This window comes from Eurosta solidaginis, chromosome 3 (genome assembly GCF_040869045.1).
Source record: "Eurosta solidaginis isolate ZX-2024a chromosome 3, ASM4086904v1, whole genome shotgun sequence".
Lineage (NCBI taxonomy): Eukaryota > Metazoa > Arthropoda > Insecta > Diptera > Tephritidae > Eurosta > Eurosta solidaginis.
The window spans coordinates 95519995-95592083 of record NC_090321.1 but is presented as its reverse complement, the minus strand read 5'-3'; the positions used below and the strand labels follow the sequence as shown (position 1 = coordinate 95592083).

The 72089-nt window shown below is 38.5% G+C and overlaps 3 protein-coding genes, 1 long non-coding RNA gene and 1 pseudogene across 7 annotated transcripts; 2 read left to right on the top strand and 3 right to left on the bottom strand.

Moving 5' to 3' along the window:
- Positions 1–3126: 3126 nt before the first annotated feature.
- On the top strand, positions 3127–4572 carry LOC137246543 (putative nuclease HARBI1). The gene is made up of 4 exons (XM_067777637.1): positions 3127–3334; positions 3390–3826; positions 3884–4028; positions 4095–4572. Exons 2-4 carry the CDS (start codon positions 3689–3691, stop codon positions 4205–4207), a joined length of 396 nt encoding a protein of 131 aa, XP_067633738.1. The 5' UTR covers positions 3127–3334; positions 3390–3688; the 3' UTR covers positions 4208–4572.
- An 8-nt stretch (positions 4573–4580) lies between these two features.
- Positions 4581–15792, bottom strand: LOC137245936 (uncharacterized; annotated as a pseudogene).
- A 3325-nt stretch (positions 15793–19117) lies between these two features.
- Positions 19118–61821, bottom strand: MESR4 (misexpression suppressor of ras 4). Of its 2 annotated transcripts, none has more exons than XM_067772823.1 (5): positions 61532–61821; positions 29622–29693; positions 26233–29555; positions 24786–25772; positions 19118–24726 (listed from the first exon to the last, which is right to left on the bottom strand). In XM_067772823.1, the coding sequence occupies exons 3-5, from the start codon at positions 29541–29543 to the stop codon at positions 20670–20672; spliced, it is 8355 nt and encodes a 2784-aa protein (XP_067628924.1). In that variant the 5' UTR covers positions 29544–29555; positions 29622–29693; positions 61532–61821; the 3' UTR covers positions 19118–20669. The 2 variants fall into 2 exon arrangements, with proteins under 2 accessions (XP_067628924.1, XP_067628925.1); XM_067772824.1 differs by lacking the exon at positions 61532–61821 and adding an exon at positions 61203–61481.
- Positions 61822–66182: 4361 nt separating this feature from the next.
- LOC137244183 (putative nuclease HARBI1) lies at positions 66183–70237 on the top strand. The gene is made up of 3 exons (XM_067772821.1): positions 66183–66645; positions 67417–68262; positions 68514–70237. Exons 1-3 carry the CDS (start codon positions 66431–66433, stop codon positions 68530–68532), a joined length of 1080 nt encoding a protein of 359 aa, XP_067628922.1. The 5' UTR covers positions 66183–66430; the 3' UTR covers positions 68533–70237.
- LOC137244184 (uncharacterized) lies at positions 68489–71677 on the bottom strand. Of its 3 annotated transcripts, XR_010950832.1 has the most exons (5): positions 71230–71677; positions 71094–71158; positions 70819–71023; positions 70315–70636; positions 68489–70235 (listed from the first exon to the last, which is right to left on the bottom strand). It is a non-coding gene; the product is annotated as an uncharacterized lncRNA (long non-coding RNA). The 3 variants fall into 3 exon arrangements; XR_010950833.1 differs by having other exon boundaries at positions 68489–70261; positions 70315–71023; XR_010950831.1 differs by having other exon boundaries at positions 70315–71023.
- Between the last annotated feature and the right edge of the window lie 412 nt (positions 71678–72089).

The window sequence follows — 72089 nt, the reverse complement described above, 5'->3', positions numbered from 1 at the left end:
ACTATCACCACAAAAAAAATTCACCGCGCACTCACGACGTGCATATGCCCACAGTTAAAATCTTTCTTTTCTTCTGCCACAGTTATGCCCTATATATATACCAGCAGAAACAAACCGCAACGCCGGTTCTACATACCGTTTCCTATTGTCCTCATTTCCAATCTTAATAGCACTTTCTTTACTCTATATCCATCCTTTTCCTGGATTGATCCTATTTTCCTTCATCATCCCTTTCGCTGCGGTCCGGCAACCCTCACTGAAAAGCTTTTACAAATTTCTCCATATTGGGAATTTTGCTATTATCTTTAATTTGACGTTTCTCGTTTGTTTACCTTTTTGTATCGTGAGTGCATGTTAAATTCCGCGACCAAAAAAAATAAATTTCGCGTTTAAATTAAATACTTTTAGTGCGCGAGTGTTATTTTTATAAAAAAAAGGCAAGGAGTCCCTTCAGTACCCTTTATCGGCACTACGTTGTGCGGCTGGGGCGGCTCGAAAGAAGCCACTTCACCCGCACGGTCCCATAGCGCGAAGACCCGAATATCCCAAAGGAAATGGCGGTATGGAGTAGTGATTGACTACTGACATCGTCCATCAACGACCAAAAGCCTCAGGATTGGTGATAAGAGGTAATAAATATGAAAATTTTAATTAAGAATATTTATAGTGGAGGTGGGCAATTTGCATGTGGTTGTTGTACTTTTGAGGGTTTGTTTACCCAACAGAAAAAACTTGTGCACTTATATAAGTGATTTCGCTTTTTATGCCCATACTAATTTAAATTATTTTCTTGTTCTTTTTACTTTTTCAGTGCGGAAACTAGGAGGCGAGGTGTTGGAACCCTGGACTGTTGAGTTTACGGGAAGTATACATACATAAATTACACCCTGCCTATAAGACTTTTTACTTTAGGGTACTTTTCTTCTGTCTTTTTCAGGTGAACTTCGTTGACACCCTTGAGAGCGGCCTCCGGCTTTAGGCCCTTTTAAACTATCTAACATCCCTCGAGCGGGACAAGGTACGCCCAACGCGGGGAACACCCACCCCTGACAAGATGTAACTCGTAATTGGTTTTATATTGTAGCCAGTTTGAGTGATATATGATTATATGTACATGACTGTACATTTATGTATTAAGTCAAATTTTTGTATGTTCCGTTTGTCCTCGGGGACATTATGTATTTTATTTCCCACAACGGTATGCATGTATATACATAAATCGATAGCTTTATGTATGTTTAATTTTACACATTTTTGTAATTTTTTTTTTTTTTAACATTATAGTAATGTTTAAAATTAATTATTTAATATGGGCAATCCCCGATTATTAAAATCATACAAACAGACAAAATTGGTTACTTCGTTGTAGTTCTATAAATAGAACGAAAACAGCAACAAAAAAAACCAAAGTTTCTTTGAAAACCGCCGTACCAAGCATAGCTTTAACACATAATTGCATACGAAGTATGCAATGTGTAAAAGATTAAAATATGCAAAAAAGAAGGCAATTGGGAAGAACTTTACAACAGGCATGACGTAGCTGAATGCGTTTACAACCATTTCAACTATCGTAGGAGTGCGAGTTCGACTCCCACTCCCGTGAGAAAAGGCTTTGCAGAGATTTACAAGGTATAATCGAAACAGCTGTCGCCTTGTCCGTCCTGATGTCACGTTGTTTAAATTTTTCCCAAATTATTAAATAAATTATAAAAAATTTAAAAATTGCTTCAAATAAATGTTTTCATACATTTGAAAAAGCAATATGGGCAATCCCCGATTATTAAAATCATACAAACAGACAAAATTGGTTAATTCGTTGTAGTTCTATAAGTAGAACGAAAACAGCAACAAAAAAAACCAAAGTTTCTTTGAAAACCGCCGTACCAAGCATAGCTTTAACACATAATTGCATACGAAGTATGCAATGTGTAAAAGATTAAAATATGCAAAAAAGAAGGCAATTGGGAAGAACTTTACAACAGGCATGACGTAGCTGAATGCGTTTACAACAATTTCAACTATCGTAGGAGTGCGAGTTCGACTCCCACTCCCGGGAGAAAAGGCTTTGAAGAGATTTACAAGGTATAATCGAAACAGCTGTCGCCTTGTCCGTCCTGATGTCACATTGTTTAAATTTTTCCCAAATTATTAAATAAATTATAAAAAATTAAAAAATTGCTTCAAATAAATGTTTTCATACATTTGAAAAAGCAATATGGGCAATCCCCGATTATTAAAATCATACAAACAGACAAAATTGGTTAATTCGTTGTAGTTCTATAAATAGAACGAAAACAGCAACAAAAAAAAAACCAAAGTTTCTTTGAAAACCGCCGTACTAAGCATAGCTTTAACACATAATTGCATACGAAGTATGCAATGTGTAAAAGATTAAAATATGCAAAAAAGAAGGCAATTGGGAAGAACTTTACAACAGGCATGACGTAGCTGAATGCGTTTACAACCATTTCAACTATCGTGGGAGTGCGAGTTCGACTCCCACTCCCGGGAGAAAAGGCTTTGAAGAGATTTACAAGGTATAATCGAAACAGCTGTCGCCTTGTCCGTCCTGATGTCACGTTGTTTAAATTTTTCCCAAATTATTAAATAAATTAATTATTTCGGTTTTAGCCCGATAGCACTTGTATGTTTTTACAACTAAAATTGCGTATAAAACGAAGGTTTTATACATATATTTTAACACTCCCCGTGAGTGGTTTATTTATTATTTGTTGAAAATGTTGATTTTTTTAATTATTTGACGCGAAACACGTTGTACTCAACCACATGCTATAAGTCCAATTTTTCATATGGTTGAGCAGCAAGGAATTTCAGCGAACCGTTCACGACGAGATTGAAAACGCGAATGATGCAAATGATTTACGAAATAAAAACCTCAAATTAAATTGGTATGCATCGAAACAATGCTAAACGATCACTTCAACGATCTGTAAACAATAAACAATCTGCCCTATCACACAATCCATCGTAGCAAATTTTCGAATGTAAAAGTCCGCTCCGAATCGGAGCGATTTTTTATCATGCAACCCATGTGAATTCGAAAGAGTTGTTGCCGTATGCAAATTTTAAATTTTGACGTTTCGAAATCAGATGTTTTGCAATAAATTGAAATTTCAATAAATACAAGGGTAAATAAATTTAACTAAACTGAAATATATATTGGAAAAACAAAGCTTTTAAATGTTATGGATTCTTCGTTGATATTTTCTATAATGCTGGTGGAGGCGGAAGGTGAAAGAAGTAGATCGAATATGAAAATTCAACGAAAAATATTAAGGGACTTAAGCAATCCGCTCGATGTCGAGGCCACAATGTAAGTATAGGAATAACTTCATAACTTCATAGGTTAACTTTATTTTATGAAACAGGTTTACTAAAAATTATCGCTTGAATAAGGCGGCCTTTTTGTACGTCTTAAGTGTCCTAGATGGGAATACACGCTCACAAAGGCCGTGCTCCATCTTTCGCTCCATCTTTTGTCTTCCGTATTACGTTTTTTTGCGGAAGGTGGGTACCAGCATGGAGTGGGAAAGGACTTTGACATTCCCATGGCTCAATCCACATTTTGTGGCGTATTAAAAGACGTGTTATCCACTCTTCAATGTGATCTATATGTCCTCAGTGGCTGAATCTTGATTTGAGCAACGAAGAAAAAAGGCAAGCAAAGATGGAATTTTATCAAAAATATGGATTTCCTGGTGCGATTTTATGTGTAGACGGAACGCACATTAAAATTGTTGCGCCGACTAAAGACAAATTCCTGCATTTTAATCGTAAAGGGTACTATAGCATCAATGCTATGATTGTATGTCTTGCAAAAACTGGTATTTCAAATATCTTTAAAATTTTTTATTTATTGCAGATATGCGATAATAAAATGAGAATTCGTTACGTAAATGCGCAGTATCCTGGCAGCAACCACGATGCTCATATTTGCAACGTAAGCAACGCGCGAAATTTTTTTGAAAATAAATACCTAAACGGCGAACGAAACACTTGGCTTTTGGGTATGTGCATACACATATAGACCGTTTGAATAATTTTTTGCTAAAATGATTTTATTTATTCCACAGGAGACGCTGGATACGCTCTAGAGCCATGGTTAATGACACCTTTTCGTTCACCTACAACAGGAAGCGCCGAAGGAAACTACAATAAAATACATGCAAAGCGAGAAATACCATAGAAAGGACCATAGGTGTATTTAAAAACCGCTTCAGATGCCTTTTGGGTACTCGTGAGCTTTATTATGAACCCATGAAGGTTTGCCAAATAGTGAACGTTACCGCAGCATTGCACAATATTTGTATCCATTATCGCGTGGCTGATGATTTTTCAGAAAATTATGAAGAAAACAATTTTAATCAAACGTATGAAGCTTCTCCTTCAACATATACTGTATTCGGATAAGGGAATCTATATCCTCAACATTAACACGACTATAATATTCAATTAAAAAATAGCAAGACTTATATGTATTAATTCATTTACACTTTTTTATTGAAACTTTTGGTATATAAATAAAGCTATGTACATATACATATACGTACTAATTCATTTACACTTTTTTATTGAAACTTTTGATAGGCACCTGTATTTAAATAAAGGAATGTACATATACATACTTACATATGTATAAATTTCAGTGTTTTTTGGAAATCGCATTTAAGCTTTTTTCTTCAACTAATAACATTTGTTTTTTTATTGAATTTTTAGCATTGATCAAATCTTCCATGGATTGGTTGTGTCTACAAGTTTCTTCCACTTCTGCATTCTTCAGGTCGCAGTGATTTTCCATTGGCCGGTATAAGAGTCGTATACCGGAACAAATATCTTCCAGCTTTTGTTCCTGTATTGAATAGTGTGCTATGGTCTTTTCCTGAAATTCCTTTTGAAGCAAAAAATGGTCTTGAAGTACTTCTGCTGTATTTGTATCAGTTGGCTTGCGCGCAGAGGAAACACGTCTCGGAAGTGCTGGACTGCGGCTTGATGACGTCATTGACACGTCAGCCTCGATCTCATTTTCAGAGTCGGCTGCAACAGGTAGCCCAACGCTCACAGTGTTTTCAATTCCATTCGTGCTAGTCTCTAGTGCTGTCAATCGGATGACAGCTTCCTCCATTTCATTAAAATGGTGCTGCCTGTTTCGACCGCCACCAGTAGCTGTCTCTTCTTTTTTGTTTTCCACTAGCTTCCTTTTAATATACGCCTTCCAGTCTAGCCATACCTAGTAAACACGATATATATACATATGTTCACACAAGCAAAGCACAGTAAATTACACATTTTACCTTTTTCCAGCTAGTGATGTCTTTCTGAGGTGGGCCCATGCTGTTAAGCTCCTCCGCCACCTTTTTCCAAAACTCCGACGCTTCTTCCTTAGAGCACTTTTAAAAGCCGTGTGCCATAGAAGGCTTTTCTTGCAGAAACTCCAGCAAAGCCGCATACTGTTGCCTTGTTGTTATTTTGGACCTGTATTTTGACAAATTAAATACTGACTACGCGTTTATTCAATAAATACTTACATTTTTATAATTTTTTCAATTTGTTTTAATTTATTTCAATTTTTCGTGGATTGTCCGCTTACAAAAACTTGTAGAAAAATTGTGGGAAATTTGACAATTTGACATTTAGAGTGTGTTCAGTGAATGCTATTCTCCGAATTTCGAATTTACGTTCGGAGTTGTTCGAAATGCATGAATGGTTTTGTAGTAACTTCTCCGAAAAACAGTATACGATGGAGTGCGTGATAAGACCGAATATATATATATATATATGTGACCCGGTCTATGAAAAGGTGGCTTATGACTCAAAAAAGTAATTGTAAACAGCTGTTTTTTGTTTAGCCATAAGCCACCTTTTCATAGACCGTGTCACATATATGATCGTTACTGGTATTATGCTGAAGGTAACTTGAAGAATTGAAGAATTTTTTGATCGTTTTAACGATCGTCGCTGTTAATGTTCCTCCCATTTCGCCCGCTAATAGTCTAAGAGCTGATAAGCATTTTTGAGCAGGTATTTGAGGCACAATAAAAATTATGTATAATGCTTTTTTAAAGGTATCTAAATAAAGAAACGCAGAACTGGCTAAGGGGTGGCGGGGCTGAAACAACCAGTGAATTTAACAAAAAAATTAATTTTTGCATGCTAAAAATGTTTGTGAGGCACATTGAAAATTAGATATGTTAAAATTTAATATTTGAAAAATATAAAAAGAAATAAGCCACATTATTAGGTTGGGCCTAAAACTTTGCCAGGTCATTGCAAAATAATTTTTTTTAACAATTTTTGTTGTTATATCGGCCTACTGATTTTAAGATCGCGGGTTCGAATCGAGCTCAAGGCCTAACAATAATTTTTTATCATTATTATTGTTATGATAAATTTTTTCTTAATTGAAAAAATTTTTAAATTAGAATAGAAGAAAGAAAAAATTTTAGACAACTGCCAAAGCTCGTTGTATAGATCCATTTCGGGAACTGCTAAATTCCTTCATCGGCAACGTTTAGGCGCCGCTGCTATAACCATTCAGCCACCACAGCGGTTTTTTGTTTGTCTTCATTAATCCTACTTCTATTCTGGTTCGTGCCAATTGATATTCACACCACTGCGACATCTGTTGCAGAATAGCTGTGAAAATTGGGCTTGTTTGTTGGCAATGCTGCCAAAGTGTCATATTTTATTGACACTTGTTTTTCCCCGTGCTCTGGGATGTATTAACAATTTTTGTTGTTATATCGGCCTACTGATTTTAAGATCGCGGGTTCGAATCGAGCTCAAGGCCTAACAATAATTTTTTATCATTATTATTGTTATGATAAATTTTTTCTTAATTGAAAAAATTTTTAAATTAGAATAGAAGAAAGAAAAAATTTTAGACAACTGCCAAAGCTCGTTGTATAGATCCATTTCGGGAACTGCTAAATTCCTTCATCGGCAACGTTTAGGCGCCGCTGCTATAACCATTCAGCCACCACAGCGGTTTTTTGTTTGTCTTCATTAATCCTACTTCTATTCTGGTTCGTGCCAATTGATATTCACACCACTGCGACATCTGTTGCAGAATAGCTGTGAAAATTGGGCTTGTTTGTTGGCAATGCTGCCAAAGTGTCATATTTTATTGACACTTGTTTTTCCCCGTGCTCTGGGATGTATTAACAATTTTTGTTGTTATATCGGCCTACTGATTTTAAGATCGCGGGTTCGAATCGAGCTCAAGGCCTAACAATAATTTTTTATCATTATTATTGTTATGATAAATTTTTTCTTAATTGAAAAAATTTTTAAATTAGAATAGAAGAAAGAAAAAATTTTAGACAACTGCCAAAGCTCGTTGTATAGATCCATTTCGGGAACTGCTAAATTCCTTCATCGGCAACGTTTAGGCGCCGCTGCTATAACCATTCAGCCACCACAGCGGTTTTTTGTTTGTCTTCATTAATCCTACTTCTATTCTGGTTCGTGCCAATTGATATTCACACTACTGCGACATCTGTTGCAGAATAGCTGTGAAAATTGGGCTTGTTTGTTGGCAATGCTGCTATATCAACATTCATGTTGATATTTAAAAAAACTTATTTTTGTTTATAATATAAAATTTATTTTTGTTTATTTTTGAGTTTAGATATTTTCCAACTAATTAGAATTTTCTTTTTTTGAAGTTATTCAAAATTTTAAGTTAACACGAAAACTCAATTAAAATTATTTTAAAAATTAAAGTAAAGAGTACAAAGTAGTTAACACTATATTTACTCCCCCTCCAAGAAAATTTGAAACAAACGAATTATTAATTAATATTAAATGTAACCTTTTTTTGTTTTTTGTTGTTTAATGTATTTGTGTTTAAATTAGTGTTAATAAGTATGTTTGCTGGTTTAAGTAAATCAATTGAAATATTTTTAATAGTATTATTGTATTGAATTGTAAATGTTTTATGTTTCTTAGATATAACTTTAAAAGGTCCTTCATAAGGTGATTCTAAATTAGATTTACGAAGAACTTTAACAAAAACATACTCACAATTTTCTAATTGTTTAGGAACGAAAACATTTTCTTTGTTATGATGAAAAACTTTAGAACGAACAAGTGAAAAATATTCTCTTATTTTATGAAGAGCGTCATTAGAAAAATCATGTTCTTTATTACTATTTGAAATAATTAATTCACCAGGTATTCTAAGTGTTTGGCCATAAACAAGTTCAGCAGATGAACATTTTAAATCTTCTTTAATAGAAGTTCGTAAACCAAGTAGAATGAATGGTAAAATGTCAGACCAATGAACCGAGTCGTTTGATGCTATAATTGCTGCTTTTAAAGTTCGATGAAATCTCTCTATCATGCCATTTGCTTGGGGATGGTAAGGAGATGTATGAATTTTATGAGAACCTAAAAGTTTAGTTAATTCCGTAAAAAATTTTGAGGTGAATTGTGAACCTTGATCTACTGTAATATTCAATGGTATACCAAATCGTGGTATATAATTTTGAATAAAAGTTTTTACTATAGTATTTGTTGAAATATCTTTAAGTGGATAAGCTTCAGGCCAACGTGAAAATCTATCAATAATTGTTAAAATATAACAATTTTCATTTGAAACTGGAAGAGGTCCAACAATATCCATATGAATATGATCAAAACGACCTGATGGTATTTGAATTTTTTGAATAGGAGATTTAGTATGTCTTGAAATTTTGGATTTTTGACAATTGATGCAAGATGAAGTCCAATCGTTAATTTCTTTACGCATGTTAGGCCAATAATATTTATTTTGAATTAATTTTCTAGTTGTTCTTATACTTGGATGAGATAATGAGTGAATTTTGTCAAATATAATTCTTCTCATAGAATGTGGAACATAAGGTCGAAAAGGTTGTAGAGAAACATCACACCATATATTTAAATTAATAACTGGAATATGAATTTCCTTTAAATTATTTTTAGAATTTTGATCAGAAATGGTTTTTTGTAAAAATGTATCAGTTTGTTGTTCTTTATATAAAGTTTCTAAATTTATATCTTGAGTTGAAATTGCATTTATTTCTGGAATACGGGAAAGTGTGTCGGCAACTATGTTGTCTTTTCCACGTATATATTGAATATCATTTGTAAATTGAGCAATGTATTCAAGATGACGTAGTTGACGAGGAGATCTATCTACTTTAGAATTTAGAACATGAATTAAAGGTTTATGATCAGTATAAATTGTAAAAGTTCTACCTTCAAGAAAATGTTTAAAATGTTTAATTGAATTATAAATTGCCAAAAGTTCACGATCAAATGTTGAATATTTAGTTTCTGTTGTAGTTAGTTTTCTTGAAAAATAAGCTAAGGGTTCTAGTATGTTATTGCTAGTTTGTTGAAGAACTGCTCCAATAGCAACATTTGATGCATCTATAGCTAATGATAAAGTACCATTTTTGTCGAAATGTGTAAGTAAAGTATTTTTTGCAAAATGTTTTTTAACATTTGCGAAAGCTGTTGTGGTTTCATTTGTCCAATTTAATTGTTTGAGTTTGTTTTTAATTGCATGTGTTAACATTTCATGCAGAGGACTAAGTTCTGTTGCTAACATTTTAATATATCTGTGATAGTAATTTATCATACCTAAAAATTTTTGTAATTTATTTATAGAAATTGGTTTTTCAAAATTTGTTATGATTTCAATTCTATCTAAAGATGGTTTAATACCTTCGCCTGAAATTTCGTAACTTAAAAAATTTAATTTATTTATACCGAGAGTACATTTTGAAGGTTTGATATTTAAATTATATTCTTCAAGTCTTTTGAAAACTGATTTTAAATGATTTATATGTTGATCTTCATTATCACTGGCAATAAGAATGTCATCAATGTATGTAAATACAAAATCGAAATCAGAAAATACTTCATTAATAAAGCGTTGGAAAGTTTGAGCACTGTTTCGTAAACCGAAAGGCATTCTTACGAATTCAAACATTCCAAAAGGGGTAGTTATTGCAGTTTTATGAATGTCTTCTTCTGCCATTGGAATTTGGTGGTAAGCACGCACAAGATCAATTTTTGAAAAAAATTGTTTGTTTTTTAAATCAATTGTTAAATCGTGAATATGTGGTAAAGGATACCGATCTGGTGTAGTAATAAAATTAAGTCTTCGATAGTCTCCGCAAGGTCTCCAATCATTTGGTTCTTTTTTAGGAACGAGATGAAGTGGAGATGCAATAGGAGAATTTGAGGGTCTGCATATACCTGTTTTAACTAAAAATTCAAATTCAGCTTTAGCAATTTTAAGTTTCATTGGATCAAGACGTCTGGGTTTCGAAAATGGTAAAATACCTTTTGTTTCTATCCTGTGAACCGTATGGTGTTTAACTTTTTTAGTATAATCTGGTTCACAGGTAATAGATGGAAATTCATTAAGTAATTTTGAAAACTTATTTTCGACAATAGGAATTTTGAGTGAGAAAATATCAGAAAATCCAGAAGATCCAGTAACTTTAATTTTTGTAGTAGAATCCATTATTTCTTTATTTTTAATATTGACAATAATTCCGAATTTTTCTAAAAAGTTTGCTCCTAAAATTGGTGTATCAATATTCGCAATAATGAATGGAAATTCAAAATCTCTTCTTAAACCTAAATCAATTTTAAGTAGTTTTGTACCGAAAGTTTCAATTGAAGAACCGTTTGCTGTAGTCAAAGTAAGATCCGAATTTCTTTTATAAATTTTAAATTTAGAAAAAGGAATAACTGATACAACTGCACCTGTATCGATAAGAAAATTAAGTTTATTGAATTTATCAAATATGAATAGGCGACGAGTAGGTTTAATAATAGTTCCATTATCCGTCACCGTCATAATGGATCGTTTCAGTTTAAATTTTGTTCGGAATTTGAATTGTGATTTTGATTAAAATTGCATGGGGGTATACATTTAAGAGCGTTATTCTTAAATTTTTTGTGATACCAACAAATATTTGTTTGTGAAGTAAAATTACGATTGTTTGAAAAATTTCTTGATTTTGAAAAATTTCGAGATTTAAATCTATTTCTATCTTTAGATCTTGAACGGATTTGTAATTGATTAATATCATTAGAAATTTTATTTAAATTTTGAAAAATAGCCGTGGTTAATTCAGTTAAATTTTTAACGCATTGTTCTAAAATATTATTATTTATACTTGAGACTATAGGAGATTTGGAAGAATGAGGTTTATTGATTAAATCAAAAAGTTTGTCAGCTAAAATAATAATTTCATCTCTGTTTTGATTATTATTGGAAGTCAAATGAATTTGTATTTCTTGTGGTAATTTACGAATCCATAATTTGAAAAGTAATTCTTGACTTACAATGGAGTCAGTACCTATAAGTGATTTCATAAATCTGAATAATTCAGATGGTGAACGATCACCAAGTTCAGTTTTTGAAAATAATTGTTCTAATCGTTTTTCTTCGCTAAGAGAAAATCTTTCACATATAATTTTTTTGATTGTATCATATTTATTAAAAAGAGGAGGAGGGTTAATAACATCTAAAATTTTAGATATAGTATCTCGTTGAAGAGTAATTAGAACATTTTGAAATTTTAAATTATCATCATTGATATTGTTAATTTCAAATTGTCCTTCAACAAGCAAAAACCAGGCATCAGGACAATCTTGCCAAAATTGTGGTAATTTAATAGATTTAGTAGAAGGAAAATTTTTAAAGTTATCTTGTGTTGAAGTATTTTGTGTTGTATAAATGTTAGAATTTTGAGTTGTATTGTGAGTCATGATGTTATTTGTATGGTTGATATTTTGATTTTCTGCATTTGTAAATTTACGAGTTCGTATTGGTGAACGTAGAACCATATGAAAAAAAAAAAAATAATAAATAAAATAAAATGAAAAATTTGAAAATTAGAAAATATTTAAGATTTTTTTTGGAAAGGGAGTTAACAATTTAAATAAAATATTTAATTTTATATAAAAAATAAGTAAATTTAAATAATTGTTAAAATATAAAAATAATCTTAAAATAAATTTGAAAGTTAAAAGGTTTAAAATTTTAATTTAAATTATAATTGAAAAATTTTAAATTTAATATTAGAATAAAAATTGTACTTACATAAAATTAAATTTAATAAAAAAATATTAAAATTAATAAGTAGTTGATTGATGATTGGCAATGGCATTTACGTTATTCGAGAAATTTTGATTGTTGATAAATATTTTCGTTTTGATTGTAGTTGGAAGTCTGGCCAGTCTGGTGACTAGAAGGTCTATTGAGTTATGTATATCGATTTCTCTGATGAGCAAATAGCTTTCATACATGTAGAATGCACAAATTGTAAAAAATTTCATTACTTTAACATTTTTTTTTTTTTTTGCTTTCGCAAATCGCAAATCAGTTCGTGCACTTAAAAATGTTGTATGTACATAAATAACTGGTTGTTTGGTTACAAAGCAATTTTGTGTATTGCATAAAATGTTCTAGTTTACGAGTTACACTGGATTGTTTTCATTTTTCTTCATATATTTTTAAGTTGCGTTAAACAATTCATGATAACTTGAACCACACGTGTCTTTATATTTTAAGTTTTGCATTTAATATTGGCAAGATGACGGTTGAAGACGGTTGAAACTTCGCATGAGTTTCTGTTGGTAGCTACTTTCAGCTAGATGAGAAAAATTGGTTGCACGGAAGTACTACACCACTTTTGTCAAACGAAAATTATATCGTTCTTGAACTTATTGGGGTTTAATTGATTCGATTGCAGGATCGTTGGTAAGATCGCCAATATATCAACATTCATGTTGATATTTAAAAAAACTTATTTTTGTTTATAATATAAAATTTATTTTTGTTTATTTTTGAGTTTAGATATTTTCCAACTAATTAGAATTTTCTTTTTTTGAAGTTATTCAAAATTTTAAGTTAACACGAAAACTCAATTAAAATTATTTTAAAAATTAAAGTAAAGAGTACAAAGTAGTTAACACTATAGCTGCCAAAGTGTCATATTTTATTGACACTTGTTTTTCCCCGTGCTCTGGGATGTATTAACAATTTTTGTTGTTATATCGGCCTACTGATTTTAAGATCGCGGGTTCGAATCGAGCTCAAGGCCTAACAATAATTTTTTATCATTATTATTGTTATGATAAATTTTTTCTTAATTGAAAAAATTTTTAAATTAGAATAGAAGAAAGAAAAAATTTTAGACAACTGCCAAAGCTCGTTGTATAGATCCATTTCGGGAACTGCTAAATTCCTTCATCGGCAACGTTTAGGCGCCGCTGCTATAACCATTCAGCCACCACAGCGGTTTTTTGTTTGTCTTCATTAATCCTACTTCTATTCTGGTTCGTGCCAATTGATATTCACACCACTGCGACATCTGTTGCAGAATAGCTGTGAAAATTGGGCTTGTTTGTTGGCAATGCTGCCAAAGTGTCATATTTTATTGACACTTGTTTTTCCCCGTGCTCTGGGATGTATTAACAATTTTTGTTGTTATATCGGCCTACTGATTTTAAGATCGCGGGTTCGAATCGAGCTCAAGGCCTAACAATAATTTTTTATCATTATTATTGTTATGATAAATTTTTTCTTAATTGAAAAAATTTTTAAATTAGAATAGAAGAAAGAAAAAATTTTAGACAACTGCCAAAGCTCGTTGTATAGATCCATTTCGGGAACTGCTAAATTCCTTCATCGGCAACGTTTAGGCGCCGCTGCTATAACCATTCAGCCACCACAGCGGTTTTTTGTTTGTCTTCATTAATCCTACTTCTATTCTGGTTCGTGCCAATTGATATTCACACCACTGCGACATCTGTTGCAGAATAGCTGTGAAAATTGGGCTTGTTTGTTGGCAATGCTGCCAAAGTGTCATATTTTATTGACACTTGTTTTTCCCCGTGCTCTGGGATGTATTAACAATTTTTGTTGTTATATCGGCCTACTGATTTTAAGATCGCGGGTTCGAATCGAGCTCAAGGCCTAACAATAATTTTTTATCATTATTATTGTTATGATAAATTTTTTCTTAATTGAAAAAATTTTTAAATTAGAATAGAAGAAAGAAAAAATTTTAGACAACTGCCAAAGCTCGTTGTATAGATCCATTTCGGGAACTGCTAAATTCCTTCATCGGCAACGTTTAGGCGCCGCTGCTATAACCATTCAGCCACCACAGCGGTTTTTTGTTTGTCTTCATTAATCCTACTTCTATTCTGGTTCGTGCCAATTGATATTCACACCACTGCGACATCTGTTGCAGAATAGCTGTGAAAATTGGGCTTGTTTGTTGGCAATGCTGCCAAAGTGTCATATTTTATTGACACTTGTTTTTCCCCGTGCTCTGGGATGTATTAACAATTTTTGTTGTTATATCGGCCTACTGATTTTAAGATCGCGGGTTCGAATCGAGCTCAAGGCCTAACAATAATTTTTTATCATTATTATTGTTATGATAAATTTTTTCTTAATTGAAAAAATTTTTAAATTAGAATAGAAGAAAGAAAAAATTTTAGACAACTGCCAAAGCTCGTTGTATAGATCCATTTCGGGAACTGCTAAATTCCTTCATCGGCAACGTTTAGGCGCCGCTGCTATAACCATTCAGCCACCACAGCGGTTTTTTTTTTTTTGTTTGTCTTCATTAATCCCAGAGCACGGGGAAAAACAAGTGTCAATAAAATATGACACTTTGGCAGCATTGCCAACAAACAAGCCCAATTTTCACAGCTATTCTGCAACAGATGTCGCAGTGGTGTGAATATCAATTGGCACGAACCAGAATAGAAGTAGGATTAATGAAGACAAACAAAAAACCGCTGTGGTGGCTGAATGGTTATAGCAGCGGCGCCTAAACGTTGCCGATGAAGGAATTTAGCAGTTCCCGAAATGGATCTATACAACGAGCTTTGGCAGTTGTCTAAAATTTTTTCTTTCTTCTATTCTAATTTAAAAATTTTTTCAATTAAGAAAAAATTTATCATAACAATAATAATGATAAAAAATTATTGTTAGGCCTTGAGCTCGATTCGAACCCGCGATCATAATTTTTTTTATTGAAAAAATGTTTTTGAGGCACTGAAAATTAGATGTTAAAATTTAATATTTGAAAAGTATAAAAAGAAATAAGCCAGATTATTAGGTTGGGTCTAAAACTTTGCCAGGTCATTGCAAAATAATTTTTTTTAGTTGAAAAAATGTTTTTGAGGCACTTTGAAAATTAGATATGTTAAAATTTAATATTTGAAAAATATAAAAAGAAATAAGCCAGATTATTAGGTTGGGTCTCAAACTTTGCCAGGTCATTGCAAAATATTTTTTTTTTTTTTTAATTGAAAAAAATATTCTTGAGGCACATTGAAAATTAAATATGTTAAAATTTAATATCTGAAAAATATAAAAAGAAATAAGCCAGATTATTGGGTTGGGTCTAAAACTTTGCCAGGTAATTGCAAAATAATTTTTTTTTAATTGAAAAAATGTTTTTGAGGTACTTGGAAAATTAAATATGTTAAAATTTAATATCTGAAAAATATAAAAAGAAATAAGCCAGATTATTAGGTTGGGTCTAAAACTTTGCCAGGTCATTGCAAAATAATTTTTTTTTTAAATTGAAAAAATGTTTTTAAGGCACTTTGAAATTTTAATCAAATTGTTATAAAACTACTTTGCTTATTTATCACTTGGTAACAACATAGAATATTTAACTTAGTTGGATTGGCTTTGGAATTTCTGTCAGTGAATTAAAATATTGTACTAATTTTTTACAGCGAAATTATACGTGCCATTGTGAATCAAACTAAGTGTGACTGCCTGACAGGATGTTCAATATGGCTACTTTTTAGCGTTTTGACAGGATGTTCAATATGGCGGCGCATAGGGCCGGCTATCTTCAGCGGGTGATAGAAAGAGATACAGAATGAGACAGCGATAGTCAATTACATCTCAGGTGAGCCAATCACTTTGGAATTTTGACGTCTATGCTATTTTTGAGGCACTGAAAATTAGATATGTTAAAATTTAATATTTGAAAAATATAAAAAGAAATAAGCCAGATTGTTAGGTTGGGTCTAAAAGAAATGATTTTTTTCGATAACATATTCATCAATAAAGTTACAAATTTTATCGAAAGCGTGTTTATGTAATTCTAAATTCTTATGGAAATTTGTTTCCGGTTTTTTTCGTACTCTCGTAATTTGTTAAAATACTCTTTACGACAAAGCCTATGGCAACTCAAGTTCTCGGAGCTTTGTATTTTTTTGTAAACTTCAGATTTCTCGATAAATTCTTTATATCCTCAGAAGTTTCCAGATTATTTTTTTCTAAATACATAGCTGAACAGTCTGGAATAGTATTGTTGTCTCCGACTTCAGCATTGATTTCAGATCCAGATACTTCACATGAACTTTGTTCAAGTGCATTATTATTAGAAGATGAAATATCTGTCATACATTTTTTTTATTAAAATGTAATTCAACTGTGAATGTGTTTCTAATGCCGTCAACCAATTGCTGATAAAATGAGAATTTAAAGACAAACAAAAAAAAAAAATATATTGTGTTAAAAGATTAATTTTTTTAATTGCTTTTATACACATTATTTTTTTTCACCAAGAAATATTACTATGAAAAAACTTTAATTGAATAACAACTTTTTTGAAATGAATTAACAAAATCATGAAACCACCGAAAGAAATTAATAAAACAATAAATAAAAATTTGTAATGTAAATATTAAATTCTTAGGATTTTTGTTTTCTAGTATATACGAAGCATAGTGGATGGTTCACGTGTTTAGCAACACAATTCAAGGATTACGATTATAAAAAAATATTACTTATTACAATACCTGGTTGACGTATGTCTGATTGCCTTGGAGTGTTGCCATAATATTTTTTCATTACAGCAAGAAAATTTTTGTGACACTGTGTATGATACCCATCTTTGATGTTAACATTTAATGGCAGAACAACGTTATTTTAAAAAAAATTTTAACATAACATCATACAATTTTTCTCCACAATTTCAACTACTGACAGCATTGGAACTTTAAATCACGAGCTCTCGCCAGAGCCAACATTATTCGATACAGAGAGCTGCCGATATACGATTCCACTCACACTCACACGTAGGCATAACGAACACCTGACAGGTAGAAAGTCCCATCTAAACACTCTTTCTGACAATATTTTTTTAAAATTATTAATATTTGTGTTAGCAGAGATTTATTAATGTAGAAAAAATACTAAACACTCAAACTCGTTTTCAATGCACGTATCATTGTGAATCAAACTAAGTGTGATATCTTCTGCATAGACGTCAAAATTCCAGTGATTGGATCACCTGATTTGTAATTGACTATCGCTGTCTCATTCTGTATCTCTTTCTATCACCCGCTGAAGATAGCCGGCCCTATGCGCCGCCATATTGAACATCCTGTCAGGCAGTCACACTTAGTTTGATTCACAATGGCACGTATAATTTCGACTGTAAAAAATTAGTACGATATTTTAATTCACTGACAGAAATTCCAAAGCCAATACAACTAAGTTAAATATTCTATGTTGTTACCAAGTGATAAATAAGCAAAGTAGTTTTATAACAATTTGATTAAAATTTCAAAGTGCCTTAAAAACATTTTTTCAATTAAAAAAAAAAAATTATTTTGCAATCACCTGATCACCTGGTACAGTATTAGACCCCGCCAAATAATCTGGCTTATTTCTTTTTATATTTTTCAAATATTAAATATTAACATATATAAATTTCAAAGTGCCTCAAGAATATTTTTTCCAATTTAAAAAAAAAAAAAAAATTATATTGCACTGACCTGGCAAAGTTTTAGACCCAACCTAATAATCTGGCTTATTTCTTTTTATATTTTTCAGATATTAAATTTTAACATATTTAATTTTCAAAGTGTCTCAAGAATATTTTTTTCAATTTAAAAAAAAAAATATTTTGCAATGACCTGGCAAAGTTTTAGACCCAACCTAATAATATGGCTTATTTCTTTTTATATTTTTCAAATATTAAATTCTAACATATCTAATTTTCAAAGTGCCTCAAGAATATTTTTTCCAATTTAAAAAAAAATCATTTTGCAATGACCTGGCAAAGTTTTAGACCCAATCTAATAATCTGGCTTATTTCTTTTTATATTTTTCAGATATTAAATTTTAACATATTTAATTTTCAATGTGCCTCAAGAATATTTTTTTCAATTTAAAAAAAAAATAGTTTGCAATGACCTGGCAAAGTTTTAGACCCAACCTAATAATCTGGCTTATTTCTTTTTATATTTTTCTGATATTAAATTTTAACATATTTAATTTTCAAAGTGCCTCAAGAATAGTTTTTCCAATTTACAAAAAAAAAAATATTTTGAAATGACCTGGCAAAGTTTTAGACCCAACCTAATAATCTGGCTTATTTCTTTTTATATTTTTCAGATATTAAATTTTAACATATTTAATTTTCAAAGTGCCTCAAGAATATTTTTTCCAATTAAAAAAAAAATTATTTTGCAATGACCTGGCAAAGTTTTAGGCCCAACCTAATAATCTGGCTTATTTCTTTTTATATTTTTCAAATATTAAATTTTAACATATCTAACTTTCAAAGTGCCTCAAAAACATTTCTAGCCTGCAAAAAATAATTTTTTTGTTATATTCAAGGGTTGTTTCAGCCCCGCCAAACCACCCCTTAGCCAGTTCTGCGTTTTTATATTTAGATACCATTAAAAAAGCATTGTACATAATTTTCATTGTGCCTCAAATACCTGCTCAAAAATGCTTACCAGCTCACGTACTATAATGGCTAACGAGCAAAATATGGGACATCCTGGGGAAGCAACAGCAAGGTGTTACAAAAGGTTTGAGGAAATGGCGCGGTCGACAAATGTTGTGATCTAACCCGTGCAATAGGTTCAAATATTACGATTTTTAAATTCGTCCCAACAAAAGTAATTGACAGGAAGTTTGTTTCGAATTTCCACAAAAACTCTGGGATGCTGTTAATTGAGTAGCTCAGACTAGAAGGAAATTTTTTTCGAATCGAGTTACATAATAAGGCCTCATATAAGGAATTTCACCCTTATGTAAATAGCCGTTAGCTCATATTTAGGGGAAGTGGATTTGATCTTTATTTATTTTTTACTGAATTATTAATTATCAGTTTAAATATTAATAATATACATAAGTTATAGATAGATTTAATAATACATACAATTAAATTTCTAATTTTGTTTTTTTTCTCTTTACTGTACATTTACTTCATGTTCAAATTCAGGGTAGTTTTGAAATACTTTTTTTGCGAACAAGGTTTTATTAAAAATAAATACATATGTATGCGTTTAAGACTCAATTTAGAAATGCAAAACTTGAAAAATCAAAAGATATGGAAAGTGTGTCACGTAAAAGGATATCGATGTGTGTGGTGAACATTATCAATATTTTGTATGCAAAAAATTTATCTGAATTTAGTGCGCCAGTAACTTCTCATGGAGTTACATATGTAATTAGGAAAGTGTGTATATATGTTACGAAAGGCGAATATTAAAATGGCCGACCTTATTCATTCCGAAATTTTCGCTCTGAAATAATTCCGGTGGAATAATTCTATCTTATTTGCCCGCAAAATGCTTTTGTTGCTAATAATTTAAAAACAAATCCGGAATTTCCGAATAATAGCCACTTAATAAAAATTAACGAATCCACCTATTTTTAATCCAAATCCTTGATGAAATAAAAAAATATGAAAGCCGTGTCTATTTAAATATAATATAATATGGTCAATTGTAAAACATATCTGTAAGTTTAATTGTTCCGAATGAAAATTTTAAAGAACTGATTTGAAACTAAATCAGTTTCATGCGATCAACCCATTTGATTCTTAAAAATATAGGTTTGCAATACTATTTTAAAAACACGTGAATCATTTGAAATCTTGAACAGCTTTAAATGGGGAAACCATACTGGGTATGGCGTGAATTTGTAAACAACTACCTAGCAGTCAGAAACATTGTTATTATGAAACTATTCTATAAATATAAATATTTACAAAGATAATCTTAGTTGCGTAACTTATCCTTTTTTACACAAATGTTTAAGATTTCAGATTGATTATATATGGTAAATAAACTGGTTCTTTAAATCTAGCAAAAATTAAAACTTACTTAATTCGCTTTCTTAGCTTTTTTTGCGTTTTGGTAATTTCTAATATATAAATTTCATGAACTACTTGGTGACAGTGACTCTTTTCAATTTATGTACTAAATATATAAAATATTGACCTCAATTCATAGCCTAACTCTCTATCTATGTATCATATACATAAGTTCTATTCCAGTCAACTAAGAACGTAGTTTTCAGCACTACTCTTTATAGTTCCTTAAAACAAATCGAAATTCTAAACACCTCTCAAACTTTAAATGTTATCCGAAGTTTAGGTTACATACATATGACACTATATTTTTTTAATAAGGGATTTTCTGCTTCCATATACCTACATATTCATATTTATATTAAATTTATAGTAGAGAATTTTATCAATTAATAATAATAAGCGTATTTAGGACTTCATTTAAAAATGTTTACGTGTTATTTATATCACTTCTCAACTATGTATATCAGTCCTTTTATATGTACAACTAAACCTGGTTAAATTTTATACGTTGCCACTTGTTGGATATAATTCTTCAGAGTATTTTGGTCGACATTCAGCACAGAACCATTTGCCCTGCGGTGCAACCATTATTCCCACGCATTCAAAGTGGAACCATTCGATAAGGCAATTTTCTCCATCGCATGCTATCATCTCAGACACTTCGTCATATGGACAGCGACAATAGCAATATACCGATTCGCCATCACGTGCCTGTCGCGCTCCGGCTGGTGGTCGTATAGGATATCGTATATTGTTGGCTTTAAAATATTGTAAGGTTTCAAAATTTGGATTAGGTAACAAAGCTGGTGGTATCTTATGATTAAACACAGTAGCTTGTGGCGTTGGTAGTGCTGGTGGAGGTGCTGCAAGCTGAAGAAATTGTTGTGTATGTATAGGTGCAGATGTAGTCGCTTGGTTTAGATTGTTATTCCATAGACTTGAAGTTGACGCCATCGGACAGGAATTAGATTGTGCTAATATCGCTCCTGAAGTCTCATCATCAGAAGAAGCTTCGCTACTGTTGTTTTCATCATCATCGTCATCATCGGTTTCTTTACTGGAAGAATATATTTGAGATGTGGGAAAATGTTCGTTTGTAGCACCAGCACTATCATTGCCTAAGCCTAGCTGAGAAGGTCGTATTTTAAGAGTGGGTATCGGCGGCAGTTTATTGGACGAAGCTATCTTTTTGGAGACACGATTACGCGTCGAGGATTTTTCAATGTTTCCGGTAGTACGTTGTTTTTTCGTTGATGTAGAAGCAGGAGAATTGATGTGAAGATCACCACTTAGAGAGGTAACTTGGGTGCTAGGTGTTTTCGGTGTACGTGTTGCTTTACTCTTAGGATTTACGATGCTTTTTGAAGGTGTTGGCAAGTCTTCTTTTCGCCAGGTTAACTGCGGCGGTGGTTGCGGTTTGATAGCTCGCATGCCCATCATCAATGGTTGCCCCAGGTTTATGAAGGAGTTGTCATCGTCGCTGGTGTAGCCATAGAATTTGTTTGGACGTCTAGCGCGTTTGGAGCGCTTTAAGGAACCGTCCACATCGGAACAACTGCTTCCTTCGCTCAATCTACCCGGCATATGAGGTGCAATAGGTTGTGGTGTGAGCTGCTCAATGGCTGGCAGTGTTAGAGATGCATATGGCATATTAACGTTGTGGTGCTGGCTCTTTGTTGACTCTGGAATTGCAGGTGATGATTCCTTCAATTCATAAGAAGGTAAACAATCAATACCACTTGGCGGAATAAGAGCTATATCAATAAACGATTTATTTTCACATTTTGCTTTCACAACTAATGAGGCGCTTGTTTTGCCGCAGGATTTTCGATCTTTCTTTTTCTTCTTCATTTTGACTCTTGTAGTTTCACAGATAACATCTTCAGGCAGCGATGGAGTTGATGGACGACTATTCTCTACAATATCGAAATTATGTGAAGGTGATAAACGTGTTTGTGCCATCAACTGGGCCCGCTTCTGGGCTAGTAGCTCGCTGGCCAATTTCTGTGGATGTTCGTCATAGAATTCTTCATCGGTTCCTGACTCAGCAGTTTCGTAATCAGATTCATAAATTTGTGGTTCTTTGGGCGGCGATGGTAGGCGTTCGGTTGTTGTAACATCATTCACTGAATCACCATCCGCAACCTTTACAGGCTCTGTATGCTTCTTCAATGGTGAAATACTTTCGCTTTTTTTTCTTGAACGTTCACGGTCCGATTTTTTACGGTGTCGCTTACGGGAAGTGTTAGATGCGGCCGACGAATCGCTATCATCTGAGCTGGAACTGCTTGAGCTGCTATGAGTACCACTAGAGCTACAGGAACAATTTGAGCCACAGGAACAGCTGGAGTCTGAGCTAGAACTTGAATCACTGGAAGAAATCGATGCAGAACGGTGATTGGAAACACTTCGCGGAGATTTCGACACTTTATTGCGTTTGGTGGGTGATCCAGAGGAAGTGATTTGTTTTTTAACGGGAGCGGCAGACACGGGCGAAGGTGGATTGATTACTTTACAGTAATCATGATCTGCATAAATAATCTTTAGTAAGTCCTCTATTGAATAACTGTCGTCTTTTTTTTTATCTGTTTTGAAGGTTTCTTTTTCTTTGATTTCAGGGGTTGAACTGCCTTGTTGAGTTTGCAAAAAGTTTTTCCAAATTTCTAATACATTTCCAGTGGCAACATTTTTTTGCTCCTCAGTTGTAAATGCGCTTTCTAGTTTTTCTTTTCCATTTACTTTTTCCAAATCGTTTTCACATTCAGAAGGTGGGGAGAGCATAACTCTTGGAACTAGTGAGTTTTCGTCCCCTCTCGACTTGCCATCCATGTCCGATTCTTCACTGCTATCTGTTTCTGAAAGATTAGGAGCAGTCAAATTCAAATCTTCTAAAGATTCTTTAGACCGTTTGTTTTTCTTTTTGCGAGGAGTATCTGCACATTTTTCTTCTTTTGGATTTGCTTTTCCATTCTTAGAATGTTCAGGATTTGCGACATCCAGGACGTTCGAATCGGGTTTGCCTTCAGTTTTTGCTTTACTGATGCATTCGCTTTTTTCACTTTTAATCGAAGCACTATCTGTTTCGGTAACACTGTCTGCCACCTCTTTTTTAATGCACATCTTAGCTTTTTCCATTTCTTGGCCACTTGGTTTATTATCAACTTCCGCCTCAGTTTTCTTCTCTGCATCAAATGATTTCATATCCTCATCGACGTTTCCAGATTGTTCAGAACCTTCTGCCACCGTTTCTTGTTGCTTATGAGTTGCCGTGTGTTTTAGCAAAAACTTTCGTGATACAAATTTTTCCTCGCAGTTATCTTCAGTACAGGGGTATCGCAAATCTCCGCTGTGTAAACGCTTATGAACGTTTAAATACATGGCTTTTGAAAAACACAGATTACACAAATCGCAATTAAATGTAATCGGAGGGACGCAAAAGTGGTAGACGTGGCGCCAGCGTTTCTGTAAACATCTCTTACAAATTATACTTTCAGTGCCGTGCTTCCAAAAAAGATGTTTGGTAATATCCATTTTGTTGCGATAAGCAATACCACAGCGATAACAAACATGATGTAATTTATGTTTCCAAACATGTGACGACAATCGGCCCTGATCACGACAATCCTCCAAGCAAATGTCGCAAGCAAAATGACGTTTTCGCAAATGGACCATCAAACGAAATGGCGAAGGTATATTGTCTAAGTCACAAAGGCAACAACGAAATTTAACATCAAAAACTGGCGTTTTATTTGGTGCTCCTGGACAAATGTGGCAGAGAATTTCACTAAAACTAAAAAAGTTTGCACGACACATGAAACAAAGGATAGCAGTTTTTAAGTGCATTTTTCTGTTGTGCAAATATAGTTCTTTGTGTGTTGAAGTAACGAAGCGGCACTGGAAGCATTCAAAAATTCGTTCATTGAAATTGCGAGTGAATATCCCTTCACCCATGGTACAGTAGCTTGTTGAGTTGAAAAACTCACTTTCAAGTATTGGCAAGAAACTTTTCAATTTAGCACAAATCGTTTCGGGTTTAAGTTCCTCTGCTGTGATGCTATCCACAGTAGCACTGAATCGGTGTTGCCCAAGCATATGTAGCACAAGACTTTGTCCATTTACGGCAATACGACGAGCATGATTACAATACAAACAAATAGGGTATACTGCTTTTAAACATATACGTACGAATTCTACACTTTCTATTTTTTCTAGCGGTCGATCTAACTGAAGATCAACTATTGGTACATCTTCGTTGGCTACCTCTATTCCATCCGGGGGAATATCAGGTATACTCTCTTTACTGTTGGATAATTGCGCTTGCTGCTTTGTTTCATCCATCTGTATATCAGTATCATCATCTGCATATGATAAGGTATTCTTGCTCTGCTTTTCGGGTGATTGATCAATGACCATTAATATATTGTCATCACTACGGATCGCTGGAGTATTTGCGCTGCTATTTGAAATATTCAAACTCGAATTGTTCTCAGATGACGTGCTCGATTCGGGCGCCGTTGAGTCAGTGGTAAAACAATGTGAATTATGCTCGTTTATTTCTCTGAAATTATTACAAAAAAATAAAAATGCACTGAATGAGGATGTGAAAGCGGCTTTTACCTTGGTGGTTCTTCTAAAGGTTGCCCCGTTATTGTCTCGTCAATATCCATTACATCACTTCCCTGGGAATCTCTTCTCTGTTCTGGTTCGCTAAGTTGAACTACTGGCTTTATGGATTCCCCACCCAAACATATTTGTTTTTCATTTGATTGCGGTAATATGTGGCGGGAATGTTTTGGTGATGTAGGTGGGGTAGGTGTCCAGTTACGAGCACTCTGCTCGGATGTGGTCGTAGCTTCTCCAGAGGGGCCATGCCTTAATTTTTTAATTGGTGTATGATGCAAAGTTTCCTTTGTACGTTGAATGTCTAACTTTGTACGTTCAATTTCTTGCAAAATGCGAGCCAGATTAGGGTTCGTTTCATCCACATTCTGTACGAACAGCGATTCTTTGCTATTATCATCATCACATCTTCTTTCTAACAATGACTGTTTATTAGCGATTACCGGTGTTATTTTATTGTTAGTCAGTACATCAGGTTTCTCCGGTGTTGTACCTGCAACACCTTTACCGTGTTCGTAAGCCAAATTATCCTCAATGGTGCCGACATGTGTCGCCTCACCTTCGTTTATCTCCTCGTCTTCATCTTCGTCACTATCAGTAGAGCTCAGTGCAACATCAACGGATTTCTGAAACTCTTTTGGCACTCTTAGTTTGAATTTCGGCACCGTTAGTTTCGACTCATTAGATGATGGATCTCTTTCCTGAAACATGTTCGTATCTAGTCTTTTTTGAGATTGTTGCTCCAAACGCCAGCGCTCATCCAATTCTTTAAATGGATTGATGAGGGAACTGTGAGTCGTTGTGCAGGATTCATCAATGACCATATTACTGCTACTATTACTATCCTCATTTTGTATAGTGGCGGCTGGCACTGCCGCAGAAACTATTGATACTACCGACGTAGGCTGATTGCTATCAGAGTTAAACAAATTTGCATTCAAACTGGAGTCAGACACCGTATTTAATGGCAATGAATGACGAATTCTAAAAGGAAAAAGTACAAATTAAAAATAAAATAGTATTAAATGTATAAATGTTTAATATTTGTTGTCTATTGTAATTAAAGGTCTAAGTAATTGATGCGAAGAGCAGCTCTTTGGCTCATCGACGGATAGTACACTTTCTGCTCTGTTTTTGTTCTTGTTTTTCTGGATTTTAGTTCAGAACAATATTTATTTTATTTGCACTGGATCCCAAAAAGGGCATGAAGCCTGGCACAGCACATAAAAGAACTCAGAAAGATATTTGACTCAGCAGAGAATAAATACTTAAAGTGAAATGTTGTTTTAAACACAAAAGCACTCTGCGGGGTTGCACCTGGTACGCTCCGGTACTATCAACTTTTGGTACTATCCCGACTGGTCCGGCCACATTTCGGGTCTGTTTTTGTTGCGAAAAAAAAAAATTATTGTTCCGGGCGAAAAGCCACTTCCCAATTTCTTACCTATATTGTACGATTTTTGATGCATCACCAGTGTTTTTTTTTGCCTTTTTCTTTGGCTTCGAAGTACGTTTTGCATCTGGATGAGCTTTGCATTGATTACTGTGACGTCCTTTCTGTCCACACAGAGTACATGGTTTCATAAATTCAGCACAATTGTGATCGGAAAATGGTTCGGTTTCTTGAAATAAATGCTGACATGTACAGCACATAAGGAATCTCTTCTCACTCAACACACCATCAACTATCGATACACTTTTACGAAGTGCATCTTCAGAATTGAAATGAATCTGTTCGAGATCGTGTTTTATTTCCAAATGTATCGATAGTTTCTCCGCAGTAGGAAAAAATCGTATACAGTAGATGCACATGTGCCGCTGATGTTTGTCGCGAATGTGCAAAAATAGATTCCAATTTTCGTGAAATGTATTGCAACTAGAACATTTGTAGTACCGTTTTTTATGAACTGTTGCTGCTGTTTCTTGAGTAGTTGAAGGTAAGACGTCTGATATAGATTGTGAAGCAGCATCCGTAATAGCCATATCAACTGTGACATCTGGGGATGCTGATGGTGGAGGTGTTGCAAGAACGGGAGGCAACGATATGGGCAATATACTCGTTATTTCGCCAATTCGTGTTGGTAATAAGCGGGTATCAGCTAAGCATTCACGCTGGTGTGCATTTAGTGCTGTGAATGAATCGAAACATCCCGTTTTGCATTTAAAACACAAATATTTAGTTGCAGGGGGAATATTTTCGCTGGTATTTGATATAGGCACACCCAATATCGGTTGAGCAATATCAAAGGAAGTTTTTTCTAATGGTTGTGGAAATATTGAAGAAGTAGTCTCTAGATTCATTGGAATTTCTGTAGGTGGTGGTGGTGGTGTGTATGGCTTTTGTAAACGTTGTAATAATAATGATTTGAAAGGGGAGTGCTGCACATATGTTCCGCTATTGTTGATTGTTGAATTTTCTTGAGTTTGCTGTACTTTTTCAAAGTTGACTATGTTCTCATTGCTTTTCGATTCTAACTCTAAATGTGATTGCTTATGTTGCGGCGACAGCCCATGTTCACTAGAGGGACTTAATTTTCTTTTTAACCTTTTAGCTTTATCCGACTTTTCCTGTGCTTGAATAAGTGGAACGCTACCTAAAGTTCTTTCCTGGCTTAATAATGAAGCAGCTGCATCAACCTCATCCATTGGCTGGTCTATAACGAGCTGTGACTGAATAAGCGAAACACTACATAAACCTGTTTCCTGATCTGGCAATGAAGCAGCTGCATCAAAGTCTTCCATTGGGTGGTCGATAACAAGCTGGTGCGAAGATGATGTACCGCTGGAATTCGACTCCGAAGAAGCGAGAGAACAGTGGCTGCTTTCGTCTTCATGTTCAGTTTTCTTTATATCACTCTCTGTACTCTTTATCTGACTAGACTTTGTGGTATCAAATTTGCTTTCATTATTTAATTTCATACCAATAGCCGTTGAATTTTCGACAATATCAGCATCCGTTTCGGAATTCAACAATTCAGTCGCTTTTGGATCTTCTCGGGCTTTTGATTTCTTAGCCTCGTGTTTTAAACATTCAGGATGTGTGTCATCCTCATGAGATTGACTGTCTGGCGATGAAAACGATTTGTAGTCCCCATTTAATTTAAATTTAATTCTCATTTCATTACTCGATGCCTTCGTTTCCTCTTTCACAGATGTATCATTATTTGATGATTCTCCGCTGGAACGGGTGGCATCTAGCTCCTCATTTCTGTTCTCTACATTTAAATTGTCTGCACTAGAGTTTTCCAGTTGCCTATTACAGTCATCTGCACCATCTTTTATGTTTTCATTTGTTGTTTCTAAAATGCTGTCCCTACTGTTGGTATCCGATGCATAATTAAAAACCACAGAGCTGTCCACATCCAGTTCATTTTTTTCATTTTCACTAGATTTAAAGTTTTTTGAGTTTTCCATACTTTTATCGCAATCTCGACTTTCGTCATCGTCTACGCTAATAAAACCGCTAATTTGATTACATATGTTTTTTTTGTGAAATTCACCCGTGACAGAATTCGCCTCGAGTGAGGAATTTGGAGAATCAAGTCTCGTGTGATACTCATTGGATGCAACACTTTGAAAAGAGTCGTCGCTAATAGATGACACCTCTTTGTTTTCATTGTTTGCGTCATTACTTTCTTTCACAAATGCATAACTTTGAATTGCCTGATCATTATCAGCATGGCTTTTTCCGATTTCTTTCATATAGTCGCTATGCGATTTCCCTACTATTGATTTAACCTCTGGCGAGTCGATAGCAAGTTTTTTCTTCTCGTTGGCGTAGGAGTCTGCATTATAATGCCCCTTATTAGCTCCAACGTCATCATATTGAAAAACTTTATTGGAGTCTTCATTTTTCAATTCGTGGCTCTGGTTGCTCAATGTTTTTTCATAGCTTGGGGAATCGACAGTGTGTTTTTCGTTCTCGTCGTCGGTCTCTACATTATTCTGCCCTGCATTAGCTTCACCATCTTTCTGAAAAGTTTTATTGAGATCTTCATTTTCCAATTCGGCGCTCTGACTACTTAATGTTTTTTTATATACAATCTGTTGTTCCGTCGTGGTATCGTTCTCTGCATTATCATGCTCCACATTAACTCCAACATTATCTTGAAAACTTTTGTTGCCACCTTCATTTTTTGAATCTTGACTCTGGCATCTTAACGTGTTTTCATAGTTTTCTTGGGTTATTACATTCGCTGCAGTTTTGAATTCTTCTTTTCCTGATTGCAAGTCTAACCTTCTCACATCGCTAGACGTACAATTTTCTCCAGGAATTTGAACGCAATCACTTTGTGTTGCTTCCTTTCGTTCTTGAAAATGCTCAGCATCATTTTTTGGTTCCAATGAATTTGATATTTCACAATCATCATTTTTTATACCCGATGAATTTGATGCTTGATCCTCACCATTATCATAAACGGGTTCATCGTCTTGTACATTTGTTGGAGAACAAGAAGTATCTGTTGTCGGGTTATGATCGATTTCTTTGCTTATTTCACTGGGTTCACCAGAAATTGTTTCTGCTACAGCTTTACCATCATTCAATGTCCCAGTGACCAATTTCGTTTCCCTCTCAGTGTGCAACTTACTGCTAGTTTGACTTGCGTTTATATTATCAAATTTGATTGGTTCTTCACTTATAGTTAGGTCTTCTGGATTATTCTCATCAAGGCTGGTTTTGTGCGGGTTTTGTGAAAATATTCCTTCCTCCGAAGGTATCTTTTCTGCTTCCGGTTCTTTTGTGGATTCCATCATTTGTTAGGATTTCTGCAGTTCGGAGAAAAAATATGTAATGATAATAGTACATTGGTTTGGTTATTAGATTTTGAATACCTTGGCATATCCTGATTTATTACTAAGCTGCATTCATTTATGTGTCCGGTTTCTAAAATCTTACCGCGTCGCCTGAAACAGAGAGTACACAAAATATTAATGTAAAGTATGTTAAATGACTTGTATTTGGTTCCTATTCACGTTGGGCTATAATCTCGACATAAAAACCAAATGTCCCAAAAACTTTATTAACCTGCGCAATCCATGCTGAGATTTTGCATCCCATTTTAATCGTTTCTGTTTAGGTATAAAAGTCATTGCATCTACGCTTTCTGCCATACCATTTTGTTCCGGATTATATGGAACAGACTTCTGGTGAACTATTCCGGATTCTCTCAAACACTTACTAAAGGTATTGTTACAATATTGATTGAGTCTCAGCCATTTCTTTGAACTCTAGAAACTTATTCTTGACTTCACTTTTGCTTTTAATAAAATATACAAATATTTTACGTGTGAAGTCATCTATAAAAACAACGTAGTATTTACTACCACCCATAGAGTTTACTTCCATGGGTCCACACAGATCAGAATGCACAATTTCCAATTTCTTTTTAGCACGATAACCGGCTGTTTCAACTTGGGTGGACCATAATGAAAGGGGTGTTAGAGGCGTTGGTTCCACATTACAATTAAAGAGATGGTTGGTGTCATGTGGGGACACATTGCAAGAGGGACATACATTTTGTATGTCGGGGTTGATTCTGGATAGATAAGAGTTTAACCTGTTACAGTATCCAGAACGAAGTTGGGCAAGAGTGACACGCGTTCCCCTGGGGAGTATGCGTTCCTCTTCCACAAGTTTTGGGTACTTTTCCTTGAGTACTGGATTCACCGGGCAATTCCTGGCATAAAGGTCCGACGCCTGTTTGTGAAGTTCACCAAGGACCTGCTTGTATTTTTTTGCTTCATACGGCTGAGTTCTCAGGTGCCGTATTTCCTCAAAATGTTTACGGAGATTACTCCTTAAGTCCCTAGGCGGTGATGGCTAATCAATCAGATATCTGTTTGGATGCCCAGGTTTCTGGGTATACAACAGGAACTGTTTGGTTAGCATCTCATTTCTCTCCCTGATGGGGAGTATTCTCGCCTCATTATGTAGATGGTGTTCTGGGGACATAAGAAGACAGCCCGTGGCGATTCTGAGAGCAGTATTTTGGCAGGCCTGTAGCTTCTTCCAGTGGGTAATTTTTAGGCTTGGCTTACGCGGAGCACGTAAACGGCTGGCCAATTGCTTTGTATGTAGTAATGAGCGTTTCTTTATATTTTCCCCAGGTACTGCCAGCAAGGGATTTGAGGATTTTATTGCGGCTCTGGATTTTCGGAAAAATTGCGGCTGCGTGCTCACCAAAATGTAGATCCTGATCAAACGTCACACACGTTAGTCGGTTATAATGCCAGGTTTCGCGAGGCGAAAAAACTGGAGAGATCAAGTAGGTAGCCGTTTATTCTGTTGCAGAGCTCATCGATCTGTGGGCCTGGGCCTGTGGCCATTATTGTGCAGTCATCGGCGTATGAAACGATAGTGACCCCTTCTGGTGGTGAAGGTAACTTAGATATGTAGGATTTAAACCAAGGTGGGGATAGGACACCACCCTGTGGCACGCCTTGTTTAATTCTTCTTGGTTTTGATGTTTCGTTTCTAAATTGCACCGATGCCTGCCTTTTAAGACATGGGGGAAGGGTAGACCCTTCCAGGTCTTGCAGTAACGTGCCATGGTTGACCGTATCAAAATCTTTTGATAGGTCTAGCGCTGCGAGTTGTTGTTGTTGTTGTTGTTGTAGCAATGCTCGCCCCACCTAATAGTCGCGACCGATCACAAATTGTCATCAATATCCTCTAACGGGAGTCCAAGGAAACTTGCCGTTTCAACAGGGGTGGACCATAAGGAAAGGGGTGTTAGGGGCGTTGGTTCCACATTACAATTAAAGAGATGGTTGGTGTCATGTGGGGACACATTGCAAGCATGGCATACATTTTGTATGTAGGGGTTGATTCTGGATAGGTAAGAGTTTAACCTGTTACAGTATCCAGAACGAAGTTGAGCAAGAGTGACACGCGTTTCCCTGGGGAGTATGCGTTCCTCTTCTGCGAGTTCTGGATATTTTTCTTCAAGTACTGGATTCACCGGGCAATTCCCGACATAAAGGTCCGACGCCTGTCTATGGAGTTCACCAAGGACCTGCTTGTGTTTTTCCGCTTCATACGGCTGGGTTCTTAGGTGCCGTATTTCCTCAAAATGCTTACGGAGATGACTCCTTAGGCCCCTGGGCGGTGCTGGTTCGTCAATCAGATGTCTGTTGGGATGCCCAGGTTTCTGGGTATTCAACAGGAACTGTTTGGTCAGCATCTCATTTCTCTCCCTGATGGGGACTATTCTCGCCTCATTATGCAGATGGTGTTCTGGGGACATAAGAAGACAGCCCGTGGCGATTCTGAGAGCAGTATTTTGGCAGGCCTGTAGTTTCTACCAGTGGGTGGTTTTTAGGCTTGGCGACCATATGGGTGACGCGTAGCACGTAATCGGCTGGCTAATTGCTTTGTATGTGGTCAAGAGCGTTTCTTTATCTTTTCCCCAGGTACTGCCAGCAAGGGATTTGAGGATTTTATTACGGCTCTGAATTCTTGGAACAATTGCGGTTGCGTGCGCACCAAAATGTAGATCCTGATCAAACGTCACACCCAAGATTTTGGGGTGCAGGACAGTCGGTAGCGTAGTGCCATCGACGTGGATGTTCAATATGGTCGACATTTGGGGCGTCCATGTTGTAAATAAGTTCGCGGAAGATTTAGTCGGTGACAATGCCTGGTTTCGCGAGGCGAAAAAACTGGAGAGATCAGGGAGATAGCCGTTTATTTTATTGCATAGCTCATCGATCTTTGGGCCTGGGCCTGTGGCCATTATTGTGCAGTCATCGGCGTAGGAAACGATTGTGACTCCTTCCGGTGGTGAAGGTAGCTTAGATATGTAGAAATTAAACAAAAGCGGGGATAGGACACCACCCTGTGGCACCCCTTGTTTAATTCTCCTTTGTTTTGATGTTTCGTTTCTGAATTGCACCGATGCCTGCCGACCACCCAGATAATTTGCGGTCCACCTTTTAAGACATGGGGGAAGGGTGGACCCTTCCAGGTCTTGCAGTAATGAGCCATGGTTGACCGTATCAAAAGCTTTTGATAGGTCTAACGCTACGAGTACTGTTCTATGGTGGGGATATTGATTCAAACCGCAATTTATCTGGGTGCTAATGACATTTAGCGCGGAGGTAGTGCTATGGAGTTTTCTGAAGCCATGCTGCTGGGGGCTAGCTGCAAATGTGCTTGGAAATAAGGGAGCAAAATGGCTTCAAGCGTCTTTGCCACTGGCGATAGGAGAGATATCGGACGATATGACTCACCTACGTTAGCTGGTTTCCCAGGCTTTAGTAGCGGGACCACCTTGGCCATTTTCCATTTCTCGGGTATGACAAAGGTGGAAAGAGACAGGTTGAAGACATGCGCTAAATATTTGAAACCCTCTTTCCCTAGGTTTTTAAGCATCGGCATGGCTATGCCGTCTGGGCCCACTGCTTTGGATGGTTTAGCGCGACCAATGGCGTCCTCAATCTCTCTAGCGGTGATGGTAATTGGTGACGCGCTGAGTTTGTGTTTGTGTGCGTGTCTATTGGCTGTCCGTCTATCTTTGTCGACCGTAGGATGCATTATATATTGTCGGCAGAAAGCGCTCGCGCATTTTTTCGCATCCGACAGCACCTTATCGCCAAAGGCGATGGAAACTTTGTTGTTGTTGTTGTTGTAGCAATGCTCGCCCCACCTAATAGCCGCGACCGATCACAAATTGTCATCAATATCCTCTAACGGGAGTCCAAGGAAACTTGCCGTTTCAACAGGGGTGGACCATAAGGAAAGGGGTGTTAGAGGCGTTGGTTCCACATTACAATTAAAGAGATGGTTGGTGTCATGTGGGGACACATTGCAAGCAGGGCATACATTTTGTATGTCGGGGTTGATTCTGGATAGGTAAGAGTTTAACCTGTTACAGTATCCAGAACGAAGTTGAGCAAGAGTGACACGCGTTTCCCTGGGGAGTATGCATTCCTCTTCTGCGAGTTCTGGATATTTTTCTTCAAGTACTGGATTCACCGGGCAATTCCCGACATAAAGGTCCGACGCCTGTCTATGGAGTTCACCAAGGACCTGCTTGTGTTTTTCCGCTTCATACGGCTGGGTTCTCAGGTGCCGTATTTCCTCAAAATGCTTACGGGGATGACTCCTTAGGCCCCTAGGCGGTGCTGGTTCGTCAATCAGATGTCTGTTGGGATGCCCAGGTTTCTGGGTATTCAACAGAAACTGTTTGGTCAGCATCTCATTTCTCTCCCTGATGGGGAGTATTCTCGCCTCATTATGCAGATGGTGTTCTGGGGACATAAGAAGACAGCCCGTGGCGATTCTGAGAGCAGTATTTTGGTAGGCCTGTAGTTTCTTCCAGTGGGTGGTTTTTAGGCTTGGCGACCATATGGGTGACGCGTAGCACGTAATCGGCTGGCTAATTGCTTTGTATGTGGTCAAGAGCGTTTCTTTATCTTTTCCCCAGGTACTGCCAGCAAGGGATTTGAGGATTTTATTACGGCTCTGAATTCTTGGAACAATTGCGGTTGCGTGCGCACCAAAATGTAGATCCTGATCAAACGTCACACCCAAGATTTTGGGGTGTAGGACAGTCGGTAGCGTAGTGCCATCGACGTGGATGTTCAATATGGTCGACATTTGGGGCGTCCATGTTGTAAATAAGGTCGCGGAAGATTTAGTCGGTGACAATGACAGGTTTCGCGAGGCGAAAAAACTGGAGAGATCAGGGAGATAGCCGTTTATTTTATTGCATAGCTCATCGATCTTTGGGCCTGGGCCTGTGGCCATTATTGTGCAGTCATCGGCGTAGGAAACGATTGTGACTCCTTCCGGTGGTGAAGGTAGCTTAGATATGTAGAAATTAAACAAAAACGGGGATAGGACACCACCCTGTGGCACCCCTTGTTTAATTCTCCTTTGTTTTGATGTTTCGTTTCTGAATTGCACCGATGCCTGCCGACCACCCAGATAATTTGCGGTCCACCTTTTAAGACATGGGGGAAGGGTAGACCCTTCCAGGTCTTCCTGTAACGAGCCATGGTTGACCGTATCAAAAGCTTTTGATAGGTCTAACGCTACGAGTACTGTTCTATGGTGGGGATATTGATTCAAACCGCAATTTGTCTGGGTGCTAATGACATTTAGCGCGGAGGTAGTGCTATGGAGTTTTCTGAAGCCATGCTGATGAGGGGCTAGCTGCAAATGTGCTTGGAAATGAGGGAGCAAAATGGCTTCAAGCGTCTTTGCCACTGGCGATAGGAGAGATATCGGACGATATGACTCACCTACGTTAGCTGGTTTCCCAGGCTTTAGTAGCGGGACCACCTTGGCCATTTTCCATTTCTCGGGTATGACAAAGGTGGAAAGAGACAGGTTGAAGACATGCGCTAAATATTTGAAACCCTCTTTCCCTAGGTTTTTAAGCATCGGCATGGCTATGCCGTCTGGGCCCACTGCTTTGGATGGTTTAGCGCGACCAATGGCGTCCTCAACCTCTCTAGCGGTGATGGTAATTGGTGACGCGCTGAGTTTGTGTTTATGTGCACGTCTATTGGCTCTCCGTCTATCTTTGTCGACCGTAGGATGCATTATATATTGTCGGCAGAAAGCGCTCGCGCATTTTTTCGTATCCGACAGCACCTTATCGCCAAAGGCGATGGAAACTTTGTCTTTGTGCTTAGTCGGATTCGATAGGGACTTTACGGTGGACCAAAGTTTACCTACACCGGTAGAGAGGTTACAACCTCTTAGGTGCTCTTCCCATTTCGCCCGCTTGTGTTCGTCCACAAGCAATCTGATGCGTTGGTTTATATCCCTTATTTGGGGGTCGCCTGGATCAAACTGTCTTATAAGGTCGCGTTCCCTCGCTAAGCTCGCGGCCTCCGCCGGGAAGTGGGGCCGGATTTCGGGAATTCTCCCGGCGGGAATGAAATGTGCCGAGGCGGATTCAATGACCTTACGGAAGGCACGCTCCTCTTGGCGGGCATCAGTCGGGATAGGGAGGGCAGCAAAGCTGCTGTCTGTTGCAGATTTATATTCTTCCCACTTTCCTTTTTTGAAGTTTATGAAAGTGCGTTTTTCGGTGACGATGAAGTCGGCGGTACGCTCGAACGAAATAAGTATGGGCAGGTGGTCGGATGCCAATGTTACCATCGGCTGCCAGTTGACGCAGTTTACGAGTTCTGCGCTCACGATTGAGATATCTGGCGAGCTATGACAGCTTCCTACCATACGTGTGGGGGCGTCTCCGTTAATTGTGCAGAACGTCGTTTCGTCTATTTGATCCGCCAACATCTCACCCCTACTGTCCGCCCGCAAGTTTGAATGCCATAGGTCGTGATGGGCATTGAAATCGCCTAAGATAATGCGATTGTTGCCAGTGAGTAAGGCCTCGATATTAGGGCGGTATCCACTGGGGCAACAGGTGACAGGAGGGATGTAGATGGTGATGATTTCTAGATTTGCATCGCCTGACCGGACAGATAGGCCTTGACGTTCTAAGACATTGTCACTGCGGTCGATGCCAGGATCAAATATATGATATTGCACAGAGTGGTGTATAATAAACGCGAGGCCGCCTCCATTTCCGCTCTCGCGGTCTTTCCTGTGGACATTATAACCAGAGCAGGTCTGCAATGCAGATCTTGCTGTGAGTTTAGTCTCTTGAATCGCAGCAATGCGGATGTTGTGCCGCTTCATGAAATCGACTATCTCCGTAATCTTCCCAGTTAGTCCATTACAGTTGAACTGCAGAATTCTGAAGTGCATGAGGGGTGACGCCGCCACTCTAGGGGTAAGTGAGGGGTGACTACGCCTAGGTTGTGGAAGGCCAGGACGCAATTGCTGTTGTGGCCTTGGGACTGGGCGCCCTTGGGCAAGCATTGGGGTACCCGGATGATTTGGGTTTGCGACCTGGCAACATGGAAACTTTGTCTTTGTGCTTAGTCGGATTCGATAGGGACTTTACGGTGGACCAAAGCTTACCTACACCGGTAGAGAGGTTACAACCTCTTAGGTGCTCTTCCCATTTCGCCCGCTTGTGTTCGTCCACAAGCAATCTGATGCGTTGGTTTATATCCCTTATTTGGGGGTCGCCTGGATCAAGCTGTCTTATAAGGTCGCGTTCCCTCGCTAAGCTCGCGGCCTCCGCCGGGAAGTGGGCCGGATTTCGGGAATTCTCCCGGCGGGAATGAAATGTGCCGAGGCGGATTCAATGACCTTACGGAAGGCACGCTCCCCTTGGCGGGCATCAGTCGGGATAGGGAGGGCAGCAAAGCTGCTGTCTGTTGCAGATTTATATTCTTCCCACTTTCCTTTTTTGAAGTTTATGAAAGTGCGTTTTTCGGTGACGATGAAGTCGGCGGTACGCTCGAACGAAATAAGTATGGGCAGGTGGTCGGATGCCAATGTTACCATCGGCTGCCAGTTGACGCAGTTTACGAGTTCTGCGCTCACGATTGAGATATCTGGCGAGCTATGACAGCTTCCTACCATACGTGTGGGGGCATCTCCGTTTATTGTGCAGAACGTCGTTTCGTCTATTTGATCCGCCAACATCTCACCCCTACTGTCCGCCCGCAAGTTTGAATGCCATAGGTCGTGATGGGCATTGAAATCGCCTAAGATAATGCGATTGTTGCCAGTGAGTAAGGCCTCGATATTAGGGCGGTATCCACTGGGGCAGCAGGTGACAGGAGGGATGTAGATGTTGATGATTTCTAGATTTGCATCGCCTGACCGGACAGATAGGCCTTGACGTTCTAAGACATTGTCACTGCGGTCGATGCCAGGATCAAATATATGATATTGCACAGAGTGGTGTATAATGAACGCGAGGCCGCCTCCATTTCCGCTCTCGCGGTCTTTTCTGTGGACATTATAACCAGAGCAGGTCTGCAATGCAGATCTTGCTGTGAGTTTAGTCTCTTGAATCGCAGCAATGCGGATGTTGTGCCGCTTCATGAAATCGACTATCTCCGTAATCTTCCCAGTTAGTCCATTACAGTTGAACTGCAGAATTCTGAAGTGCATGAGGGGTGACGCCGCCACTCTAGGGGTAAGTGAGGGGTGACTACGCCTAGGTTGTGGAAGGCCAGGACGCAATTGCTGTTGTGGCCTTGGGACTGGGCGCCCTTGGGCAAGCATTGGGGTACCCGGATGATTTGGGTTTGCGACACGGCAACATGGCGCGATGAAACCCGTCGGGGGGTTGCCGTCGCGGAGACCAGAACATCTAGGAAAGTGGCACCACCGAAGGCAGGAGCTGCATTGAGCGGATGTGGCAAACCTATATATTCTGTGCTGGCAGACGGTGCAAACGGAGGCAGGGACTAAGAGTCTGTTTCCCTGACCTGCACGATTGCTGCCAGAAAAGAGGGGGGGAGAAGAAGACGGGGGCAGGGGCTGATGCTCAGCATTGCAACCAGCTCTACTACGAAGGTAGTAGTTATGAGTGGTATCAGCTGTTTGAATTGTTGGCGCCGTGGGGCGCGAGCAGCAGCGGGTACTTGTTGTGGCTTGCTGAGCAGCGAAGCTGCTGGAAGGTAGTGGGGATACGCTTAGGCGTAGACTACGGGACGCCCTTGGGCGTGAGCAGCAAGGAGCCACAAAAGATTTATAAAAGTTACGTGGACGTCGGGTTTTGGGATCAAGCCCAGAACAACCCGTCCGATGCAACCATCCCTTGCACGAGACACACTGAACAGAGTATGACCGTCCTAAAAAGATTCTTTTCTGGCAAATGCAGCAAAACCATTTCTCATGACCGGGGTCAGGAGACGGACCCGGATTGGGTTCGATACCTTCCCGGAGAAAGAGAATATGTAGCAGTCCCGCTGCAAGGAGCTGCTGGGAGGATGACAATTTGTCGGAGGGACGAAACAAATTAAATGGGGTCACTCTGAAATGACAGTCCTTGGTCGGGAAAAATCCCGAGTCGCTCCGGTACATAGAACCGACTGCCTTGGGAAGCGCTACGAGTATTGTTCTATGGTGGGGGTTTTGATTTAAACCGCAATTTATCTGGGTGCTGATGGCATTTAGCGCGGTGGTGGTGCTATGGAGTTTTCTGAAGCCATGCTGATGACAGGCTAGCTGCAAATTTGCTTAGAAGTAGGGGAGCAAAATGGATTCAAGCGTCTTTGCTACTGGCGATAGGATAGATATCGGACGATACGACTCTCCTATGTTAGCTGGTTTCCCAGGCTTTAGTAGCGGGACCACCTTGGCCATTTTCCATTTTTCGGGTATGACAAAGGTGGAAATAGACAGGTTGAAGACATGTGCTAAGTATTTGAAACTCTCTTTCCCTAGGCTTTTAAGCATCGGCATGGCTATGCCGTCTGGGCCCACTGCTTTGGATGGTTTAGCGTGACAAATGGCATATTCCACCTCTCTGGCGGTGATGGTAATTGGTGACGCGCTGAATTTATGTTTATGTGCGTGTCTGTTGGCCCTCCGTCTATCTTTTCGACCGTAGAATGCATTACATATTGACGGCAGAAAGCGCTCGCGCATTTTTTCGAATTCGACAGCACTTTGTCTCCAAAGGCGATGGAAACTTTGTCATTGTGCTTAGACGGATTCGATAGGGACTTTACGGTGGACGAAAGTTTACCCACACCGGCAGAGAGGTTACAACCTCTCTCCCATTTCGCCCGCTTGTGTTCATCCACAAGCATTCTGATGCGTTGGTTTATGTACAAAAACTGGAAGACTCTAGAAGATAAATAATTAAATATTGGCATCTAGTAGGATTGCTGTTGTTGTTGTTGTTGTAGCAGTGCTTCGCCCCACCTAACAGTTGCGACCGATCACAAATTGTCATCAATATCCTCTAACGGGAGTCCAAGGAAACTTGCGGTTTCAACAGGGGTGGACCATAATGAAAGGGGTGTTAGAGGCGTTGATGGTGATGAGGTTGATGGTGAATGAGGACAAAATGAAGTACCTGCTGTCATCCAGCAAAGAGTCAGCGCATCCGCGCCTTGGCAACCACGCTACTGTTGGCAGCCATAATTTCGAAATAGTAAAAGACTTCCTTTATTTGGGAACCAGCATCAACACTAGCAACAACATCAGCACTGAAATCCAGCGAATAATCAATCTTGCCAATAAATGCTACTTTGGACTAGGTAGGCAATTGAAAAGTAAAGTCCTCTCTCGGCGAACGAAAATCATACTCTACAAGTCACTTATCGTACCCGTCCTGATATATGGGGCAGAAGCATGGACCATGACAACAGCAGATGAAGCGGCTTTGGGAGTGTTCGACAGAAAAGTTCTTCGAAAGATTTTTGGACCTCTACGCGTTGGCGATGGAGAGTACCGAAGAAGATTTAATGATGAGCTGTACGAGATATACGCAGACATCAACCTAGTCCAGCGAATTAAAACGCAGCGGCTGCGCTGGCTAGGCCATGTTATGCGAATGAATGATGATGCTCCGGCCAAGAAAGTGTTTCTATCGGAACCCGCCTATGGAAGCAGAGGTAGAGGGCGGCCCCACTCCGTTGGAAGGACCAGGTGGAAAACGATTTAAACTCCCTTTGTGTGACCAATTGGCGCCGGTTGGCGGAGTGAAGGAGCAACTGGCGCGCCTTGTTGGACGGCCATAACCGTTTAGACGGTTAAGCGTCAATTAAGTAAGTAAGTAAGTTAGAGGCGTTTGGTTCCACATTACATTTGTCGACCGTAGAATGCATTACATATTGACGGCAGAAGCATGTCTTCAACCTGCCTCTTTCCAACTTTGTCATACCCGAGAAATGGAAAATGGCAAAGGTGGTGCCGCTACTAAAGCCTGGGAAACCAGCTAACATAGGTGAGTCGTATCGTCCCGATATCTGTCCTATCGCCAGTAGCAAAGACGCTTGAAGCCATCTTGCTCCCTTATTTCCAAGCAAATTTGCAGCTAGCCTCTCATCAGCATGGCTTAAGAAAACTCCATAGCACTACCACCGCGCTAAATGCCATTAGCACCCAGATAAATTGCGGTTTAAATCAATACCCCCACCATAGAACAGTACTCGTAGCGCTAGACCTATCAAAAGCTTTTGATATGGTCAACCATGGCTCGTTACTGCAAGACCTGGAAGGGTCTACCTTCCCCATGTATCAAAAGGTGGACCGCAAACTATCTGGGTGGTCGGCAGGCATCGGTGCAATTTAGAAACGTAACATCAAAACCAAGGAGAATTAAACAAGGGGTGCCACAGGGTGGTGTCCTATCCCCCACTTTTGTTTAATTTCTACATATCTAAGCTACCTTCACCACCGGAAGGAGTCACAATCGTTTACTATGCCGATGACTGCACAATAATGGCCACAGGCCCAGGGCCAAAGATCGATGCGCTATGCAATAAAATAAACGGCTACCTCCCTGATCTCTCCAGTTTTTTCGCCTCGCGAAACCTGGCATTATCACCGACTAAATCTTCCGCGACCTTATTTACAACATGGACGTCCCAAATGTCGACAATTTTGAACATCCACGTCGATGGCACTACGCTACCGACTGTCCTACACCCCAAAATCTTGGGTGTGACGTTTGATCAGGATCTACATTTTGGTGAACACGCAGCCGCAATTGTTCCGAGAATTCAGAGCCGTAACAAAATCCTGTTGTTGTTGTTGTAGCAGTGCTTCGCCCCACCTAACAGACGCGACCGATCACAAACTGTCATCAATATCCTCTAACGGGAGTCCAAGGAAACTTGCTGTTTCAACAGGGGTGGACCATAGGGAAAGGGGTGTTAGAGGCGTTGGTTCCACATTACAATTAAAGAGATGGTTGGTGTCATGTGGGGACACATTGCAAGCGGGGCATACATTTTGTATGTCGGGGTTGATTCTGGATAGGTAAGAGTTTAACCTGTTACAGTATCCAGAACGAAGTTGAGCCAGAGTGACACGCGTTTCCCTGGGGAGTATGCGTTCCTCCTCCGCAAGTTTTGGATACTTTACTTTGAGTACTGGGTTCACCGGGCAATTCCCGGCATAAAGGTCCGACGCCTGTTTGTGGAGTTCACCAAGGACCTGCTTGTGTTTTTTCGCTTCATACGGCTGTGTTCTCAGATGCCGTATTTCCTCAAAATGCTTACGGAGATGACTCCTTAAGCCCCTAGGCGGTGCTGGCTCGTCAATCAGATGTCTGTTGGGATGCCCAGGTTTCTGGGTATTCAACAGGAACTGTTTGGTCAGCATCTCGTTTCTTTCCCTGATGGGGAGTATTCTCGCCTCATTATGTAGATGGTGTTCTGGGGACATAAGAAGACAGCCCGTGGCAATTCTGAGAGCAGTATTTTGGCAGGCCTGTAGCTTCTTCCAGTGGGTAATTTTTAGGCTTGGCGACCATATGGGTGACGCGTAGCACGTAATCGGCTGGCTAATTGCTTTGTATGTAGTCATGAGCGTTTCTTTATCTTTTCCCCAGGTACTGCCAGCAAGGGATTTGAGGATTTTGTTACGGCTCTGAATTCTCGGAACAATTGCGGCTGCGTGCTCACCAAAATGTAGATCCTGATCAAACGTCACACCCAAGATTTTGGGGTGTAGGACAGTCGGTAGCGTAGAGCCATCGACGTGGATGTTCAAAATGGTCGACATTTGGGACGTCCATGTTGTAAATAAGGTCGCGGAAGATTTAGTCGGTGATAATGCCAGGTTTCGCGAGGCGAAAAAACTGGAGAGATCAGGGAGGTAGCCGTTTATTTTATTGCATAGCTCATCGATCTGTGGGCCTGGGCCTGTGGCCATTACTGTGCAGTCATCGGCGTAGGAAACAAAATCCTCAAATCCCTCGCTGGCAGTACCTGGGGAAAAGATAAAGAAACGCTCATGACTACATACAAAGCAATTAGCCAGCCGATTACATGCTACGCGTCGCCCATATGGTCGCCAAGCCTAAAAATTACCCACTGGAAGAAACTACAGGGCTGCCAAAATACTGCTATCAGAATCGCCACGGGTTGTCTTCTTATGTCCCCAGAACACCATCTGCATAATGAGGCGAGAATACTCCCCATCAGGGAGAGAAATGAGATGCTGACCAAACAGTTCCTGCTGAATACACAGAAACCTGAGCATCGCAACAGACATCTGATTGATGAACCAGCACCGCCTAGGGGCTTAAGGAGTCATCTCCGTAAGCATTTTGAGGAAATACGGCACCTGAGAACCCAGCCGTATGAAGCGAAAAAACACAAGCAGGTCCTTGGTGAACTCCATAAACAGGCGTCGGACCTTTATGCCGGGAATTGCCCGGTGAATCCAGTACTTAAAATAAAGTATCCAAAACTCGCGGAAGAGGAACGCAGACTCCCCAGGGAAACGCGTGTCACTCTTGCTCAACTTCGTTCTGGATACTGTAACAGGTTAAACTCTTACCTCTCCAGAATCAACCCCGACATACAAAATGTATGCCCCGCTTGCAATGTGTCCCCACATGACACCAACCATCTCTTTAATTGTAATGTGGAACCAACGCCTCTAACACCCCTTTCCTTATGGTCCACCCCTGTTGAAACGGCAAGTTTCCTTGGACTCCCGTTAGAGGATATTGATGACAATCTGTGATCGGTCGCGGCTGTTAGGTGGGGCGAGGCATTGCTACAACAACAACATCACAAATTGTCATCAATATCCTCTAACGGGAGTCTGGCTAATTGCTTTGTATGTAGTCATGAGCGTTTCTTTATCTTTTCCCCAAGTACTGCCAGCGAGGGATTTGAGGATTTTGTTACGGCTCTGAATTCTCGGAACAATTGCGGCTGCGTGCTCACCAAAATGTAGATCCTGATCAAACGTCACACCCAAGATTTTGGGGTGTCGGACAGTCGGTAGCGTAGTGCCATCGACGTGGATGTTCAAAATGGTCGACATTTGGGGCGTCGATGTTGTAAATAAGGTCGCGGAAGATTTAGTCGGTGATAATGCCAGGTTTCGCGAGGCGAAAAAACTGGAGAGATCAGGGAGGTAGCCGTTTATTTTATTGCATAGCGCATCGATCTTTGGGCCTGGGCCTGTGGCCATTATTGTGCAGTCATCGGCGTAGGAAACGATTGTGACTTCTTCCGGTGGTGAAGGTAGCTTAGATATGTAGAAATTAAACAAAAGTGGGGATAGGACACCACCCTGTGGCACCCCCTGTTTAATTCTCCTTGGTTTTGATGTTTCGTTTCTAAATTGCACCGATGCCTGCCGACCACCCAGATAATTTGCGGTCCACCTTTTAAGACATGGGGGAAGGGTAGACCCTTCCAGGTCCTGCAGTAACGAGCCATGGTTGACCGTATCAAAAGCTTTTGATAGGTCTAGCGCTACAAGTACTGTTCTATGGTGGGGGTATTGATTTAAACCGCAATTTATCTGGGTGCTAATGGCATTCAGCGCGGTGGTAGTGCTATGGAGTTTTCTGAAGCCATGCTGATGAGGGGCTAGCTGCAAATTTGCTTGGAAATAAGGGAGCAGAATGGCTTCAAGCGTCTTTGCCACTGGCGATAGGAGAGATATCGGACGATACGACTCACCTATGTTAGCTGGTTTCCCAGGCTTTAGTAGCGGGACCACCTTGGCCATTTTCCATTTCTCAGGTATGACAAAGGTGGAAAGAGACAGATTGAAGACATGTGCTAAATATTTGAACCCCTCTTTCCCTAGGCTTTTAAGCATCGGCATGGCTATGCCGTCTGGGCCCACTGCTTTGGATGGTTTAGCACGACCAATGGCGTCCTCCTCTCCACCTCTTTAGCGGTGATGGTGATTGGTGACGCGCTGAATTTGTGTTTATGTGCGCGTCTATTGGCTCTCCGTCTATCTTTGTCGACCGTAGGATGCATTATATATTGTCGGCAGAAAGCGCTCGCGCATTTTTTCGCGTCCGGCAGCACTTTGTCGCCAAAGGCGATGGAAACTTTGTCTTTGTGCTTAGTCGGATTCGATAGGGACTTTACGGTGGACCAAAGTTTACCCACACCGGTATAGAGGTTACAACCTCTTAGGTGCTCCTCCCATTTCGCCCGCTTTTGTTCATCTACAAGCAATCTGATGCGTTGGTTTATATCCCTTATTTGGGGGTCGCCTGGGTCAAGCTGTCTTATAAGGTCACGTTCTCTCGATAAGTTTGCGGCCTCCGCCGGGAAGTGGGGCCAGATTTCGGGAATTCTCCCGGCGGGAATGAAATGTGCCGAGGCGGATTTAATGACCTTACGGAAGGCACGCTCCCCTTGGCGGGCATCAGTCGGGATAGGAAGGGCACCTAGGCGGCTGTCTGTAAAGGATTTATATTCTTCCCACTTTCCTTTTTTGAAGTTTATGAAAGTGCGTTTTTCAGTGACGATGAAGTCGGCGTTACGCTCAAGCGAAATAAGTATGGGCAGGTGGTCGGATGCCAATGTTACCATCGGCTGCCAGTTGACGCAGTTTACGAGTTCTGCGCTCACGATTGAGATATCTGGCGAGCTGTGGCAGCTTCCTACCATACGTGTGGGGGCGTCTCCGTTTATTGTGCAGAACGTCGTTTCTTCTATTTGATCCGCCAACATCTCACCCCTACTGTCCGCCCGCAAGTTTGAATGCCATAGATCATGATGGGCATTGAAATCGCCTAAGATAATGCGATTGTTGCCAGTGAGTAAGGCCCTGATATTAGGGCGGTATCCACTGAGGCAACAGGTGGCAGGAGGGATGTAGATGTTGATGATTTCTAGGTTTGCATCGCCTGACCGGACAGATAGGCCTTGACGTTCTAAGACATTGTCCCTGCGGTCGATGCCAGGATCAAATATACAATATTGCACAGAGTGGTGTATGATAAACGCGAGACCGCCTCCATTTCCGCTTTCGCGGTCTTTCCTGTGGACGTTATACCCAGAGCAGGACTGCAATGCAGATCTTGCTGTGAGTTTAGTCTCTTGAATCGCAGCAATGCGGATGTTGTGCCGCTTCATGAAATCGACTATCTCCGTAATCTTCCCAGTCAGTCCATTACAGTTTAACTGCAGAATTCTGAAGTGCATAAGGGGAGACGTCGCCACTCTGGGGGTAAGTGACGGGTGACTACGCCTGGGTTGGGCGGGGCGTCCTTGGGCAAGTATTGGGGTACCCGGATGATTTGGGTTTGCGGCCTGGCAACATGGCGCGATGAAACCCGTCGGCGGATTGCCGTCGCGGAGACCAGAACATCTAGGGAAGTGGCACCACCCAAGGCAGGAGCTGCATTGGGCGGATGTCGCAAACATATATATTCTGTGCTGGCAAACGGTGCAAACGGAGGTAGGGACTAAGAGTATGTTTCCCTGACCTACACGATTGCTGCCGGAAAAGAGGGGGGGGGGGGGGGGGGGGGGGGGGGGAGAAGACGGGGGCAGGGGCTGCTGCCCAGCATTGCTTCCGACTCTACAACGAAGATTGTAGTTATGAGTGGTAGCAGCTGTTTGAGTTGTTGGCGCCGTGGGGCGCGAGCAGCAGCGGGTACTTGTTGTGGCTTGCTGAGCAGCGTGGCTGCTGGAAGGTAGTTGGGGGGGGGGGGGGGGGGGGGGCGCTTAGACGTAGACTACGGGACGCCCTTGGGCGTGAACAGCAAGGAGCCACAAAAGATTTATAAAAGTTACGTGGACGTCGGGTTTTGGGATCAAGCCCAGAACAACCTGTCCGATGCAACCATCCCTTGCACGAGACACACTGAACAGAGTATGACCGTCCTAAAAAGATTCTTTTCCGGCAGATGCAGCAAAACCATTTTTCAGGACCGGGGTCAGGAGACGGACCCGGATTGGATTCGATGCCTTCCCGGAGTAAGAGAATATGGAGCAGTCCTGCTGCAAGGAGCTGCTGGGAGGATGACAATTTGTGGGAGGGACGAAACAAATTAGATGGGGTCACACTGAAATGACAGTCCTTGGTCGGGAAAAATCCCGAGTCGCTCCGGTACATAGAACCGACTGCCTTGGGAAGCGCAAGGAAAACTTTGTCTTTGTGCTTAGTCGGATTCGATTGGGACTTTACGGTGGACCAAAGTTTACCCACACCGGTAGAGAGGTTACAACCTCTTAGGTGCTCCCCCCATTTCGCCCGCTTGTGTTCATCCACAAGCAATCTGATGCGTTGGTTTATATCCCTTATTTGGGGGTCGCCTGGATCAAGCTGTCTTATAAGGTCACGTTCTCTCGCTAAGTTTGCGGCCTCCGCCGGGAAGTGGGCCGGATTTCGGGAATTCTCCCGGCGGGAATGAAACGTCCCGAGGCGGATTCAATGACCTTGGGGAAGGCACGCTCCCCTTGGGGGGCATCAGTCGGAATAGGGAGGGCAGCAAAGAGGTTGCCTGTAAAAGATTTATATTCTTCCCACTTTCCTTTTTTGAAGTTTATGAAAGTGCGTTTTTCGGTGACGATGAAGTCGGCGGTACGCTCGGGCGAAATAAGTATAGGCAGGTGGTCGGATGCCAATGTTACCATCGGCTGCCAGTTGACGCAGTTTACGAGTTCTGCGCTCACGATTGAGATATCTGGCGAACTGTGACAGCTTCCTACCATACGTGTGGGGGCGTCTCCGTTGGCAGGAGGTATGTAGATGTTGATGATTTCTAGGTTTGCATCGCCTGACCGGACAGATAGGCCTTGACGTTCTAAGACATTGTCCCTGCGGTCGATGCCAGGATCAAATATATAATATTGCACAGAGTGGTGTATGATAAACGCAAGGCCGCCTCCATTTCTGCTCTCGCGGTCTTTTCTGTGGACATTATACCCAGAGCAGGTCTGCAATGCAGATCTTGCTGTGAATTTAGTCTCTTGAATCGCAGCAATGCAGATGTTGTGCCGCTTCATGAAATCGACAATCTCCGTAATCTTCCCAGTTAGTCCATTACAGTTTCACTGCAGAATTCTGAAGTGCATAAGGGGAGACGCCGCCACTCTGGGGGTAAGTGACGGGTGACTACGCCGGGGTTGTGGAAGGCCAAGACGCAATTGCTGTTGTGGCCCTGGGACGGGGCGTCCTTGGGCAAGCATTGGGGTACCCGGATGATTTGGGTTTGCGACCTGGCAACATGGCGCGATGAAACCCGTCGGGGGGTTGCCGTCGCGGAGACCAGAACATCTAGGAAAGTGGCACCACCCAAGGCAGGGTGCTGGCATACGGTACAAACGGAGGTAGGGACTAAGTCTTTTCCCCTGACCTACACGATTGCTGCCGAAAAAGAGGGGGGGGGGGGGGGGGGGGGGGGAGAAGACGGGGCAGGGCCTGATGCTCAGCATTGCTACCGACTCTACTACGACGAAAGTAGTTATGAGTGGTAGCAGCTGTTTGAGTTGTTGGCGCCGTTGGGCGCGAGCAGCAGCGGGTACCTGTTGTGGCTTGCTGAGCAGCGGGGCTGCAGGAAGGTAGTGGGGGGGGGGGGGGGGCGCTTAGGCGTAGGCTACGGGACGCCCTTGGGCATGAACAGCAAGGAGCTACAAAAGATTTATAAAAGTTACGTGGATGGCGGGTTTTGGGATCAAGCCCAGAACAACCTGTTCGATGCAACCATCCCTTACACGAGACACACTGAACAGAGTATGACCGTCCGAAAAAGATTCTTTTCCGGCAGATGCAGCAAAACCATTTCTCAGGACCGGGGTCAGGAGACGGACCCGATACCTTCCCAGAGCAAGAGAATATGGAGCAGTCCTGCTGAAAGGAGCTGCTGGGATGATGACGATTTGGGGGAGGGATGCAACAAATTAAATGGGGTTACACTGAAATGACAGTCCTTGGTCGGGAAAAATCCCGAGTCGCTCCGGTACATAGAACCGACTGCCGTGGGAAGCGCCCGCCCGCTTGTGTTCATCCACTAGCATTCTGATGCGTTGGTTTATGTACAAAAACTGGAAGCCTCTAGAAGATAAATAATTAAATATTGGCATCTAGTAGGATTCCTGTTGTTGTTGTTGTAGCAGTGCTTCGCCCCCCAACAGATGCGACCGATCCCAAATTGTCATCAATATCCTCTAACGGGAGTCCAAGGAAACTTGCTGTTTCAACAGGGGTGGACCATAATGAAACGGGGAATTAATTGCAATAAAAGAGATGGATGGTGTCATGTGGGACACATGACAAGCGGGGCATATATTTTGAATGTCGGGGTTGATTCTGGATAGGTAAGAGTTAAGTTACATTATCAAGATCGAAGTTAAGTTAGAGTGACTCGCGTTTCCCTGGGAAGTATGCGTTTCTCTTCCGCAAGTTTTGGGGTACGGATACACCGGGCAATTCCTGGCATAAAGGTCCGACGCCTGTTTGTGGAGTTCACTGAGGACCTGCTTGTGTTTTTTGCTTCATACGGCTAAGTTCTCAGGTGCCGCATTTCCTCATAATGCTTACGGAGATGGCTCCTTAACCCCTAGGTGGTAGGATACCTCTGACCAACTCCTATTTATGTTTTTCTCTAAGCATTTATGGAAAATTTGGTAACGTTTTACAAGACGGTGCACCACCTAATTTTTATCGAAAATTATCAAAGGTGGTATCAAAAGACGCGTCTCGACCTCCGTTTTAAGAATCCGAAAGCGAAAATTTAAATTTTTATTTCTGTCAAAAGATATAGGCAAAAAGTCGGTTGAATATTTCATGTGGTTGTTGTTTTTTGGCAGATTTGTTGTACACACACACATACATACTAATGCAGAAAGGTGTTCTGCGCGCATGTAGTTTTGTGTAGGGTTATATTTATATTCAACTTTAAATGTACCTACTTTAAATAAATTGAATTTTTTTGTTCTTGTTAATTTTTATTTTTCAATTGTAAAATATTGTCTTTCAAAAATTTTCATTCGGTTGAAATATTTAAAAACATTTTGTAACATACTTTTAGGAGCGGTTAAATAAAAATATTTTATAAAAATAAATAGTGCTTATTAAATAGTGATTTATATATTAAATACCACATTGGCGATCTAGCCAGCCAAACATAAAACCGTCCTTCAAAAACAACGAATCAAATTTTAATTCTTGTATGCTGTATGAAATAATAACGCCACCAGTTGATGTTCAGCAAAAATCGATTTATTCTCTTCTTAGTTATATATTATGCGAGTGGAAACCATATTGACTTCCGAAAACGATACATAGTTCTGTTTACTATATCCAACTTATTACGTTTTTATCAGCAAATTCTTAAACAAATTGTTAAAGGTGGTGCACTTGAACAAATTTTAATTGATTTACAAAAGACCAGCGAAGAGATTTATTTAAATTCACTTTCAAATAAAGTGCGTAAGATCTTGCAACGTCCAGCTCTAACTCGCTAAAAGTTTTGTAATTCGTACCTTTAAACTAGTGTGAAGTGTCCTCACTACTCGAAGAATTATCTGAAAAACAAGTTGAAAATATATACCAAATATATCGTGAACATCACAAGAGCCCTCTCTAACGCGTATTTGACGTAGACGTGGTGGTCCAAAAACTAGATTCACTTCTATAAAATTAGTTTATTTTCAACTGCACGACGTCGTCTTCGTCGTATTTTTGGATTGTCATTATTTCAGACGTTACCGCTGCATCATTAACATCAGCCTTTCAATCAAACATTGCAAGAGCAACAACAACAAAAGCTACAAATACAAAACAATTAAAGCCATTGCACAATACAATGTCTAATTTCATCAATCAATTTTAAAGCCATTGCACAATACATTGTCTAAATTCATCAATCAATTTTAAAACCATTGCGACAAATATTTGGTGAGCTGTATCTAGTATTAATATTATTTATATGTATCTGTATATGTATCAAAACAGATTAATAATTTGGGTTTTGTAAACGCTCCTTTCCGGACATTTTTATTTCTTCCTATAATATAATTTTTGTAGTTATTTCTATTAACAATGTTTCATTCACCATCAAATAATATAAGTACATCTACACCACGAAATCAAGTAAACGATTCACTTATTGATTTGGATAATGAAAATTATCAAAATGATTTACCAAATCCATATGTGAATCAAAATAATGAAATTTTTGCTACATCGGTAAAACTTCCCCAATTTTGGACTAATTGCCCTGAAGCATGGTTCATCCATGCTGAAATGCAATTTAGTCGAAAGAACATTACTCAGGAAGGGACAAAATATGAATATGTCATAACTGCACTTCCACAGGATGTAATTATGACAATTCTTGATTTTATTCAAAATCCTCCTGAAAATGACAAATTTTCTGCATTAAAGAAAATTTTAATTGAACGGCACTCATTAAGTGAGAATGCCAAATTAGATCGAGTGTTATCCTATTCAGAAATGGGAGATCGTAAACCTTCTGAGTTTTATCGGTCTCTAGTGCTACTCTCTGGAAACAATTTTAGCAAAGAAATTCTTAAAAAGCTTTGGATAAGGAAGTTGCCCAAAAATTTAAGTATTATTCTTACTAGTTCGAATTTGAATGAAATAAGTGAATTAGTTAAATTAGCCAATAATATTTGGGAAGTTTATAATAAAAATGAAATAGCCTCAGCTAGTAATTTTCCAAATTGTAAAAGCGAAAATGCAATTATTTCAAATTTGGTTCAAACAACTAACATGATGTGCAAAAATTTTGAAAAATTGTCATTAGAGATCAGTGAAATTAAAAATCAGATGAGTCAAAATTATTCAAGGTCCCGATCTTTTAGTAGGAATCGTTTTAGAAGTCCTTCTAGATATCGATCAAAGTCTCGTGACAACCCAAATTGGCTCTGTAGGTATCATTATAAGTTTGGTAATCAGGCTTTGAAGTGCGAACAACCATGCGCTTTTAAAAATAATAGTTCGTCAAACTAAAGTTGTCCGTTGTTACGGCGACAAACAACGGACATTTAGACACTTTTACACGTCGCTTATTTATTTTTGATAAAACAAACCAACTTAATTTTTTAATAGATAGTGGAGCAGAAATTTCAGTGCTTCCGGTTTCAAAAACTTCAAGTTCGAAAAAGTCATCAGATATTATTTTAACTGCAGCTAACGGTTCAACGATTTCGACATACGGTAAAAAACTTTTAAATATTAATTTAGGACTGCGTCGCGAATTTCCGTTCACGTTTTTAATAGCGGATATAGCTAAACCAATTATCGGTGCTGATTTTTTGTGTAAATATGGTCTCTTAGTTGATGTTAAACGCAAATGCTTAGTAGATCCGATAACAAGTCTTTCAGTTAACACAATTTCATGTGTTTGTAATGTTTCGCTACCAAAAGTTTTCGCTGTTGATAACAAATTTACAAAGTTACTAAAAGAATTTCCTTCTTTATTTTCTGAACCAGATTATTCACAACCAGTTAGACATACAACAGTTCACAGATTAGTCACTGAAGGAAATTTGCCATTTTCTAAACCAAGACGTTTAGACCCCATTAAATTCAAAGTAGCTAAAACTGAATTCGATTTTTTAGTAAAGACAGGGATATGTAGACCTTCTAATTCAGCAGTAGCATCTCATTTACATCTTGTACCCAAGAAGGAGTTAAATGACTGGCGTCCTTGTGGAGATTTTAGAAGATTAAATGTCGTAACAGTTCCTGATCGTTATCCTTTGCCCCATGTTCATGACTTCAACATGAATTTAAGAAATAAGAAAATATTTTCAAAATTAGATTTGGTAAGAGCTTATCACCAAATTCCAATGGCAGAAGAGGATATCTATAAAACTGCAATCACTACGCCTTTTGGCATGTTTGAATTTGTACGAATGCCTTTCGGACTTAGGAACTCCGCGCAAACTTTTCAACGATTTATTAATGAAGTAGTTAATGATTTAGACTTTGTTTTTACATATATTGATGATCTCTTGGCAAGCGAAAATGAGGAACAACATTTCAAAGATCTTCGCGTACTATTTCAGCGCCTAACGGAGTACGGTTTAAATATAAAACCAAGTAAATGTACTTTTGGTGTAACAAATGTTGACTTTTTAGGACATAATATTTCTGAAACGGGAATTAGGCCCTCAGAAGAAAAAGTTTTAGCCATTCGAAAGTTTGATCGTCCAAAATCTATTAAGCAGGCACAAAAATGTATTAAAAAAAAAATAAATGTAAGGCGCGATAACCTCCGAAGAGATATAAGGCCGAGCTTCTCTTCCAATTTGCGTCGTGCTTCTCTTGATTTTTCCCTACAAATTGGCCGGACGGGACCTACATGTTTTATGCCGACTCCGAACGGCATCTGCAAGGCAGATGAGTTTTCACTGAGAGCTTTTCATGGCAGAAATACAATCGGAGCGCTTGCCAGACACTACCGAGAGGCGACCCCGCTTAGAAAAATTTTCTTCTAATTGAAAAATCTTATTTCTAAAATTTTTTTTCATGTTGCTTTGCCCGGGAGTTGAACCCAGGGCATACGGTGTGATAGGCGGAGCACGCTACCATCACACCACGGTGGCCGCCACAAAAATTTATTGGTATGGTTAATTATTACCATCGATATATACCAAAATTAGCAGAGTTTACGACAGTTATCTATAATTTAATTAATAGAACAAATAAGAAGCGAGACAAGATTTTAATTTGGGACGATACATCTAATAAAGCTTTCGAATGCATTAAAGAAAAGTTTGCATCTGCGATATTGTTAAATCATTTTAACAAAGATGCAAAACTTTCTTTAAATGTAGATGCATCCAATACGGCAATAGGTGGTGTCATACATCAAACGTTTAATAATAAGTCAGAACCACTTGCATTCTTTTCAAAGAAATTGTCTCCATCCGAAATTAAATATAGTGCATTTGATAGGGAACTATTAGCTATTTATTTGAACATTAAACATTTTCGTTACCTTCTAGAAGGACGTGAATTTCCAGTTTTCACAGATCATGTTGTAGCTGATACATTATCTCGTGCGTTTGAAGTAGAAGCGATTAATAATTCGGACATTAATTTAAAAATTTTACAAAGTGAACAACAACAAGACAGTGAATTAAGCAAACTTACCTCAGAGCAAACATTTTTAAATTTGAAACTAATAAAAATTCCTGTTCTTAACTTTAATATATGGTGCGAAGTGTCAGGAGAAAATCCTAGGCCTTTCATTCCAAACAATTTAAGAAAAATAATATTTGATATGTTACATGGGATTTCACATCCTGGTAGTAGAGCTACACGTCGTTTGATAGTTAAGAATTATTTTTGGCCTAAAATGAATAAAGATATTAATACTTGGTCTAAAGAATGTATAAGTTGTCAAAAATCGAAAGTACATCGTCATACAAAATCTCCAGTTATGAAAATTCCAATTCCAAAATCTAGATTTGAACACATTCACTTAGATATTGTTGGACCCTTACCTGTTTCAAAAGGATATCGTTACATATTAACTATAATTGATAGATTTACACGTTGGCCAGAGGCATTCGCACTAAGAGATATTTCTGCAGTTACGGTTGTAAATAAATTTTTTAAAGAATATATTTCACGTTTTGGAGTTCCATTAGAAATAACAACAGATCAGGGATCTCAATTTACTTCAAACTTGTTTTCAGAATTAACGAAACTTCTTGGAAGTCATCAAATAACAACTTCTCCTTATCATCCCCAAGCTAATGGAATGATAGAACGTTTTCATAGACAGCTAAAATCTTCAATAATGGCTAGGAATGGATCCAGAGATTGGTATGAAGAGTTACCAATAGTACTTATGGGTTTGCGATCGATTTTTAAAGAAGATATTTCAGCAACACCGGCTGAAATGGTTTATGGACAAAATTTAAGATTACCTGGTGAATTATTTGTTTCAACTACAGAGAATATAACTTCAACGGATGTTTTAAGTAGTTTGCGTGAACATTTTAAAAATTTTAAATCAAATTTGGAACATCATCAAAATTCTAGTGGTATTTTTGTTCCAAAAGATTTAAAAGATTGTCATTTTGTTTTTGTACGTGTAATAAACAAACATTCCTTGCAACATCCGTATGAAGGTCCTTATAGAGTTATTGAAAAAGATATTAAAAACTTTAAAATTGAAATAAACAATGAAATTAAATCTATTCCTATTGATCGTTTAAAACCAGCAATGATTGATAAAATATAGATACCTAACACAAAAACAAAAAAGAAAGTAACTTTTAATTTATTTAACATTAAATCTCCGGAAGGGGGAGTATTGTAGGGTTATATTTATATTCAACTTTAAATGTACCTACTTTAAATAAATTGAATTTTTTTGTTCTTGTTAATTTTTATTTTTCAATTGCAAAATATTGTCTTTCAAAAATTTTCATTCGGTTGAAATATTTAAAAACGTTTTGTAACATACTTTTAGGAGCGGTTAAATAAAAATATTTTATAAAAATAAATAGTGCTTATTATTAAATAGTGATTTATATATTAAATACCACATATATAATATTTTATTGCTCAGGTAACTCGGTAGCATTCCTAATCTTACATGATGTATACATTTCAAAGTGAAGTAACTTATTGACTGTTTTATACTAAGCCAGTTTAACCGATTCAGCATTATAGTTTTTGATGTTCTTAGGGGACATTTTAATATAAATCGCATTACCTTCTTTAGTTGTATTTGTAGTCTTTTAACTTGCATATCACTCGCTATCAGCAGAATTGTAGGGCAGTATATAAAGACGATACAGCATTATTTTATGACGTTGACTAATATGTTTACATGTTCTGTACATGAATCCTATTTTCTGCGCTATTTTTCCAGGACCCGAAACGCGTCTTTTGATGGCAGCGATTTAGTTTAGCACCCCACAAGTTCGGGATTTATCTTGGTATGAAATGATAGAGGGAGTTCTCCCGATCACAAATATATATATTTTTTCTACCAAAAATTTTAAAAAGCTCTTTCTTGCATTCGTGAACGAGCTGATATTACCTTATAACTCTTATGTTTATTGTTATGTTAGCCGATCCAACACCGGCTGCGCCATGCACAGTAATTCTGCGTAGAACACCTTTCTGCACAGGCGGCCTTCGGCCACGCTTATAAAAAATAACCCTGGGCTACACCATGCCAAGTCCGGGTGTGTGGTATAACCGTGGCTACCGCCACGTGGTACAACCTACCACACACCGGACTTGGCATGGCGTAGCCCAGGGTTATTTTTATAAGCGCGGCCGAAGGCGGCCTACGCGGAAAGGTGTTTCAACTTTTCAAAATGAGTAGTAAGAAGTAAGGAAGGCTAAGTTCGGGTGTAACCGAACATTACATACTCAGTTGAGAGCTGTGGAGACAAAGTAAGGGAAAATCACCATGTTGTAAAAAGAACCTAGGGTAACCCTGGAATGTGTTTGTATGACATGTGTATCAAATGGAAGGTATTAAAGAGTATTTTAAGAGGAAGTGGACCATTGTTCTATAGATGGACGCCATTTAGGGATATCGCCATAAAGGTGGACCAGGCCTGAGTCTAGAATTTGTTTGTACGATATGGGTATCAAATGAAATGTGTTAATGATAATTTAAAAGGGAGTGGGTCTAAGTTCTATAGGTGGACGCCTTTTCGAGATATCGCCATAAAGGTGGACCAGGGGTGACTCTAGAATCTATGTTGTACGATATGGTTATCAAATGAAAGGTATTAATGAGTATTTTAAAAGGGCGTGGGCCTAAGTTCTATAGATGGACGCCGTTTCGAGATATCGCCATAAAGGTGGACCAGGGGTGACTCTAGAATTTATTTTGTACGATATGGGTATCAAATGAAAGGTATTAATGAGTATTTTAAAAGGGCGTGGGCCTAAGTTCTATAGATGGACGCCGTTTCGAGATATCGCCATTAAGATGGATCAGGGGTGACTCTAGAATTTGTTTGTACGATATGAGTATCAAATAAAGGGATTCAAGGGGTTGTGTAGCGCAATATATAGCTTCTCCAACCCAATTGTCAACCTCACCTTCGAGCGGCGAATCCCGTTTCATTAACAGATGAGGCTCTGGCGACCCCAAGCTCCTCATGGAACTTGGGGGTGGGGAGGGAGCGATGGCCTGAAGGTTTAATGTGGCCATATAAATCGTTCCCGAGATGGTCGGGCCAGCACCTTAATTGTGCTGTGTTACCGGAGCGTATCGGATCTGTATCCGACAAAGGACCATCACATCGATAACACTCCCCAAAACCTTCGGGGAGTAACCTAATCGCTACAACAACAACAACAACAGTATCAAATAAAAGGTGTTAATGAGTATTTTAAGAGGGCGTGGGCCTTAGTTTCATATGTGGACGCCTTTTCGAGATATCGCCATAAAGGTGGACCAGGGGTGACTCTAGAATTTGTTTGTACTATATGGGTATCAAATGAAAGGGAGTGGGCCTTAGTTCTATAGGTGGACGCCTTTTCGGAATATCGTTAAAAAAATGGACCAGGGTTGACTTTAGAATGCGTTTGTACAATATGGGTACCAAACGAAAGGTGTTAATAAGTGTTTTAAAACGGAGTGGGCCTTAGTTCTATAGGTGGACGCCTTTTCGGAATATCATTATAAAAGTGGACCAGGGGTGACTCTAGAATGCGTTTGTACAATATGGGTATCAAATGAAAGGTGTTAATTTGTATTTTAAAAGGGCGTGGGCCTTAGTTCTATAGGTGGACGCCTTTTCGAGATATCGCCATAAAGGTGGACCAGGGTGACTCTAGAATTTGTTTGTACGATATGGGTATCAAATGAAAGGTGTTAATGAGTATTTTAAAAGGGCGTGGTCCTTAGTTCTATAGGTGGACGCCTTTTCGAAATATCGCCATAAAGGTCGACCAGGGGTGACTCTATAATGCGTTTGTACGATATGGGTATCAAATGAAAGGTGTTAATGAGTATTTTAAAAGGGCGTGCGCCTTAGTTCTATAGGTGGACGCCTTTTCGAAATATCGCCATAAAGGTGCACCAGGGGTGACTCTAGAATTTGTTTGTACGATATGGGTATCAAATGAAAGGTGTTAATGAGTATTTTAAAAAGGAGTGGGCCTTAGTTCTATATGTGGACGCCTTTTCGAGATATAGCCATAAACGTGGACCAGGGGTGACTCTGGAATGCGTTTGCACGATATGGGTATCAAATGAAAGGTGTTAATGAGTATTTTAAAAGGACGTGGGCCTTAGTTCTTAAGGTGGACGCCTTTTCGAAATATCGCCATAAAGGTGGACCGAGGCGACTCTAGAATTTGTTTGTACGATATGGGTATCAAATGAAAGGTGTTAGTGAGTATTTTAAAAAGGAGTGGGCCTTAGTTCTATATGTGGCCGCCTTTTCGAGATATCGCCATAAACGTGGACCAGGGGTGACTCTAGAATGTGTTTGTACGATATGGGTATCAAATTAAAGGTATTAATGAGGGTTTTAAAAGGGAGTGGCCCTTAGTTGTATATGTGAAGGCGTTTTCGAGATATCGACGAAAATGTGGACCAGGGTGATCCAGAACATCATCTGTCGGGTACCGCTAATTTATTTATATATGTAATACCACGAACAGTATTCCTTCCAAGATTCCAAGGGCTTTTGATTTCGCCCTGCACTACTTTTTCATTTCCATCTACTTAATATGGTAGGTGTCACACCCATTTTACCAAGTTTTTTTCTAAAGTTATATTTTGCGTCAATAGACCAATACAATTACCATGTTTCATCCCTTTTTTCGTATTTGGTATATAATTATGGCATTTTTTTAATTTTTCGTAATTTTCGATATCGAAAAAGTGGGCGAGGTCATAGTCGGATTTCGGCCATTTTTTACACCAATACAAAGTAAGTTCAGATAAGTACGTCAACTGAGTTTAGTAAAGATATATCGATGTTTGCTCAAGTTATCGTGTTAACGGCCGAGCGGAAGGACAGACGGTCGACTGTGTATAAAAACTGGGCGTGGCTTCAACCGATTTCGCCCTTTTTCACAGAAAACAATTATCGTCCTAGAATCTAAGCCTCTACCAAATTTCACAAGGATTGGTAAATTTTTGTTCGACTTATGGCATTAAAAGTATTCTAGACAAATTAAATGAAAAAGGGCGGAGCCACGCCCATTTTGATATTTTCTTTTATTTTTGTATTTTGTTGCACCATATCATTACTGGAGTTGAATGTTGCCATAATTTACTTATATACTGTAAAGATATTAACTTTTCTTTTAAAATTAGAATTTAAAAAAAAAATTTTAAAAGTGGGCGTGGTCGTTCTCCGATTTTGCTAATTTTTATTAAACAGGCATATAGTAATAAGTGTAACGTTCCTGCCAAATTTCATCATGATATCTTCAACGACTGCCAAATTACAGCTTGCAAAACTTCTAAATTACCTTCTTTTAAAAGTGGGCGGTGCCACGCCCATTGTCCAAAATTTTACTTGTTTTCTATTCTGCGTCATAAGTTCAACTCACCTACCAAGTTTCATCGCTTTATCCGTATTTGGTAAGGAATTATCGCACTTTTTCGATTTTTCGAAATTTTCGATATCGAAAAAGTGGGCGTGGGTATTATCCGATATCGTTCATTTTAAATAGCGATCTGAGATGAGTGCGCAGGAACCTACATACCAAATTTCATTAAGATACCTCAAAATTTACTGAAGTTATCGTGTTAACGGACAGACGGACGGACGGACGGCCATGGCTCAATCGAATTTTTTTTCGATACTGATGATTTTGATATATGGAAGTCTATATCTATCTCGATTCCTGTATACCTGTACAACCAACCGTTATCCAATCAAAGTTAATATACTCTGGGAGCTCTGCTCAACTGAGTATAAAAATATATATTTTTCCTTTTTAAAATTTTCCCCTTTTGATACCCATATCCAAATTTTTGGACGTATGTTTAGTGTCGTACTTTTGTATAGAAATACATATTAGGTTATCATCATTAATTAAGGCTATTCCCGCCTTCATAGCAGCAACAAAGAAAAGCGTGCGAATAAAGCACATGGCTTTAAAATTTCAGAAACAAACCATCCAAGAAAAGGCATGTAAACAAAAAGAGCAAAAAAATAGGAGAATATATAACGATAATAAATTTCTGCGCATTTTGTCTGCTCGCTGGTAGTTTTTTATTCATATATCCCTCGTTAGCGTATATAATTTTTCACATTAGGAATAACTTGACAATTTCGGTAATAGTCTAGTTGAGGGGTCGACTGCTAATACGCTACCAAAAATATCGAGAGGTGTCAAACGACGCGTCTTGACATCAGTATTAATAATCAGTATTTTAACGCGTTCAAAAGATATTAACGAAAACCGAAAAAGACCCGCGGGTACCTCCGAAACCGGGGGTCGGACAGAAATAAAATTTTTCTTTTCCGCCTTCGGATTATTGTTCTCGAGATTAATAAGCGTATTTTGACACCTCACTCGATATTTTTGGTAGCGTATTAGCAGTCGACCCCTCAACTACTCTTACTTTATTTTTTATAAGCGCGGCCAAAGGCCGCCAACACAGAAAGGTGTTCTGCGCAAAAATACTATGGATCCGACCCCCGGTTTCGGAGGTACCCGCGGGTCTTTTTTCGGTTTTTCGTTAATATCTTTTGAACGCGTTAAAATACTGATTATTAATACTGATGTCAAGACGCGTCGTTTGACACCTCTCGATATTTTTGGTAGCGTATTAGCAGTCGAACCCTCAACTAGACTATTACCATAAGGTAATAGTCTAGTTGAGGGGTCGACTGCTAATACGCTACCAAAAATATCGAGTGAGGTGTCAAAATACGCTTATTAATCTCGAGAACAATAATCCGAAGGCGGAAAAGAAAAATTGGTAATAGTCTAGTTGAGGGGTCGACTGCTAATACGCTACCAAAAATATCGAGTGAGGTGTCAAAATACGCTTATTAATCTCGAGAACAATAATCCGAAGGCGGAAAAGAAAAATTTTATTTCTGTCCGGAGATATTTGCAGTTGAAGTTGGCGATTTCCATGTGGTTGTTGTTGTGTTCGTACCCACAAAAAAATTGTGCATCACCGTGGCGGTAGCCATGGTTATACCACACACCCGGACTTGACATGGCGTAGCCCATGGTTATTTTTTATAAGCGCGGCCGAAGGCCCCCAACGCAGAGAGGTGTTCTGCGCAAAAATACTATGGATCCGATCCCCGGTTTCGGAGGTACCCGCGGGTCTTTTTCGGTTTTTCGTTAATATCTTTTGAACGCGTTAAAATTTTTATTTTCCGCCTTCGGGTTATTAATACCGATGTCAAGACGCGTAGTTTGACACGTCTCTCGATATTTTTGGTAGCATATTAGCAGTCGACCCCTCAACTAGACTTTTACCCAAAATTTTTCTTTTCCGCCTTCGGATTATTGTTCTCGAGATTAATACGCGTCTTTTGACACTTCTCTCGACATTTTTTGACGCGTATTAGCAGTCGACCCCTCAACTAGACTATTACCACAATTTCTTGAGCAAGTAATTAAACTGACCAATATCATACACTTGCACTTCTGTTTTAGAAAATAATCAAAGCTACACACACACTCACTTTGAGAGACCAGAGTAGTAAATTTGTGCATTTTTCACCGATGAGACGCATAATTGGATTGAATTATAGACGCATACTCCGGAATACAAGCAAAGAATACTGCGATTATTGTGCACTGTACTTAGTATTTCACAACAAAACATGCAGGCAACGCCAACCATGTGGAACTCTATTATATTGTTGTCGTCTTAATCTTAAACCGCTTTTTTCAAAGGGCCTTTCTTTAACTCAACTATTTTTATAGGCGCTTTAAAAATTAACTCACTACTAAAATATGTACATTAGGTTGAGAATTGTTTTTACAACATTTGCGGCCAAAGGAAACTCACTTCTTGAAATCCTGCTAAGAATCACCAGCACTCGCATAGCCGACCAACAAATTACGACCGCAACCGTAGCCCAAGCACCACCACTTAATCACTTCGTATAATTGCAGAAAATCTCGTTTAGATTTTTCGCTTTAATTTACTTTATGTTCTATTTCCAATATGCGCATATAAGATCCAATAGCTCGGAGATAATGTTTTTCGTAAAATTTTAAGGTTTACAGCGTTGCTATAATCTAAATTCCGATTTTTAACACACACGTTTACTAAACAAAAAAACCTTGATTCTTGGCGTTAGCCATTTTCGAGCAGTTTTACCAACCTGACGCCTGCATATGTCATAATTGTCAGCACATTTGTCAGCAATTCAGCTCGTTTTAATCTGTTACAATTATCAATGTAACCAGGGTTCCACTTTTCGGCGTGATTATTATTTTTGATTTAGCTACCCCTACAAGAATACTGACTATCATATGACTATCATCTGATTGTCAGCAATGTCAACCTAACGATCAGCGCCTCATACAAACTTTCTATCACGAACTTAAGGGGACTTGCGCAAATGTGATGTAAACAACCGTGTGCGTGTGAGTTTTTGTCTCCTTCTTGTACACCAACATGGCCTACTGATTAAGTATATAGCCGTACTGCTCACTCTCAATCCTTTTCCTGGATCAGTGCTGAGACTCTAACTATCAAAAAGTGTCATAAATGATAGTTTACTGTAGATATCAGGTTTGACTGTTATACTATCATAACTGACCATTGTTGTATTCCGCCAAAAATTAAACAATGCTTTTTGCTTTTTATTTACTTTATTTCATTACGTTTTTAATTTTGTACGTGATATAAGCATACGTGTTTTTTATTTGTTGAAAATAAATATTTTTATAAGAATTCGAGTTCAGATTGTTCAATTTAAATTCAGAAATTCATGCGGAAACACCTTTAAAAATGAATCACCACTAAACACTATTATTTTTCGGGTATCAAATTTTAGAGTGCGCACCATACATTCCGACAGCTTTTGGTGTTTTTTAATATTATTTTCGATTTTTTTCTTTTAGCATGGAGCTTTGAAATGATCTCTTTTTCATTTTTTAAACTTATTTTTATATGGTTTTCTTCGGTTGAAAATGGCGGAATTTAAAAAATAACAAAACAACCGTGATAATCATTTGATTGTCATTTGACAGTCAGTAGTGACAATATGATTAAATCGGATAAACTGTTCTCACATACATAAAATTCCGTTGAGAATTATGTATCTGTCTCACATGCATAATGGTATCTGCTGTACGTTCTTTTGTTCTGTACCAGGTGTCCGAAGCTTTCCCAGTTTGAGTCCTTTTTCATGATTATAGGCTGTCGTTGGGAACATGCGGACATGCGTGAGCGAACAAAGGAACATACATAAATTTGAGTATCAATGTTTACGTCATCGCAGGATCAGCAATGTCAATTACAAGTGTGAGTGTATTAGTAAAACTATCAGCGTTTCTTGTAGGATACATAATTTGTGTTACCAGCTGATATATATTCTGCTATTTTTAAAACCAGGGCATTTCTGTCACTTTAGAATCTCTTGAACATAGTACAGGTTTACAAGTATGATATGTATGAGAAGGAAACAATTCCTTTCTCTTTCGAACACACTGCCGTTTGACACTTCGGTCAGTGTCAAACTATTGTGGAACTCAGTGGAACATGCGTTTGACACTGAATGAAGTGTCAAAATTACCGGAGTTGCTGTCGTGGAAAGCGACGCAGGGAAACAAGAAAGGAGCGGAATATCAGATATGGGTTGCTGTGATGGTAAATTTTTTGAATGAATTTAGTATGAAAATGTAGTGCACCTATATGTGTCCTACAAAAAATTATACAAAAGTCTTGAATTGGGGTATCTGAGGACGCGTAGTTATTTCAGTATTAAGAGTACAAACGCGGGTGCTAAGTTTTTCTACCCGTTCAAAAGTTCTCCGCGAAAAACAGTTTGAAACCGAGGTCGACTGCAATAGCCCGTCCAAAAATGTGGAAAGAGAAATGTAAATACTCATTTTATCCTGTTATCAATAGTCAAAAGGCGAAAAAGTATTCGAATTATTGGAAGCGAGGCAAAAACGCGTCTACTAATACGTCCCCCAATGGGTTTGGTCATGTTTTAACAATCGTCCCCGGTAATAAAGTATCACAATTTGTTAATTAAAATTGTCCAAAACAAAGGATTTTAAAAAGAGATGTAATTAAGTGCTCGTTTGAAAGTAAATAAGGATATTTCTTTGTAATTTTACAATAAAAATTTTACGCAGTGTTCGTTAGCTGCTACTACAATTTTCTTGGACCTAAGAAGTACAACAGTGCCAAATAGCATCCACAAAAAAAACCAACAAGAGCAAGCATTTTATGAGGTGAGCGTGGTTGTGTATGTGCGTGCTGCTACATATCCTACTTGTAGACCTGTACTATGCTCTTGAAAGCGTACAATAGTTTCCACCTTTCTAGCAGTTAATGAGAAAATGCCAGCTGTAAAACTCAAAGCGTCAAATGCAGAATATTTAAATCTGTGTAAATTGGACAAAAAGAACTTTTTCGAGTTAAAATAACTGTAATAATTTGACCTCTGTATAACTAAAAAGCTAACAGCATCTCATCATTGTAATTTCCTATATTGGTAATTCTATACGACAGCATGACACTGCTAATACGCGTCCAAAAATATCGAAGGAGGTGTCAAAAGACGCGTATTAATCTCGACAACAATAATCCGAAACAGAAATAAAAATTGTATCTCTGTCCGGAGATATTTGTAGTTGAAGTTGGCGATTTTCATGTGGTTGTTTTAATTAGTACCCACAAAAAAATAGTGAACGCAGAAGAACATCACCTTGGCAGTAGCTACGGTTATACCACACACCCGGACTTGTCATGGCGAAGCCTAGGGTTATTTTTTATAAGCGCGGTCAAAGGCCGCCAACGCAGAAAGGTGTTCTGCTCAAAAATACTATGGATTTCACCCCCGGTTTCGGAGGGACCCGCGGGTCTTTTTTCGGTTTTTCGTTAATATCTTTTGAACGAGTTAAAATTTTTATTTTCCGGGATCGCATTATTAATACTGATGTCAGGGCGCGTCGTTTGACACCTGCACGCTTATTAGCAGTGTCATGCTGTCGTATAGAATTACCCCTATATTTTGTAGATCTTTTTAGCACTATTGCTATAAGTAAATAATATTGTGGTTAAACGGCTAATTAAACTTCCTTAACCCTAACGCCATAGTCGTAACCATAACCATATCCATAACCATATCCAATGTGATGGATTAATGGTGCCTTAACCTTCAAGAAGTTGCGCGTAGTCTCTTCGACCGCCCATGGTGAATAAAGTATTATAATTTTGTTGTATATAATCCCAGATATTTGGCAGCTCTAGTAGCTTGACGTTAGTTCATTTCCAATCGAATGCACTATTTCCGTCTCTTTTTTACGCTTGTCGACTGTTTATAGCAAGCATTTACTTCAGTTGCCTCTCGTCGTCGAAAAGACTAGGCGCGCCTAACGTCTTTTAGTTTACGCGCGACGCTCTGTGCACATTTCCTGATATAATAAAGTGTTGCAATTATTGGTAAAAATAGCTAAAACAAGAATAAGTGAAAGTGAAATAATGAAAATTCTGTTAAAGGAAGATGACGAAAGTGATGAAACCTTAAGTTATAAAGGATCAGAAGTCTCTGACCACTCATCTGATGTGGAATGTAATGAGGAATCAGAAATGCAGTCCAGATGTGGAATCTGATGAAGAAATGGAACATACAAACGAAGAAAGTAACTCGGAAGAGGAAAACATTCCTTTGGCTGATAGAGCTGCATACTTCACGGCACGGGATAATGTTACAAAATGGAAAAAATCAAATAGTGATAGTCAGGTATCCACCCCATAATATTATGTCTCAAGAGGCTGGTGTTCTTGGAAAAGGCATTGGCGTAACAACATTTATAAAAGCATGGGATTTGTTCATATGCGATAAAATTATAACGACAGTAGTAAAATATACTAACGAATTTATACAGAAAAAGGAAAGCGCATACTCCAGAGCTCGAGATTGCAAAACTACCGATTCTGTTGAGATTTGGGCACTATTCGGATTATTATATATTGCTGGCACCTTACGAATGTCGCATGGAAACTTCCCTACAAGACGGTGGTAACTAGTTCACCCACACATTCAAAGCTTTTTTTGCTCTCCACTAACACATCGACGTTTCATGCTGTCATCGAAATGACAGTTCATTAATTATTCCCGGAAACTTTGAAACGGTGAAAAAATAGCATTGTTTACAACGAAAAATATCTTGTGCTTTTAGTTGTGACATGTGACGGAAATTAGAAATTTTGTTGCAGAGAACACCTTTTTGCGTTGGCGGCCTTCGCCCAAAATAATATTAAGTTAATTTTAGTTGTGACATGTGACGTTAATTAAAAATTTTGTTACAGAGACCATCTTTTTGCGTTGGCGGCCTTCGCCCAAAATATTGTTAAGGGTAACGTTTTACAAGACGGTGCACCACCTTATTTAAAAATATCAAATAATAATAAAAATGGAGCTCGAGGCGCGTCTTTTGATTCCTCGTTTGATAATTTTTGATAAAAATTAGGTGGTGCACCGTCTTTTAAATCGTTATCATATTAAGGGCCGTTTTCTCGACTGCGTGCTAAAATTTATCTCTTCTTCAAACGAAATTTTGTTTTCTCTAGTGCTTGTTTTGTTTATTCCGTCGACAAATTTAACAGGCAGTCAATCCAGCCTTTAAAATTTATCGGCTCGAAAACCACAAAACAGCTGATTGTCAAGTGAATTTATTTTAAAACAAAATTAAAAAATAAATAAATAAAATTAAAATTGCTATGGAAAACCGACGTGTGTTTTATGTGCATTCACTGGAAGAAGCATATGAGGAAACAAGTGAGCGAACTATAGCCAAGAGGAATTTTCGCAACCGCTTGGATTATTTTGAAGAGTACACGGAGGAAGAATTCGCGAAAAGGTTCCGGTTGACAAAATGCACCTGCATGGATATTTTAAGTCGCATTGAAAGCGCTATTACGCCCAGCACTAATAGGTAAGTTATAAATATGTTTACTTTTGCTACTCCAGAGCAACTGCTTGGTTGCTGTGCCTCCGTTAGTATTGGTCTAATGACTGCTGTGTATTATCCCATGACCAGGTTTGGTTTTAGGCCACAGTTTCTGCTGAATATTCTTTTGCTGCAGAGTGGCAATAGCAATAAAGGTTTTATTCCACGAATAATCCAAATCTGATCTTAACATTTGCTTTTATAACATTTAAATATTTGATTTAGGTTTACCCTATGCTTTGTTTAACCACATAGCTATGAGCTACGTCCATGTTATCCCCATTGAAACGGAACTGCCGAAGCCAGTTCCAGCTTAGTTAACCCATTTTATACTCGAACAACTCACATTGCCCATTTGTCTCCATGCTCTATTGAAGTTCAAAGCCAGACCAATAGCAAAAATAACACTACAAAAAAGCAAAGCATAAAGCTGGGTATTGTCTTCACGCGTGAAAAATGTTGCAAGTGGCCTAGAAACCATTTGAAATCGCAATTTCAGTGCCTAGAATGAAAAATATGTCCCTATCATCGTATCCCATCTTATTAAATTCTTTCCACGTCTTGAACTTGTTTTTTCATGGCGTAATTGCCTTGGCAACATTTTTTGCCTTGAAATGTTGCTAACGCCTATAATTCCAAATCCTTTGATTTTTGAACTATTCTACAAGGTAGCAATACTATGCTAGACACCTTTGTTATACTTCATTTATCTGATCACAAAAAGCAATTAATACTCTTCATTTATATATTTTTCAGACGAACCAATGTTACACCAAAAACTAAGCTTTTGCTAACACTCAGGTTTTATGCAACAGGAAGTTTTTTAATAACTGTGGCCGACTTTTGTGGAGTAAGCGTACCCACGGCATGCAGAGTAGTAAGAGAAGTGTTCAATGCTATTGCATCACTCTCTAAAGATTGGGTGAAATTCCGTGATCCAGCTGGCATGGAGGAAACTGTATTCGATTTTTATAAAATCGTAAAGTTTCCCAGAGTTATTGGGGCTATTGACTGTACCCACGTTAGGGTGCAATCGCCAGGTGGTGACAATGCGGAAATGTTCCGCAATAGAAAGGGTTATTTTTCGGTCATTATTCAAGAGGTGTGTGATGCAAACATACGTTTTCAAAATTTAGTAGCGAGGTGGCCAGGATCTGCTCACGACAGTCATATATTCAACTGTAGCCGTTTGAAATACCAACTGGATACGGGATATTTTAAAGACTATATGATCCTTGGGGACAGTGGTTACAAACAATGTCGATATATGATGACTCCCCTACTAAATCCACAATCTGCGGCAGAAAGGTTATACAACGAGTCCCAGATTCGTACTCGGAACACCATAGAGCGAACTTTCGGAGTTTGGAAACGACGTTTTCCAATCTTATCTATGGGGATTCGAGTATCAATGGACAGCGTTATGGCAATTATATCGGCTTGCGCAGTTCTTCATAACATTGCTATATCTGCGAAAGATCCGCTTCCTCCAATAGATATTGAAATATCACCATCACAAATTTTAGAGGAACCTGAAACCAGCTTTAGAACCGACGGAGACTCAACTGCGAGAACTGTTTTGATAAGCGACTATTTTGCAAGGTACATTTCAAATACTAAGGCCCGGTTTTTCAGTTGAAGTTTAAACTACAGTCAAAGTTGACTGGAGTTTATTATAGTCACTTTGTTCATTTTCAAAAAATTTTGCTGCCTATCTTGATTTAAATAGTCAAAGTGGCAGGGTTAAACTCTAGTCAACTTTGACTGGAGTTTAAACTTGAACTGAAAAACCGGGCCTAAATACTATATTATTTTTTCTAAATTTAAGTTTTTATTTATATTTTTATTTACAGGCTATCAAGACCAGCTTAACAGGATGGGTTTAATTTTACATTATCATCTAATCATATACCCCTTCGCGTGATTGTAGCTGCACTCATATTGCCATGTTTTTGGATGTGCTTTGAACTACTAATCGGATAGAAACAATGTTTACGTCAGCAATTAGGTAATAACAAAAGCTTTTATTTGATATGCAAAACTTATATATTTGTATAAAATAATTTCTAGAAAAAGTTGCAGACTATTATTAATATTTCTTACGTCGAATAGTCTACTACTAATAAATTATGAAACAAATTGTATCCCCCCAAAAAAAAGTGATTTTTTTAAAAAAGTTTTGCTGTACGTAGACTTTTGTGGAACACCGTATGTTGGCTGAGAGGAAGACCATTATATCTCTGATAAAATCTAGAACGTTTAAAAAATGCAAACATGTATTTAATACACTAGGAAGCATATGTCTGCGTACAGGTAGTTTTTTGCAATTTTTATCAACTTTAGTCTCAGTAGAATAATTTTAGCTAATTTCCATATAAAAAAAATACGTTTAAAAATTTGTATAAAAAAAATTGCCAAAAATCAGCACAATTTTTTACGAACTTGAGACTAACACCTTATTATAGCAAAATAAAATGGGCTACAAAATTGCATACTCCAACAAATTCCAAAAAATTTTGAGAAAAAACTTGAAAATTTTCATGAAAATTGGTAGAATTTTTGCGAAATTTGCATGACTTTTTCAAATATATTTTACAATTAATCTATTAGATCTTGATCCATACTTGTATAGGAAATTAGCTAAAATTATTCCACTGAGGCTAAAGTTGATGAAAATTGCAAAAAACTACCTGTACGCAGACATATGCTTCCTAGTGTATTAAATACATGTTTGCATTTTTTAAGCGTTCTAGATTTTATCAGAGATATAATGGTCTTCCTCTCAGCCAACATACGGTGTTCCACAAAAGTCTACGTACAGCAAAACTTTTTAAAAAAAATCACTTTTTTTTGGGGGGATACAATTTGTTTCATAATTTATTAATATATTTTGGTAGACTATTCGACGTAAGAAATATTAATAATAGTGTGCAACTTTTTCTAGAAATTATTTCATACAAATATATAAGTTTTGCATATCAAATAAAAGCTTTTGTTATTACCTAATTGCTGACGTAAACATTGTTTGAATCCGATTAGTAGTTCAAAAGATATTTAAATTTAAAAAATACAAAAATAGTGATTTAAGAAATTTTGCTTTACGTAGACTTTTTTGGGTACTGTATGTAATTTACTAATTAATACCCATTTAAATTAATTTATTTATAACAAATAATTTATGATATTTTCATAGCAAACATAGTATTAAAAACTAATAAAGTTTAACAAAATAATAAATTAGTAGCGAATTCAGTTTTCAATAAATAAAATTATTATACACTCATGCCCATATTAACACGTTCAAAATTGTAAATGATTTTATATGATAGTACAGCCGAAAGAAACTTAGCTATAACACGATATCGATAAAATGTTCTTTTGAAAGTGGCATAAGCCCATTTGGTATACAAAAAACTGGAAATTCATTCAAAAAAATTTAAGGATAAATATATGTTAAATTTTGAACCTATTAATATGACCAAGAGTGTATGTAAATAACTTAAAATAAATAGTACAAAGAACTAAATTACTCGGCTCATCGAAATTTGCATAACTTTTTCATTCATTTACATTTCCTGAAAAGATAATGAAATAAAATTTTCTAAAATTATTATTATATAAAATTTTTGTTATTTTGGAAATCAGTGGTCTTACATTTGGTAGAATATTTTGCCATTTTTTCCTTCAGCTCAAGCTCAAGCAACTCATTCTTTAGCTGAAGATTTATGAGTTCCCGCTTATGCTTCTCTTCAGCGTGCAGCTTTTCTAGCTCATGTTTCTCAGCGGCTCGCGTGTTTTCATCCCTATAAAATTATTATTGTAGTAGCACAAGGTTCATCTTCTCTTCCTCCATATTTCGCTTGCGGCTCGAACTTTTTATGACACAAAGTTCGTCACTTTTTCTCTGCCGCAAATTGGCAGGGTTCCATGAAGCCCAGTCGTGACGAATCTGGCTACTCTCATCCAATGTATTATCCTAAAAAATACATAGAATGATTGTTAGTGAAATCTTTTACCCGAATGTGTTACTGTTCTATGGGACCGACAATATAATAGTATAGAAGATATAGATAAAGATAGCATGAGAATATGTAAAACAAAAAAAAAATAAAAAAAAACAAAAATATGTAGTTTTTTTATCTTATCTCAAAGTCCTACTAATCCAGAATGGAGCTTAAAATATCCAACGCATGTCGGCATATGGAGTCTCCGCTCGAACGAGCCACCTCTTCACATGCCATGAAAAGCAAACTTTTTTCCCGTGCATTAATGCACACCAAATAGCTGCGAAAGTATCACGAAATACACCAAAGGAATATGCATCGCACACTTCTTTGTTTTGCTCATGGACCACATGGGGCTACTGTGAAAATGCATATAAGCAACAAATTATAATATTAGAATTTTGAATCAATACAATAAAAAAGACTTACATTTTCCTTTTCTTCCACAATGGGTACGTCCACATTGTCCGTGTCTTCGTCTAAAATGTCAACATCTTAAAAAAAAAAAGCAGTGGAGAATGCACATATAGTACATGCAAACTATATTGAAATTCTAAGTACTTACCCATGTCATCGTCATAAGGGTTGTTCATCCCGGAGCCCGAAGTATCGAGCATGGACGCGATCCTCAGCGATACATTTTCCACTTTAGTTGTAGAGGTACCACCTCCTGTACGGTAGGTCTCCCTCTTTTCCTCTGCCAGGTCAGCTTTAGTTCTGCGCTTCAAGTTATCAAACTTGTCGCGAAGCGCTTTCCATTCCCTGTGGACACCAGTTTTCGCTCTAAATTGCGCAGCCAATGCTTCCCAGCCCTACTCCTTCTGCCGCCAAGTCACTGCATCTGACTTCTTATTTCCAATTATGTGCCTGTAGTCTTCCACGGGATCTACAAGCACAACCTCTTCCTCTTTGGTAAAATGTTTACCTCTTTTTTTAGTTTTTTGCGAACTCATATTTTTTATTTATTGTTGTGGCACAGGTTTTAACTTTTATTTGCTTTTTTACAGCTGTTTTTGACATTTGCTTTTCCTTCCGTTCGCAGCGCTACCACCTTTTCAAAAATATTAAATAACTATTCAACAGGAGGTTGAGAAAATGAACTAGAATTTATCTTGCCAACAAATTTACCTGCCCGTTGACTAATCCTCCATTTAAGTAAACGGCCCTAAGTTGTATAGAATCGACGGGATGGCCTACAAGGTTTCCTGTCATACTAAATCGCTCCCGATATGGTCGGGCTAGTACCTTAATTGTTCCCGGAACGTACCCGATCTGCATCCGGCAAAGGACCAGCAAAGTCGATAACGGGGAGTGTCCTTATCGCTACAACAACATTATTTACTTTGGTAATAGTGTAGTTTACGGTACCCACCGAAATTTGGGCCAAAATTTTCGAGTGAGGTATCAAAAGACGCGTATTCACGT

What these genes read in the sequence shown, in the direction of transcription:
- LOC137246543 (XM_067777637.1), top strand. Translation starts at nt 3,689, where the DNA reads ATGGAATTTTATCAAAAATATGGATTTCCTGGTGCGATTTTATGTGTA. An exon ending in ATAGCATCAATGCTATGATT is followed by an intron (nt 3,827 to 3,883) that starts GTATGTCTTGCA and finishes TATTTATTGCAG; the next exon opens with ATATGCGATAATAAAATGAG. An exon ending in ACGAAACACTTGGCTTTTGG is followed by an intron (nt 4,029 to 4,094) that starts GTATGTGCATAC and finishes TTTATTCCACAG; the next exon opens with GAGACGCTGGATACGCTCTA.
- MESR4 (XM_067772823.1), bottom strand. Translation starts at nt 29,543, where the DNA reads ATGATGGAATCCACAAAAGAACCGGAAGCAGAAAAGATACCTTCGGAG. An exon ending in TCAAAAATCGTACAATATAG is followed by an intron (nt 25,773 to 26,232) that starts GTAAGAAATTGG and finishes TTTTCCTTTTAG; the next exon opens with AATTCGTCATTCATTGCCAT. An exon ending in CCTTTAGAAGAACCACCAAG is followed by an intron (nt 24,727 to 24,785) that starts GTAAAAGCCGCT and finishes TAATAATTTCAG; the next exon opens with AGAAATAAACGAGCATAATT.
- LOC137244183 (XM_067772821.1), top strand. Translation starts at nt 66,431, where the DNA reads ATGGAAAACCGACGTGTGTTTTATGTGCATTCACTGGAAGAAGCATAT. An exon ending in ATTACGCCCAGCACTAATAG is followed by an intron (nt 66,646 to 67,416) that starts GTAAGTTATAAA and finishes TATATTTTTCAG; the next exon opens with ACGAACCAATGTTACACCAA.